Source organism: Stenella coeruleoalba (genome assembly GCF_951394435.1).
Source record: "Stenella coeruleoalba genome assembly, chromosome: 2".
Classification (NCBI taxonomy): Eukaryota; Metazoa; Chordata; class Mammalia; order Artiodactyla; family Delphinidae; genus Stenella; species Stenella coeruleoalba.
The window spans coordinates 37,267,634-37,339,722 of NC_137147.1; the positions used below are offsets into that span (position 1 = coordinate 37,267,634).

A 72,089-nucleotide genomic window follows, 5' to 3' on the forward strand; every position below is an offset into this window, starting at 1 on the left:
AAAATATTTAACACAGTCATCTTTTATTACAGTAACTTTACATTTTTTCTCTCTCCTTCCAGGTTATAAACTTCTTGAGGGCATGATTGTGCCCATTCCTCTGTGTATCTTCTCTGGCCCTTAGTCTAATGCCTTGCATTTGGTAAACACTCAATATTTGCTCTTGTAATTGAAATGAATGGAGATAAAATATGAGAGTTCAGGACTCAGAAGTCAATTGAATGTTGTTTACAGTAAGGCAGGAGATGGAATTTCCTGACTAATAATGGTAATAAGAGAAGAGCAAAGATTGAACTGGTTGTTTTATGACCTCCTGGGAGGCAATATAGATAATGTGTCAAGACTGTGGGCTCTGGTTTCAGGTGTCCAAAGCAGGCTCTACTACTTACCAACTCTGTGACCTCAGGCATATTCTTTAATGTTTCTATGCCTCAATTTTTCATGTGTAGAATGAAGATAGAAAGATTTACCTTACAGGGTTGTTGTGAAGATTAAATTAGTTACTATTTGTAAAGCATATCAAATAGTACACATCACATAACAAGATCCAATAAATATTAACTTTAATATCAAAATTGGGTATCCAAAAAGGAAAAGCTTTCACTTTATTGTTCCCTCTAGTGATCATTTAAGTCAAATAATTCCAAGGAATTTGTTACCAAATAGTTACTGGACACACTGGTTTGAATTGATCTGTGTCATCTCTAAGGATCATCAGGTCTCTCAAAGATTTGTATAGGAACAGACAAGGGAATGACCTCTTACAACGTACAGCTGTGCTGGGAATGAGCCAAAGCCAAATAATCAAGTTCATATACGTTTTAACAATCTCTTTAGGCTTCAGGGTCTTTCTAGGAGAGTTCTGTAGGAATGGATTTCTAAAGTTCACTCACTCATATGTATTCATTCAGTTATTCAGTAAACACTGTGGGAGGAAAGTCAAAATAGAGTTGGTATTGCTAGGAGAGCTCTCTAAAATGGAGCCAGGAGACCACTGAGGAAATGTGACTTATGCATGTCTCTGCCTGGAGGGAATCTGACCTTTTGACCACTTATTGTCCTGACAAAGGCATCTAGAAAATCTGCCCAGGAGCTCAAAGTAATTGTTGGACCCTAAAAAAAGTTGGGAGAGCCTACCCCTTGAGGACAAATATTTCCTTTCTTATGTCAGAGTACAGCCTTGTGGCTTTTGCCTTTATAAGCTCCTGACTCCTTCTCTTCCCCGAAACACTCTTTTGGTTTTACCTGAATCTGTATCTTCTGAATTGCAATTCTTAAGACCCCCAATACACCTTTTTCTTATTTGCAGCCTTCTATATTTTATTACACACACACACACACACACACACACACACACACACACACACACATATATTTTGGTTGACAACATTTAGGTGCTAGGTATATAGAAATCAAGGATATTATTCCTGTCTTCAACTAATTCATGTTCTCGTATAGGAAACAGTATTTTTTTTTTTTTTTTCCGGTACGTGGGCCTCTCACCGCTGTGGCCCCTCCCGCTGCGGAGCATAGGCTCCGGACGTGCGGGCTTAGGGGCCATGGCTCACGGGCCCAGCCGCTCCGCGGCATGTGGGATCTTCCCGGACCGGGGCACAAACCCGCGTCCCCTGCATCACCAGGCAGATACTCAACCACTGAGCCACCAGGGAAGCCCAGGAAACAGTCTTGAAGGACTCAGCCAGATGAGAGATGGAAGGAAGTGAGTTCAAGACAGAAATAACATAAACTGACACAGAGAACGGACACAGAGCACTGACACAGAGGCACAAGGGAGAATGAAATATTCAGAGCAATTCATTTCAGAATAACTAAATATAGAGTGAGGGTATCAGGGCAGTGGTAGGAGCGAGAGGCAGGAGCAGGATGATGACGACCTTGTATATGAGGCCTGAATAGCACCTGGCTTCCCTCACTCTGCCTGTCAACAGTCTCCTTAGCTTGCATACCTCATGGGGGGAGGGGAGAAGACAACAAAAAGTCTGGTAGTAGCCAAACAGCCTCTGTAAAACCAAAGCTCTGGATAGACTAGACCTCAATCACCTGTTTTTCCTCTTGCATCCTGAGATATCTAACATTAGCCCTTCGGGAATGCCAAAGTAAAATTTGAATTTTATCCTGAAGGCCACAGGGAAAAAAGGAAGGATTTTAAGCAGGATAGAACTGTGATCCAGTTTGCCTTTCAAAAAGCAGTTTTTAAAGCAGGGAAGAGATTTGAGGGGGTGGTGAATGGAGCCAGAGGTATGAAGAAGACAATGATTCTAACTGAATATGCTGAGTTTGAGATAATGACGGATATTTGTACGGTGATGTTAAAATGATAATATACCAGATTCAGTTCTTTAAATAAAATTTCCAAGGTATATTCTGTGATTAACTCACTTAAGAGTTAAAAAATTTCTTACCTATATAATGTCATTTTAGCCTTTCCATAATCCTATAAGGCTCTTGTTCTCTCCACTTTGCAATGAGGATTTGTACCTCTGAAGTTGTAAGTGATTTATTGGCCTAGGATCTTAGAATCTTAGAGGAAGTCAGTGGCAGATCCAAGCCCCAAATCTAGCTCTTCTGAATCGAGATAGTGTTCTTTCCATAACTGCATACGTTTATAGTAACTCATTAACTCTTTATTCAGTGTCAATTTTGCTCCCAGCATTTTGTTACTGGAAATAAAAAGGAATTAGAAGCTCAGCACAGGACCTTGCCTCTGGGGGACAGCAAGAGGTTTTGCAGCAACAAAAAATTGTCAGCAAAGCTGTAGATTAGCAATCAGATCTGACTTCTAGTTCTAACTCTGCCTCTAACTACCTGCCTGATTATATTTGATTTGAAAATTGGAAAACCTACCTCAAACAAATTTAAATAGAAAGGGGAATTTATTGGCTCATGAAATCCAAGGAAGAACTGAACAGTCAAGCATGCAGAAAGACAGGGCAGCAAAGGTGGCCTGAGGAACAACTGGGAGGAGGGGCTCAAACCTTGGCAGGAGTCTTTGAGACCTTTTGTTTCTGCTGCTATCTGTGGCAGTTTCACTTTCTTTCACATGAACCTTGAATATGGGGCATGATATTGGTAGGTAGAAGGAAAGAAAGCCAGTGTTCCAGGTAGGCAAAGGAGGCTCTGAGTTAGTGATGTAAGTGGTCTATGAATGAAAGACAAGCCTGACTGGAATGGAGGCTTCATCCTTGTTCCTTGGAAATAACATTGGATTGCTAAGGTAGAAACTGATTATGTTGAACCTAAAAGATAAACACAGAATTTGTTATGGTTGAAGCAACCATTATAGATTTCCTGTATAGAGTCAACTGTGACTCTGAAACCCCACTTTACAATGTAAATCTTCAACCACTTCCTAGAATGCTCCTTCCTTCCTTGTCAACTAAACTTGATTTAAGAATAAAGAATGGGGGGCTTCCCTGGTGGTGCAGTGGTTGAGAGTCCGCCTGCCGATGCAGGGGACACGCGTTCATGCCCCGGTCCGGGAAGATCCCACATGCTGCGGAGCGGCTGGGCCCGTGAGCCATGGCTGAGCCTGCGTGTCCGGAGCCTGTGCTCCGCAACGGGAGAGGCCACAACAGTGAGAGGCCCGCGTACTGCAAAAAACAACAACAACAAAAAAGTACAGCTGCAAAGAGAGATGTTAACAAACAAAGTAAAATATTAGGGAGAAAAAAATGATTTAAAAAAAGTACTACAGAATTGGGGTAAAATAAACCTGAGTGCAAATGGTCTGCATGGTAAGGAAAAAAATTCCATGGTGATCTCAGCCTGTGTGCACCAGAAACAAAGTGGGTGAGAGGCCATTTAATTTGTTGACTGAGATACACTCAGACCATTTTTCTATAAGGTATTTTTCCCATAGAATCTTTCTTTGGGAGAAAGTGATTGAAAGGCTGGGGCATAGAAAATGTAGAGGATAAAAAATTTAACTGTTACTTATAAAATTTTATCTATATTTGTCATACATTTTCTTTACCTTTGTGGTATGATAGGTATCTTTTTGAGAATTCAAAAGAAATCCTATTTTTGAGAAATATAAAACTAATCAAAGATGCAGGATAAAACCATTAGGTTATATGAAGTTAATAAACATGGGTTTAATCTTTCAAAAATATTCATAATGACCACTTATTGATGCCATAAGTGCTATGTAATGACATCTACATGTCAAAAATATTCCAGTAATAGCAATAATTTATGGTAAATAGTTTGCAACATATAAATTCTGTAGTTTAACAAATACAAAATTAAGTTGAAACAGAAATAGGCTCACAGACATAGAAAACAAACTTATGGTTACCAAAGGGGTAAGGGCAGGGGGAGGGATAAATTAGGAGTTTGGGATTAACATATACACACTACTATATATGAAATAAACAACAAGGACCTACTGTATAGCACAGGGAACTAGACTATCTTGTAATAACCTATAATGGAAAAGAATCTGAAAAAGAACATATATATAGACACACGCACACATATATGTATAAACTATATATATATATGAATTCAGTTTTATATATATATATATATATATAAACTGAATCACTTATCTGTACACCTGAAACTAACACAACATTGTAAATCAACTATACTTCAATACAAATTTTTTTTAAAATTCTAAACAAAAAAAAAAAAGAATGAAATTAACTTGGGTTCCTGGTAGACAAAAGAAAATAAATTAATTATAATGAATATTCAGTTTAAAATGAATATCATCATTTTCTTATTAAGTAACACAGTTTCCCCCACCCTAGGGGGTTTTATGGAGATATAATTCACATTGCACATTGTATTAGTTTAAGGTGTACAACATAATGATTTGATATACGTATATATTGCAAAATCATTACCACAATTTTAGTTAACTTCCATCACTTCACATAGTTACAATTTTTTTTCTTGTGATGAGAACTTTTAAGATCTACTCTTTTAGCAACTTTCAAATATACAATACAGTATAACATAGTTTTGAACATAAATTACTTAGAAGGTGCATTTCTAATGATAAAGTTCTTTGAACTCATTGTAAAAGTAGCTGAATCAATGATTTATCACAACTCAATATGATAAATTACCTGTTGAAGGTAAAATGACCAAGGCTAAGACTGTATATTGTGTTTTCCCACTACTTTTAGGAAAGTTCCATTAGAAATGACAGCAACATTTACCTTTATAGAACACAAGTCTTAAGAATGTTTCAGAGGAGGAACCAAGATGGCAGCGTAGAAGGACATGCTCTCACTCCCTTAGGCGAGAACATCAGAATCACAACTAGCTGCTGGACAATCATCAATAGGAAGACACTGGAACTCACCAAAAAAGATACCCCGCATCCAAAGACAAAGGAGAAGCCACAATGAGACCATAGGAGGGGCGCAATCACAGTAAAATCAAATCCCATAACTACTGGGTGGGTGACTCACAGACTAGAGAACACTTATACCACAGAAGTCCACCCATTGGAGTGAAGGTTCTGAGCCCCACGTGAGGTTCCCAACCTGGGGGTCTGGCAATGGGAGGAGGAATTCCTAGAGAATCAGACTTTGAAGGCTAGTGGGATTTGATTGCAGGACTTCAACAGGACTGGGGGAAACAGAGACTCCACCCTTGGAGGGCACACACAAAGTAGTGTGCACATCGGGACCCAGGGGAAGGAGCAGTGACCCCAGGGGAGACTGAACCAGACCTACCTGCTAGTGTTGGAGGGTCTCCTGCAGAGGCGGGGGGTGGCTGTGGCTCACCGTGTGGACAAGGACACTGGCAGCAGAAGTTCTGGGAAGTACTCCTAGGCATGAGCCCTCCCTGAGTCCACACCAACCCCACCAAAGAGCCCAGGTAAGCTCCAGTGCTGGGTCCCCTCAGGCCAAACAACCAACAGGGAGGGAACCCAGCCCCACCCATCAGCAGTCAAGCAGATTAAAGTTTAACTGAGCTCTGCCCACCAAAGCATCAGCCAGCTCTACCCACCACCAGTCCCTCCCATCAGGGAACTTGCACAAGCCTCTTAGATAGCCTCATCCGCCAGAGGGCAGACAGCAGAAGCAAGAAGAACTACAGTCCTGCAGCCTGTGGAACAAAAACCACATTCACAGAAAGATAGACAAGATGAAAAGGCAGAGGTCTATGTACCAGATGAAGGAACAAGATAAAACCCCAGATAAACAACTAAATGAAGTGGAGATAGGCAACCTTCCAGAAAAAGAATTCAGAATAATGATAGTGAAGATGATCCAGGACCTCAGAAAAAGAATGGAGGCAAAGATCCAGAAGATGCAAGAAAGGTTTAACAAAGACCTAGAAGAATTAAAGAACAAACAAATAGAGATGAACAATACAATAACTGAAATGAAAACCACACTAGAAGGAATCAATAGCAGAATAACTGAGGTAGAAGAACGGATAAGTGACCTAGAAGACAGAATGGTGGAATTCACTGCTGCAGAACAGAATAAAGAAAAAAGAATGAAAAGAAATGAAGACAGCCTAAGAGACCTCTGGGACAACATTAAATGCAACAACATTCACATTATAGGGGTCCCAAAAGGAGAAGAGAGAGAGAAAAAGGACCAGAGAAAATATTTGAAGAGATTATAGTCGAAAACTTCCCTAACATGGGAAAGGAAATAGCCACCCAAGTCCAGGAAGAGCAGAGAGTCCCATACACGGTAAACCCAAGGAGAAACACGCTGAGACACATAGTAATCAAACAGGCAAAAATTAAAGACAAAGAAAAATTATTGAAAGCAGCAAGGGAAAAATGACAAATAACATACAAGGGAACTCCCATAAGGTTAACAGCTGATTTCTCAGCAGAAACTCTATAGCCAGAAGGGAGTCCCATGATATACTTAAAGTGATGAAAGGGAAGAACCTACGACCAAGATTACTCTACCCGGCAAGGACCTCATTCAGATTCGATGGAGAAATCAAAAGCTTTACAGACGAGCAAAAGCTAAGAGAATTCAGCACCACCAAACCAGCTCTACAAGAAATGCTAAAGGAACTTCTCTAAGTGGGAAACACAAGAGAAGAAAGGAACCTACAAACACAAACCCAAAACAATTAAGAAAATGGTCATAGGAACATACATATTGATAATTACCTTAAACGTGAATGGATTATATGCTACAACCAAAAGACACAGGCTTGCTGAACGGATAGAAAACCAAGACCCGTATATATGCTGTCTACAAGAGACCCAATTCAGACCTAGGGACACATAGAGACAAAGTGAGGGGATGGAAAAAGATATTCCATGAAAATGGAAATCAAAAGAAAGGTGGAGTACCAATACTCATATCAGATAAAATAGACTTTAAAATAAAGAATGTTACAAGAGACAAGGAAGGACACTATATAATGATCAAGGGATCAATCCAAGAAGAAGATATAGCAATTGTAAATGTATATGCAACTAACATAGGAGCACCTCAATACATAAGGCAACTGCTAACAGCTCTAAAAGAGGAAATTGAAAGTAACACAATAATAGTGGGGGACTTCAACACCTGACTAACACCAATGGACAGATCATCCAAAATGAAAATAAAAAAGAAAACAGAAGCTTTAAATGACACAATAGACCAGATAGATTTCATTGATATTTATAGTACATTCCATCCAGAAACAGCAGATTACACTTTCTTCTCAACTATGCATGGAACATTCTCCAGGATAGATCACATCTTGGGTCACAAATCAAGCCACAGTATATTTAAGAAAACTGGAATCATATCAAGCATCTTTTCTGACCACAACGCTATGAGATTAGAAATGAATTACAGGGGAAAAAAATGTAAATAACACAAACACATGGAGGCTAAACAATACATTACTAAATAACCAAAAGATCACTGAAGAAATCCAAGAGGAAATCAAAAAATACCTAGAGACAAATGACAATGAAAACACGATGATCCAAAACCCATGGGATACAGCAAAAGCAGTTCTAAGAGGGAAGTTTATAGCTATACAAGCCTACCTCAAGAAACAAGAAAAATCTCAAATAAACAATCTAACCTTACACCTAAAGGAACTAGAGAAAGCAGAACAAACAAAACCCAAAGTTAGCAGAAGGAAAGAAATCATAAAGATCAGAGCAGAAATAAATGAAATAGAAACAAAGAAAACAATAGCAAGGATCAATAAAACTAAAAGCGGGTTCTTTGAGAAGATAAACAAAATTGATAAACCATTAGCCAGACTCATCAAGAAAAAAAGGGAGAGGACTCAAATCAATAAAATTAGAAATGAAAAAGGAGAAGTTACAACAGACACCACAGAAATACAAAGCATCCTAAGAGACTACTACAAGCAACTCTATGCCAATAAAATGGACAAATTCTTAGAAACATATAACCTTCCAAGACTGAACGAGGAAGAAATAGAAAATATGAACAGACAAATCACAAGTAATGAAATTGAAACTGTGATTAAAAATCTTCCCACAAACAAAAGTCCAGGACCAGATGGCTTCACAGGTGAATTCCATCAAACATTTAGAGAAGAGCTAACACCCATCCTTCTCAAACTCCTCCAAAAAATTGCGGAGGAAGGAACACTCCCCAACTCATTCTATGAGGCCACCATCACCCTGATACCAAACAAGACAAAGATACTACAAAAAAAAGAAAATTACAGACCAATATCACTGATGACTATAGATGCAAAAATCCTCAACAAAATACTAGCAAACAGAATCCAGCAACACATTAAAAGGATCATACACCACGATCAAGTGGGATTTATCCCAGGGATGCAAGGGTTCTTCAATATACGTTAGTCAATCAATGTGATAAACCATATTAACAAATTGAAGAATAAAAACCATATGATCATCTCAATAGATGCAGAAAAAGCTTTTGACAAAATTCAACACCCATTTATGATAAAAACTCTCCAGAAAGTGGGCATAGAGGGAAACTATCACGACATAATAAAGGCCATATACAACAAAATCACAGCAAACATCATTCTCAATGGTGAAAAACTGAAAGCATTTCCTCTAAGATCAGGCACAAGAGAAGGATGTTCACTCTCACCACTATTATTCAACATAGTTTTGGAAGTCCTATCCATGAGAATCAGAGAAGAAAAAGAAATAAAAGGAATACAAATTGGAAAAGAAGTAAAACTGTCAGTGTTTGCAGATGACATGATAGTATACAGAGAAAATCCTAAAGATGCCACCAGAAAACTACTAGAGCTAATCAATGAATTTGGTAAAGTAGCAGGATACAAAATTAATGCACAGAAATCTCTTGCATTCCTATACACTAATGATGACAAATCTGAAAGAGAAATTATGGAAACACTCCCATTTACCATTGCAACAAAAATAAAATACCTAGGAATAAACCTACCTAGGGAGACAAAAGACCTGTATGCAGAAAACTATAAGACACTGATGAAAGAAATTAAAGATGACACCAACAGATGGAAAGATATATCATGTTCTTGGATTGGAAGAATCAGTATTGTGAAAATGACTCTACTACCCAAAGCAATCTACAGATTCAATGCAATCTCTATCAAATTACCAATGGCATTTTTTACAGAACTAGAACAAAAAATCTTAAAATTTGTATGGAGACACAAAAGACCCCAAATAGCCAAAGCAGTCTTGAGGGGAAAAAATGGAGCTGGAGGAATCACACTCCCTGACTTCAGACTATACTACAAAGCTACAGTAATCAAGACAATATGGTACTGGAACAAAAACAGAAACATAGATCAATGGAGTAAGATAGAAAGCCCAGAGATAAATTCACACACCTATGGTCAACTAATCCATGACAAAGGAGGCAAGGATATACAGTGGAGAAATGACAGTCTCTTCAATAAGTGGTGCTGGGACAACTGGACAGCTACATGTAAAAGAATGAAATTAGAACACTCCCTAACACCATACACAAAAACAAACTCAAACTGGATTAGAGACCTAAATGTAAGACCTGACACTATAAAACTCTTAGAGGAAAACATAGGAAGAACACTCTTTGACATAAATCACAGCAAGATCTTTTTTGATCCACTTCTTAGAGTAATGGAAATAAAAACCAAAATAAACAAATGGGACCTAATGAAACTTAAAAGCTTTTGCACATCAAAGGAAACCATAAACAAGACAAAAAGACAACCCTTAGAATAGGAGAAAATATTTGCAAATGAATCAACAAAGGATTAATCTCCAAAATATATAAACAGCTCATGCAGCTCAATATTAAAGAAACAAACAACCCAATTCAAAAATGGGCAGAAGACCTAAATAGACATTTCTCCGAAGAAGATATACGGATGGCCAAGAAGCACATGAAAAGCTGCTCAACATCACTAATTATTACAGAAATGCAAATCAAAACGACAATGTGGTATCACCTCACACCACTTAGAATGGGCATCATTAGAAAATCTACAAATAATAAATGCTGGAGAGGGTGTGGAGAAAAGGGAACCCTCCTGCACTGTTGGTGGGAATGTAAATTGATACAGTCACTATGGAGAACAGTATGGAGGTTCCTTAAAAAACTAAAAATAGAATTACCATATGATCCAGCAATCCCACCACTGGGCATATGCCCAGAGAAACCAATAATTCAAAGAGACACATGCACCCCAATGTTCATTGCAGCACTATTTACAATAGCCAGGTCATGGAAGCAACCTAAATGCCCATCGACAGACGAATGGATAAAGAGGATGTGTTACATATATACAATGGAATATTACTCAGCCATTAAAAGGAACGAAATTGGGTCGTTTGTAGAGATGTGGATGGATCTAGAGACTGTCATACAGAGTGAAGTAAGTCAGAAAGAGAAAAACAAATATCGTATATTAATGCATATATGTGGAACCTAGAAAAATGGTACAGATGAACCGGTTTGCAGGGCAGAAATTGAGACACAGATGTAGAGAACAAACGAATGGACACCAAGGGGGGAAAGCAGGGCGTGTGGGGGTGGTGGTGTGATGAACTGGGTGATTGGGATTGACATGTATACATTACTGTGTATAAAATTGATGACTAATAAGGACCTGCTGTATAAAAAAATAAATAAAATAAAATTCAAAACAAAAATTATGTTTCAATATTGCATAAAGTTAAACTGAAGTACAGAGGGAGAGGGATATAACAAAATTTGTTTAACATGTTGATTGTGGGACATGGATTAAGACATTTTTGGCCTTGCAGGCAAGACACTGAATCACACCCATATAGTCATATCCTTACTTGGGAGCAATATTTTTTTCTTTTAAAAAATGATTATGCTTTATTATAAAAATGCTTGCCACAGAATGTTTAAGTTTGAATCTTTTGATATAGTTAAATTTCTGTTAAGTTTTAAGATATTCTATTATAAAAAGTTCAGACTGAATGTGAATAGCATCCACCAAAACTACTATTCTTTCCAGTGTGGTGTTTTGGTTTCCAGCTTAGACTTTGTCCTTATCATTAACAGATTTATTGCACCAGCAGGACAGTGTTAGCCTCTTAACAACTTGCATTCTTTTTCCTCTTTAGTGCAGTCGTAGGCCAAATTCCCATTTCCCCATCATTTTTGTCTCCATTGCCTTTAAAGGGAATATTGCATTCTGATAAAATCTGCCAGTGCTGAAGGAGTCATAATTTGGCCATGGAATACACAGACAGTCCCCAGTATGTGATGGTTCGATTTAAGATTTTTTGACTTTATGATGGTGCAAAATATTACACATTCAGTAGACACCATACCTCAAATTTGAATTTGATCTTTTCCAGGGCTAGGGATATGCAGTACAAAAGGCTGGGCAGGGCAGGGAGCTGCAGCTCCCAGTCAGCCACTAGATCATAAGGGTAAACAGCTGAGACACTTATAACCATTCTGTATCCAGCCATTCTGATTTTCACTTTCACTACAGTATACAATAAATTATATGAGATATTCAACACTTTATTATAAGATAGGCTTTGTGTTAGGTGATTTGGGCCAACTGTAGGCTAAAGTAAGTGTTCTGAGCACGTTTAAAGGTAGGCTAGGCTAAGCTAAGATGATGGGTAGGTTAGGTGTATTAAATGCATTTTTGACTTACGATATTTCAATTTATGATGGGTTTATCAGGACCCCCACCTCAAATAGAGTAAGATCTGTAAAGATCACCTTCTACTTTGTTTTATATATTTTCCTCTTTTTCTGCTATCTTTAGACTAATGCCCAGAATAAAAATTTCTTGGATAAATCTGAATAATTCCCCTACAAACAAATTATTTTCACAGAAAAGCACGTGTAAAGTGCCTCACTGAGACTGTTCGACATTTCTTTCTACGAACACAGTTGCTCCTTGACTATGTCTGTTTCACAGAACCAGTCACAGCTAACCCAATGCCGCCTCTCTGCCTCTCACTCCACATAGTGATTGCTTGTATCTCACTTCCTAGAACTGTTTATTATGCCTGGCTTTACATCTTTGAATATACTTGCATGTTTTCTCATGTTTTGTCTTCCTCACTAGATTAGAAATGTCTCAATATTAGACACAATAATTTCCAATCAGGGATGGACTATTATTTGCCTGCAGATCTCTGAATTCAAATGAAATCCTTTCAAATCCCTTCCTTCCAATTCCCAGAACCCGATTCTAGTTCAGGCGCTCATTCTCTCGCCTGATTACTGTAATCATCTTCTAATGATTTACCTGGCCTTTGGTCTCTAACCTCTGGCAATTCATTGCTGATTTCCTTCCTAGTCATCTTTCTAAAGCACAGTTCTGCTGGTGTCACTGCCTAGCTTAAAGGCCTTTGATGGCTCCCCACTGCTTACAAAATAAAATCCCCAGCCTTTACAATCTGGTCCTATCTTCCGTTTCTAACCCCATTCCAGCCACTTACCCTTCCTACTCTGTATTCTATGAGCTATTAATTGTTTACCAAATACATCTTTGCACATTTCCATCCCCTGTCTTTATTCATTTTCTCTCTTCCTCAGATGGACTTCTCCACTTATTCATATCTTGCTCTTCAATTATGATCCAGCTCAATTGGATCACCTCTTAACACCTTTCTTGCTGTCCCTAGTCAACTTGTTTCTTCTTTCCAGAGCATGTTGTTTATGACTCAGTTGTAGCACTTACCATCTGCTCTGTACTCCAGAGGTGGATCTATCTCTGTCTCCCATTTATACTGTGAGCAACTTGAGCGCACGGTTGATGATTTATTCATCTTTCCATGGCCACGGCCTGGCAAGTGGAGTGGGAGAAGGAGAATAATTCTCCCTGGGAAAGAAGAAAATATTTCTAATGACATAAGGGAGGGGAAGTTTCCAGCCTGTTTCTTGGAAGAAGTTCAAATTTTAAAATTATAGACATTCACCGTACCTGAAATAACTTCCTGGAATTAGAGTTCAGAGCCCTTCTGATAAAAAACCATTCTTTCTAGAAGTCAAGTTTGTAACTTGTGAAACATGAAAGTTAAGTCTCTCAACCAGCCTTATCAAACTCAAAAATCTACACCCTGTGTTCAGCCACCAATTATGTATCTTCTGTGCAACCCTGCTAGCTATTAGAATTTACTAAAAGGAAATTCTATATGTAAATCAATAATAACTGTGATCTCTTAAAACCAAACAAAGGCCAGTCTTGAAAATTCCCTGGGCAGACAAAACCAATTTAGTCATTTCTTGCTTATGCCTTTGGAAATTATAAACAAAACTTGAACTGTTTCTCACGTTTGATATGAGGTAACCACTGAAAATTCTACTATTTTAACCAATCACTATGAAGAAGAAACAGTCACGGCCTTTTCACTATATAAGCTGCTTTATAACAATATATCCCTGAGCCTCACTCCATGTTTTGGTTTGAGTGATTCTAGTTTGCAAACTGTTTTTTGGTGTGTGCACAATACCCTTTCACTAATTACTACTTCAGTGATTTATTGGTTTTACTTCAGCTGTTTGTGAACTTTTGACAATCAATGACACGCTATTGTCCTGGGATCTATATCTACTCTTGTCACCACTAGTCAACTGGCACGTGGCTTTCAGGACACCAACCGTCAGGGACAGCTCCGTAATTACTTGTTATTCCTTGAGTCGAACGATTCCGGGCGCATGGTGGTTACTTAGCCTTCATTCACCATTTGATTCTGTGCCAACAGGTCGTCCGGGTGCTTGGCCACTGGCACCGCCGAACCTGGCACCAGGATCGTGGCCTCTCCCAGTCAACGCTGGACCGAGAGAAGCCAGCAACCCCAGCTGGCGGGGAACGAGGGCTGAAGTTGGAGAAGCAGGACGCGCAAAGTCCCGCCCGCCGAGCGCCGCGACGCCTGGTGGGTATTAATAAGGAGAACCTCAAGGCCGCGGCCCCGCCGAGCCTCAGGCGCCCTGACGCCGCCCGTGCGAGCTCGGGGCGGACCCAAGCGGCCGGGCCCCCTTCCATAGTGGCCATGGGGGCGGGGCGGGGCGCGGCGCGCGCCGGCGCGTGGAGGCCGCGGGCAGTGGCGGAGCGCGCGGCAAAGGAGGGGCGCGCGGGGCGGGGACGCGCGGGGCGGGGGCGCGCGGCCGCTGAGGCCTGTGGCGCCGTCACCCGGCAGACTCGAGCGGGTGGAGGGAGGCGCCGCCGGCGAGGCGCGCAGAGACAGATCGGGGCTGCACTGGCGGCCGGTCCACCCTCCCGCCGCCGTCCTCCGGCCCGCGGACCGCGCGGTCCCGTTATCATGTCGTTGAGGCAGCGGCTGGTCCAGCTGGTCGGCAGTTTGCAGGACCCTCAGAAAGTGGCTCGTTTCCAACGGCTGTGCGGGGTGGAAGCGCCGGTGAGCCGCACCGCCACAGCTGCCGCCGACCCGAGGGAGGATGAGAAGGCGGAGGCGCCCCTCGCCGGAGAATCCAGGCGCCGAGAGCGGCAGCTGGGGGCGTCCGGAGGCCCCCCGCCGCCCGGGAGCGACCGCAATCAGTGCCCAGCCAAGCCAGACGGCGGCGGCGCCCCCAACGGCGTGCGGAACGGGCGGGCGACCGAGCTGGGCCCGGCCTCGCAGCGCCGCGCGGGGGTCCTGCGCCGCAACTCGCTGACGGGCGAGGAGGGCCAGCTGGCCCACGTGAGCAACATGCCTCTCTACTACCTGTTCTGCTTCGGCACGGAGCTGGGCAATGAACTCTTTTACATCCTGTTCTTCCCCTTCTGGATCTGGAACCTGGACGCCCTAGTGGGCCGGAGGCTCGTGGTCATCTGGGTGCTGGCCATGTACCTGGGCCAGTGCACCAAGGACATCATCCGCTGGCCGCGGCCCGCCTCGCCGCCCGTGGTCAAGTTGGAGGTTTTCTACAACTCAGAGTACAGCATGCCCTCCACCCATGCCATGTCCGGCACCGCCATACCCATCTCCATGATCCTCCTCACCTATGGCCGCTGGCAGGTAAGGGTCCCTGTCCTCGCCCGGCTCAGCCTAGGGGAGTTAAAGGACTCCGAGCCGTTGTTGCTGTCTGCAGTTATTTGAATTTGGCCGTTCCCCTCCCAAATCTCTCTTCCCACAGGTTTTCACAGTACCCGCAAACAGGCCCTTTTTAGCTTTTAAAAAAATAATGAAACAATGGGGGAAACCTTCAGACTTAGTCGTCAAACTCTATTTTAATAGTAATACCTTTCTTGGAACCTAAAGTAAACACTATTCGTGGAGTAATACATTATCATCGGGCTTTGGTTGAGTTTCTAAGCGATTTTAATGTGATGCACAGAATATAATTATGATTACTTAATGTAATGTCCTTATAATTAATAGTTGGGTGACTAAGATTCACCCGTTTTATATGGTGCCTTTCGCCAGACTGATTTCTGTTTCAGGCGTAGGTAAAGTCATTGGCTTTATCCCGAGACAATGTTTATGAAACAAACATGGTCGTTCAAGCAGTGAAGTAATGAATTTTAAATGAAAGCCACCCTTTGTGGAAGTTAATGGAGCACCGCCTGACTGCTCTTTTAAAGGGGTGTGGTTGCTAATTTGCTGATAGACACAGTTTAATTAGCTTTTGGATCACTGATCTGAACTATCACTTTGAGCTACAGTATTATTGTTGAATTAGCTTTACAAATGGTTTTAAAGTTATTCTTAAAATTAGGGTTCTTGGTCAGACTAGTGGGTTTGTAAAAATGGTAAATATGACAGCAAGATCAGCCTGACAGCTGGGGATGAGTTTTTAACAGTAAACTTTTATATTTTGCCTACTTCTTCTGGCCTCCCATTTTTCAGTTTTTCATGGTCTGTAAATGTTACTTAGATTTAAAAGCTAATTCTTTTTTTATATAGAAGCAAAATTTATTCTTAGACTGATTTTTTATCTGTCTTTCTAAAATTCTTATTTTAAAAAGTATAGTTGGTTTACAATGTTGTGTTAGTTATCTGCCTTTTAAATTGTAAGGAGGTTTGTTCATTCTGCAGACCAGTCCCTTAATTTAAGAATAAAGTTAATAACTATGAAGAATCTAAAGAATCAGACTTCCTTGATTTTTTTTCCATTACAGCACAAAATCATCTCACACTGAGAAATACACATTCTGTATAAAACTCCATTATGGTAAGCTTACTTATCTCAGGCTTAATTTCAGTATAGATAAACCCTTGTCCTCATGGACATTTCTGTGCAGTGCATCTCTCTTACAGGAACATGGAAAGTATGTAATGTATATAGTAAGAATGGCAGAATTATGAGGGAAGAGTACCATGAACAGTTTTTTTTTTCCTGTTTAACCTAAGGAGATACACAGTAATATTCAGATTGTAAATTAGTGCTGCCTGTTTTGCATAATAGATAAATATCTCAAGTTTATTTAATCTAAATGCTTCAGAATTTAAGACTGTCATTGACTTATCATATTAACTGGTTAGCTAATGATGTTTCTCTTATTTTTATGGATTTTCCAGATTCCATAATGATAGAGCCTTTTGTAACTCCTCGTTGAGTAGCTATGTTGCAAGCTATTAATATTAGCAGTCCAAGAAAGAGAAAGTAGTTGTCGCTCATCATTCATTCAGAACACATGCTAACCGGAAGTCTGAAAACAGTACTGCTGGATTGTTTATGGGATGCAGCTATCAATATTTTAACACTTCAGGGTTATTTGAATTATCAGAATATGCTTACATTACAGTTTTTGAACAACCTAGTATATTTAATTCAAAGTTTGAGGAATTTATATATCTTACAGTTTTAGAATTTGAGCTAGACAGGACTTTAAAAATCACCTAGTCTCAAACTGTCATTTTACAGATGTGGAAACTGACCAGTTACATTAGAATTAATCTTGGAAAATTGTTTCTTCTTTTACGTGTCCACTCTAAGTTTGAATAAACTTCCAAAATTTGAATGATTGTCTTTGGTTAGTTGTTTTTTTTTTTGCGGTACGCGGGCCTCCCCACCGCTGCGGCCTCTCCCGTTGCGGAGCACAGGCTCCGGACGCGCAGGCTCAGTGGCCATGGCTCACGGGCCCAGCCGCTCCGTGCCATGTGGGATCCCCCCGGACCGGGGCACGAACCCGTGTCCCCTGCATCGGGACACTGCACCACCAGGGAAGCCCTGGTTAGTTGTTTTGAAAGAAAGACTCCTGTACATGAAAGTTCTGTGTTTATAAATGTTTGGTTGTAATAATGCAGTACAAAAAACCAAAATGACTTTTTAAATTTTTTACTTTTTAAAAAAATCCTTGTTTTGATTGAAAACAAAAGTACCTTCCTTTGCTTAAGGTGTTTTGGTCCTCTTCTCTGCCAGTTAGTATTATAGTACTTAGAAGGCTTATATTTCCAGAGTGGGTAATGAAAAAAATATATATTGGAAAGTGGGATAAGAATTAAACAATGCAAGCCTAGTGTTTTTCTAATTAATAGCAGTTTTGGTTGACAGTTGTTTCCATCTGCTTGTGCTCCTACTGCTTATTCAGGACAGGTGTGTTTATTTCTAGTGCCTAGGATGCTGAAACGTCTCTGGAAACTGAGTTATCTCATATGCCATCCCTTTGGCTTGAGACAACTACTTCACTCACTCCTCACTTCATGTTCTTAACTTGAAATCTGGACAAGGTTCACTCACATGGAGCCTTTTAAATGAACCTTTTCTGTTTCATTATTCATTTGTTCTTAAAATGACAGTAAGCCAGAAAAATCACTTGGGGCTTCTGTAACGTGCAGTTTCTGCACCTTACCCCCAGAGATTCTGATCCATTAGATAAGTGAGGGGTGTTGCATTTTACTGAAATTCCCCAAATATTTTTGAGGAAAAAAATGTACTTTCTTCAGTCCCTTCAAAAATATCAAGGAAGTCTGATTCCTTAGATTTTTTTTTTTTAATTTTATTTATTTATTTATTTTTGGCTGCATTGGGTCTTCAGTGCTGTGCGTGGGCTTTCTCTAGTTGGAGCGAGCAGGGGCTACTCCTCGTGTGGTACGCGGGCTTCTCATTGCGGTGGCTTTTCTTGTTGCAGAGCACAGGCTCTAGGCGCCCGGGTTCAGTAGTTGTGGCACGTGGGTTCAGTAGTTGTGGCTCACGGGCTCTAGAGCACAGGCTCAGTGGTTGTGCCACATGGACCTAGTTGCTCTGCGGCATGTGGGATCTTCCTGGATCAGGGATCGAACCTGTATCCCCTGAACTGGCAGGCGGATTCCTAACCACTGCGCCACCAGGGAAGTCCCCTTAGATTCTTCATAGTTATTAACTTTTTTCTTAAATTAAGGGACTGGTCCGCAGAACGAACAAACCAACCTCCAGCCAGTAAAATCAACTCTTGATCCTTAGAATATATTTTATATTTCTACAACATTGCTGTCTCAGTTCTTTTGCAGTTCGATTCTTTGAATCTTGTAAAGATATGTTAATAATACAAAAAGGGAGATTGAAACAGTATGGCTCCAAACAATTATTTGATATGCTGGAAGAATTTTTTCCAGTAATGCAAGATAGAAAGTGTTATGGCATTTCTCCAGGTATTAAATAGCTTGATCCATTGGCCAAGATAATGATTATTGCTCTCATATTATTTGTTGGAATTTTTTGTAGTCTGAATTGGGAAAAAAATAAGAAGTAAGGGACATCAGATATTAAGAACATAGTCTTTTGAAGAATAATCTAAAATAAAAAATAAAGCACTCCTTTTGTATTTATGTCTGCATGTTCTTTCCAGAAATAAAGTCTTAATTTTTATAATATGGCATATAATGAGTTCTAATTATATATTTAATTTAATAACATTAAGCAAGTTTTAGATGAATTTCATTTTTAAAAAATTAGTGACATCTCACATTTTATAGGGTTACCTATAGGTAACCTATACGTGTTACCTATAGGGTTACCATTCCCAACTAGGGCATATGCTTTCACTACTTTTAATAATAATAATAGTTATATTATTATCTTTATTAACATTTATTAAGGTCTTACTATGGGTCAGACATTGTTTGAAATGTTTATTACCTCATTTAGTCTGCTCTTAAAACATCCCAATGTTTGGTCCTACTATTAATACAAGTTTACAGATTAGGAAACTGACATAGAGGAAGGATAAATGACTTAGAGTAACATAGCTAGTGAGTCACAGGCTGTCTTTTTTTTTTTTTTAATTTATTTATTCATTTATTTTTTGCTGCATTGGGTCTTCATTGCTGCACGCGGGCTTCCTTTAGTTGCAGCGAGCGGGAGCTACTCTTCATTGCGGTGCGCGGGCTTCTCATTGCAGTGACTTCTCTTGTTGCGGAGCATGGGCTCTAGGCGTGCGGGCAGTAGTTGTGGTGCGAGGGCTCAGTAGTTGTGGCTCCCGGTCTCTAGAGCGCAGACTCAGTAGTTGTGGCACTCGGGCTTAGTTGTTCCGCAGCATGTGAGATCTTCCCGGACCAGGGCTCAAAGCCATGTCCCCTGCATTGGCAGGCGGATTCTTAACCACTGCTCCACCAGGGAAGTCCCACAAGCTGTCTTTAAACTTACAGACAAACTCCAGAGCTTACAGAGAAAACTCTTTTCATATCATACTTTGTGATTTTTAAATAATCTTTGCAATAATAAAATTTTTGAAATAGATATGTGTGTTCTTAAAATACAAAAACAGCTTTTATATACCTTGAGAAAATAATGTGTACATACATGTGCCATAGTGACAAATATTTCTTTTAAACATTAAGTTGTTGACTGAAATCAAATGCTGATTTGATCACCTTTCCTTTCCTCTATCTTCCTAATATAAATAAAAAATTAAGCATAATGAAGTCTTTGGGGAAAAAAAGAACATAAGATATTCCATCATAATGTAGTTTATTGTAGATTAAAAAGGAAGATATCTGTGAGATCATGAAACAATAAAAGAAAGGCAAGACATAACAGTTAGAAAAGTAGGTCACAAATGAGAGAGACCAGAAAAGACTTCAAGAGCCAAGGAAACTGATCATTATAGTAATTCTTGGAAGAAACACAGTTTATTAAAAAATCAAATTGGTTCGCTACTTTATTTATTTTTACCTAGTATGATACTTGTGTTTGAAATGCACATTTTCCTGATTTTGTAAGTACTTATTATTAAATCTTCATTTTAAATTTATTTGAACAGGTAATAGATTGTAGAAAATTCAATATTTACATAAAAATATGAAGAGGAGAGTACAGTTTCTCTTCTTTTTCTGTTCCACAGCTATGAGAATCTCATTTCCAGAGGGATTCATTGTTAGAAGTTTCTTATTTAGTCTTATAGAGATAGTCTTTACTTTTGTAGGCATATATTTATATAGTTTATTTTTCATACAAATGGCAACATACCGTTCTGGACCTTGCTTTTTTAATGTAGAAATATATTGGGGAGATTTTCCTTTTCTTTTACCCAAAAATTAATGAATACTAATTTTGTGCTTGCGATTGTCTAAATGCCTTACATGACTTTTAATCTGCATAAAATCTCATGAGTATTGTCACTGGTTTGCAGAAGAAACTGAGGCAGAGGGAAGATGAGTAACTAGCCCAAAATGACTCTGCAAGTACCTAACAGAGCCTGGATTCAGACCCAGGCAGTTCTGCTATGAAGTGACACTATACTACTGTTATATTGCCTCTCCGTATTAGCATTTTCCATGTTTTATACAGAGAGCTATCTGATTTTTTTCACATGTGCATGATGTTCCAGTATATTAACAGCGTAATTTATTTAAAAGTTGACTATTCCAGTACTGCCAGTTCAAAGACTTTCTCTATTTTTTTTCCTATCAGATTGTTGGTATTTTACTAATTTTTAAAAACTATACCTCTTTGGTTTTCTTTTTTTTTCTTTAAGTCCTTGCTCTACCTTCAAATAATGTTACACCATTTCAAGTATAGCAATAGTATACTTCATTTTTCCCTTTTCCCAACTTTTTTTTTTTTTTTTTTTTTGCGGTACGCGGGCCTCTCACTGTTGTGGCTTCTCCCGTTGCGGACGCGCAGGCTCAGCGGCCATGGCTCACGGGCCCAGCCGCTCTGCAGCATGTGGGATCCTCCCGGACCAGGGCACGAACCCGCGTCCCCTGCATTGGCAGGCGGACTCTCAACCACTGCGCCACCAGGGAAGCCCTCCCTCCTTTGTATTATTGTTGTCGTACATTTTACATCTACATATGTTATAATACTCAGAATACATTATTATTTTTGTAGAGTGTTCCAGCATTATTTCTAGAAATATTTTTTTCTGCCTTCTTCTCTCACATCATCCCCTTCTGGAACTTCAATCTCATGTATGTTAGATTTGTTTAACACTGGTCACTTGTAAATCACTAATGCTATGATGATGATGATGACGATGATGAAGAAGATGATGATGATGATTGCAGTGTTTCTGCTCTCTGTGCTTCATTTTGGATAGTTTCTATTGCTACAACTTCAAATTCACTGGTCTTCTGCAATGCCTAGTTTTCTGGTAAACTCATCAAGTAGAATGAGATATGATTTTAGATACTATATATTTTATATCTGGAAGTTCCTATTGGGTCTTTGGTCTAGTGTACAATTAAATTACTTGTCAGTTTAATCTTTTTAGGCTTGCTAGAGTGGGTCTAGAATAACCATAGTCTAGAGCTAATTTAGCCTCACTTCTAAGGTGATAACCTTCCAAAGACTACCCAATTCCCTCAGCACTCTGCCTGGTGGGAAAGCAATTACAGGCCTGTGTAAGCTTTGGGAATTATTTGGCCTACTGCTTTCCAATAGAAAAGCCTGATGGATTTTCATCCCGTGTGTGCACAGGTTAGTACTCAGCCAGTGATTTGCAGAGACCCCTTCACCCCCACGGGGCTCTTTCTCTGTGCAGAGTCCTCTCTCCAGTACTCTCTTGAAAATTATTGCTGCTTTGACCTCTGGGAACTCCTGTTTCTCTCCCCTCAACTCAGTGAGACTGTTGGACTTTGTTTTGCTTCCTCCTCCTGTGCTACAGCCTGGAGACTGCCTCTAGCAGCAAGCCAGGGCAGTCATAGGGCTCATCTCATTTGTTTTCCCTTTTCTCATGAATCACAGTCCTGTGCTATTTGTTTTCCAGTATCTGAAAACAGTTCTTTCATATAATTTGTCTAGTTTTCTTGTTGTTTACAGTGGAATAGCTTTGTTTTCTTTTACAACAGTTAATCATTTATGGGCAGAAACAGAAATTCTCTTACCTCTACTGTTTTTTTTTTTAACATATAATAGCTTACTGAGATGTAATTCATATACCATACAATTCATCCATTTAAAATATACAATTCAGTGGCTTTCAGTGTATTCATAGTATTGTACAACCATCGCCACAATCAACTTTGGAACATTTTCATCATCCCCCAAAGCAACCCCATACCCATAGCAGTTGTTCTCTATTTTCCCCCAATCCCTAGGCACCCCTAGGCAACCAGTAATCCACTCTAGAGATTTGCCTACTATTGTCATCTCATGCAAATGGAAGCGTACATATGTAGTCTATTGTGAATAGCTTCTTTCACTTAGCATAATGTGTTAAGATTCATCCATATTATAGCATGTATCAGTAATTCATTCCTTTTTATTGCAGAGTAATATTCCATTGGATGGATATACCACATTTTATTTATGCTTTCATCTGTTGTTGGACATTTGAGTTCACTTTTTAGTTATTCTGAATAGTGTTGCCATGGATATTTTTGCGTAAGTTTTTGTGTGGACGTATTTTTTTTTCCTCTTGGGTTACTTACTAGTTTTTTTTTTCTTTTTTTGCGGTACGTGGGCCTCTCACTGCTGTGGCCTCTTCCGTTGCGGAGCACAGGCTCCGGACATGCAGGCTTAGCGGCCATGGCTCACAGGTCCAGCTGCTCCGCGGCATGTGGGATCCTCCCGGACCGGGGCACGAACCAGTGTCCCCTGCATCGGCAGGCGGACCCTCAACCACTGCGCCACCAGGGAAGCCCACTTACTAGTTTTTGAAGCCTTTTATGTAGTGGTGAAATTTGCCTTTTGGCTGTGGTGTGATTTGGAAGTATGTTTCCCTAATCATTACTTCTCTTCTGACTTTTCTTCCAAGGAGAAATTTTTCTTTTTATGTATCAATCTTTTTTTTTTTTTTTTTTTATGGTACGCGGGCCTCTCCCGTTGCGGAGCACAGGCTCCGGACGCGCAGGCTCAGCGGCCATGGCTCGCGGGCCCAGCCGCTCCGCGGCATGTGGGATCTTCCCGGACCGGGGCACGAACCCACGTCCCCTGCATCGGCAGGCGGACTCTCAACCACTGCGCCACCAGGGAAGCCCTATGTATCAATCTTTTATTTCATAGTTTCGCAATTTTGTGTAATATTAGGATGGCTTTCTACCATGGTTTCTTTTTTTTTAATTTAATTAATTAATTTATTTTTGGCTGTGTTGGGGCTTCGTTTCTGTGTGAGGGCTTTCTCTAGTTGCGGTGAGCGGGGGCCACTCTTCATCGCGGTGCGCGGGCCTCTCACTGTCGCGGGCTCTCTTGTTGCGGAGCACAGGCTCCGGAGCGCAGGCTCAGTAGTTGTGGCGCATGGACTTAGCTGCTCCACGGCATGTGGGATCTTCCCAGACCAGGGCTCGAACCCGTGTCCCCTGCATTGGCAGGCAGATTCTCAACCGTGCCACCAGGGAAGCCCCCTCTACCATGGTTTCTTATAGTACTTTTATGGTTTCATTTTTTATGCTTAAATTTTTGAATCATCTCTTGTTTTGAGAAAGGAATCTAATTTGATATTTCCCAATGGCACCATTTATTGAATAATCCATTTTTCCCTACTGACTTGAACTGTCACTTTTATCATATATTAAGTATAGGTATATATTTGGGTCTATGTCCATAATTTGATTTAGAATTGATATATCTAATATTTTGTGCAAGTACTATACTATTACATTTATTGTAGTTTTATAGTTTTTCAGAATTCTTGCTGTTTTTATTTATCTGTCTTCGTGTACTTTCGATTCTGTCTAGTTCTAAAAGAAAAATCCTTTTGTGGTTTTTTTTATTAATTGGAAAGATAAAGTTGTCCTTTCACATTTAAGTTTTTGATCCACCTTCAGTTGCCTTGTACGTGCTGTGAGGTATGGATCTGATGTAATGTTTTATATAAATAATTAACTGACCTTGTGCCATTTTTGAATAGTTTATCCTTTCTCCACTTATCTATAATGCCACTTATGTTACATATCAAGTTCCCATATATGTATGGGTCTAATTCTGGATTCTCTGTTTTGTTTCACTGGCCTGTTTGTCTCTCTCCTTAGCAATATTATCATCTTTCTTAATTGGTATAGTTGCTTTAGAATAAGTCTTGGTATCTGTTTATGAAAGTTCTCTATCATATTCTTCAAGACTGTGTTGGCTATTTTTGAATATTTGTTTTCAATATACAGTTTAGAACCAGCCCTTTAATTTCCATGTAAAAACCTGTCTGGACTTTTACTGAAATTGCAATGAATTTATAAATTAATATGGAGTGAATTGATAGCCTGACAATTTTGAATTTTCTTATGTTTGAATATGGTAAATCTTATTTATGTTTTCTTAAATGCATTTCATGAAGTTTTGTAATTTTCTCCATATGGATCAAGCATATCTTTTGTTGGATTTATTTCTAGTTACTTTATTTATTTTTGTTACTGTTGTAAATGATATCTTGTTAAAATTCAAATATTCTAACTTTTTGTAGCTGGAATATAGAAATGCCCTTGGTTTTTATACATTGATCACATATAAACTTTGTTCAACTCGCCATTAGTTTAATAATCTGTAGGATAGTCTCATCTGTTCTCTATAGGGAAAATCATCTCAGCTGAGAATAATGACAAGTATATTAGTTCTGTTGTAGTTGTACACTTTTTTCCTTCTCATTGACTGAAAAGCTTTAATCAAGGTAATGACATTCAATTCCACAAATATGATCTCTTCACATTTCTAATAAGTACTAGGCAATAACATAAGCCCTCCAGATATCAGAGTGACTAAAACAAATATGGTCTGTTTGCTCAAGGAGATTAGATTGGTGTTTTAGAAATACTCTTGTGTCTGTAGGATGGAAAATGGACTGGAGAGAAGCAAGACTGGAGGCAGGTAAGCCAGGCCTAGTAAGAGGTTACTCTGCCAGTGTAAGGGAGAGATGATGGGGACCTAGATCAGGAGACTGCAGACAGGCCTGCTGCCTGATTTTATATGACTTGTGAACTGTGAATGGTTTTCACATTTTTAAATAGTTGAATAAAGTCGAAAGAAGAATGATATTTTGTGACACGTGTACATTATATTATTCAAAATTTTAGGGGCTATACAGTAAAGCTTTATTGGAACACAGCCGTGTTCATTCATTACATAATTGTCTGTGGTGCTTTTGTGCTACAACAGCAGAGTTGAGTAATTGTGACCTTGATTGTATAGTCCACAAAGCCCAAGATAGTTACTTTCTGGCTCTTTACAGAAAAAGACTTTGCTGGCCCCTAACCTTTAGGTGGCAGTAGAGAGAAATGGTGAATTTGAGAGTTATTAGGAGGTAGACTGACAAGGCATGGTGATTAACTGGGTGTGGTTGTAAAGAGGAAAAAGTGGAATACAGGATTATTCCCAAATTTCCAGATATTTGGAAAGGTGAGAAATATTAGTTTGATTTATAGAGATAGAAGATATTGAAATCAGGTCAGATTTGTGGAAAGGGGCAGGAGCGTGGAGGAGATGAGTTCTGTTTTAGATACGTTGAATTTGACATGTCTGTAAGACAGCCATTTGCAACTATCTAGGAGGCAGCTGTATACATGAAAGAGACCTGGACAGGTTTGGTGTCAACAACATAGACGTGCAGAACAAAGTGATTAGAGTGGATGATATTGCCCTCAGTGAGGATACAGAGTAAGAAGAACAGAGGGTCTATAGGAAAAAAAAATTTAAAGACATCAATATTTAAGGAATGGATAGAGTAAAAAGAACCTGGAACAGAATCTGACAAGTAGCAGTTCGAGAGGTTAAGAGGATATCTTAGGGATTGTCTAACTAAGGCAGCGTGTGTGTGAGTGTGTGTGTGTGTGTGTGTGTGTGTGTGTGTTGTGGGGGTGCAGTGTTCTAGTAACCCATTTGAACTAGCTTAAGCAAGCAAACAAACAAACAAAAAAACCAAAAAACGTTATTTGAAGGCTAGAGGGGGGCTGTCTCGTGGAAGTCAAGGATAAGAAAGTGCTACCAGGTCTCATGAGGGATTGGAGCTAGGCTCTGGAATGCTATCAGAACTGAAGGCATGCCATCCATCTTTGTTTCTTGAGGTTGCATGGTCTCTCATTTCTGCTTCTTTCTTTTCTGTCTGTACTTTGGCATGTGTATGTCAGCCTCACCCCTAGTTCTATGTCATTTCCAAATTCAAGCACGTAACAGAGACTGACTGACTTTCTGACTTTATTACTATTAGGAAAAAGAATCTGATCGGCTCAGCCCAGCCAATGGATTTGCTTCCCTAGAGCCAAGTGTCTGATTCAGGGGCTGTGGTCAAGAGAGCAGGATCACACAGTATGAGCATGTCTCCAGGGCCACACTGCTGGGTCTAAGTGGGGATGTTTGCAGAAGAGAGGCATATAGATTGGACAGTATCATAAAAAGAATATACTATAAACTACAAGTGAAAGAAAGAGAGGGTATTCTGGAAAAGGAAAGTAGTTAATATTGTTAAATGCTACTAAAGATAAACGGGATAAGTACCGAACCTTATAGAAGGCTTGGAAAATAGAAGAATAGGAAAAAGCTAGTGTTAACTTTATTTCCTTACAATTTTGAAATAATTGGGACCATATTGTATGCGGACTTTATTCTTTTTTTATTTAATATAATGTGATGGTAAATTTTGAGTCAACTTGGTTAGGCCACAGTACGCAGATTTTTGGTCAAACACTATTCTAGATGTTTCTGTGAGGATATTTTTAAAAGACACTAACATTTAAATCAGTAGATTTTGGATAAAGTAGATTACCTTCCATAATGTGGGTGGAGCTTTATCCAATCAGTTGAAGGCCTTAAGAGAAAAAAGACTGTCCTCCCCCAAGGAGGAAGGGATTCTGCTAGCAGACTGCCTTTGGACTTGAGCTACGTCAAGTCTTCCCTGGGTCTCCAGGCTGCTTTCATACCCTGAAGATTTTGGATTTGCCAACCTCCATAATCCTTAAAATAAATCCAATATAAACCCAATTCTTTATAATAAATCTCTCAATATATATGTATACATATACATCCTATTGGTTCTTTTTCTCTAAAGAATTCTGAGTAATACATTATGTCATAAATTTTCTATCAGTAAAAATTCCTAGAAAACTATTAATGAATGAAATATTTTCATATTCCTGCAAAATACTTTTTATACTATAGGGTTGTCCTTACTGTTGATATTATTATCTTTATAAACAAGGAAACTGCATTGCAAAGAGACTATAAAACTAGCCCATGGTCCCACACCTGAAGAAGTAGGCACCTTTCGGAGAGTCTGCCGAGTTCCCAGCCCTCTGAAGGTTCCCTCACCTATAGGGCTGCCATATTTTCTCTACGTGTTCTTGCCCATCAGGAACTGAGAAGAGTACTGTTTGGGCAGGTTCCTCAATGAAGAAGTAGTGAATTCAGAAAGCTTTATCTACCATGTGGACTGAAGAACAGAGAAACTAGTCTGCAGAAAAAGAAGAATGAAGTGGATATGTAAAGAGAAGAGATGGTCCTGTGACCGTCCAGTTTATAATTCCAGTTTCTTCTTGAAGCTTAGCCTCATTCTGCCATAGGGTCCTGTGAGATGCTTTACAGATACATCTCTTTTTTTCCCTTCAAGATAATTTAATATCTGTTATTTACATTTTTAGAGTCCCAATAAATGCATGTAGTAAGTGGCTAGATCCAGGTCTGTGTAGCTCCAAAAACTGATATTTTATTTTATTTTTTTTGGCTTCGCTGCGTGGCTTATGGGGTCTTAGTTCCCCGACCAGGGATTGAACCAGGCCCTCGGCAGTGAAAGCACCGAGTCCTAACCACTGGACTGCCAGGGAATTCCCCAAAACTGATATTTTAAGCACTACTTTATTATCAATAAATGTTGATTTATTCATTGTTGTATGGTATATATAATTTTATTATAAACATATTTATATATAATCCTTGCCCTCATTTCTATTTCTTTAGTGAAGAATTCTAGGAGAGAGGTTACTGATTCAATGTATATGAACATTTATAGCTCATTGTGTATTGACAAAATGCTTTCCAGAAAGGTTGCCTCAATTTTTACTCCACTAGCAGTGTATGAGAACAATGCAGGATATATCATTAATGTGTTCTTCCTGTGCTTTGTTGTTCATCTAAACACTGTCCATTCCTCAAATAGAAAATATAATATTTTTTCTTGGTGCTTGCCTTTGTCCCATGTTTAAGTTACTTTAAAATTTTTTGACTTCTACTAAGAACAGTCTTTGTAACTGCTTTTTTTTTAATTTAATTTTTTTTTTTTTTTGGCTGCTTTGGGTCTTTGTTGCTGCGCGCGGGCTCCCCCTAGCTGCGGCGAGTGGGGGCTACTCTTTGTTGCGGTGCGCGGGCTTCTCATTGCGGTGGCTTCTCTTGTTGTGGAGCACGGGCTCTAGGCGTGTGGGCCTCAGCAGTTGTGGCTCGCAGGCTCAGTAGTTGTGGCTCGCAGGCTCTAGAGCGCAGGCTGAGTAGTTGTGGCGCACAGGCTTAGTTGCTCCGCGGCATGTGGGAATCTTCCCAGACCAGGGTTTGAACCTGTGTCCCCTGCATTGGCAGGCGAATTCTTTTTTTTTTTTTTTTTGCGGTACGCGGGCCTCTCACTGTTGTGGCCTCTCCCGTTGTGGAGCACAGGCTCCGGATGCGCAGGCTCAGCGGCCGTGGCTCACGGGCCTAGCTGCTCCACAGCATGTGGGATCTTCCCGGACAGGGGCACGAACCCGTGTCCCCTGCATCGGCAGGCAGACTCTCAACCACTGCGCCACCAGGGAAGCCCGGCAGGCGGATTCTTAACCAGTGTGCCAGCAGGGCAGCCCTATAACTGCTTTAATTGTAAGTAATTTTATTAACTTACTGACATCAGTGAGTGTGAATGGAAAATGTCCTAATATAAAACATAATTCCAATTATGAGTGATAAATACTTAAGGAAAGCATATCAGTAAAAGTAAAAACATTTGGTAGAATAACTGAAGGAAATGTTTAGATAAGTGTTCTGTGATAGGATTTGCAATGAAAAGATTAGATAGTGGCATGAAATTAAAAACATCTAGGAGGTCATGTAATCTGTTTTGGGTTTGGTAATTTTTTATTGATTTGAAAATAGGAAGGATTTGTACATTTTTCTTTCATCTTTTTGCTGTTGTTGTTGTCATTTTGCTTTTTTCTTTGGCCGCCCAGCTTGCAGGATCCCCAACCAGGGATCGAACCCGCAGTCTCAGCAGTGAAAGTGAGGAGTCGTAACCACTAGACTGCCAGGGAATTCCCTCTTTCATCCTTTTTGATAAGATCTAAAGACTTAAGTAAAAACATTCTTTTTAGAGGAAATAACATAAATTCAGCAGATAAAGCTCAACATTCTCTAAGAAAAAGAAAATAGAAGCTAGGAACCCTTACCAAACTCAAAATTATAACTTATTTGTGTAGTGATAAAAGTGTAAAGTAATAAGCATGGTAAATTGGAAAAATCATCAGAATAGGCCACTAGAATATAATACTAAATGTTATTTAGCATTGCTGGGTCTGTTTCTTATTTTGTAAAGAGAGGGGAGAGGAATTAGTGTACGATCCTTTGTACTTGCAATTAAGTGAAGTTTGTACCTAGCCTCCATTCTAAGAAAAACTAAGTAAAATGTATCTGTGGTATTTTTGATCCTAGGGATACAAGGAATTAAACAAATAATACACTTTATACAGCTTAGTATAGTGGTTAAGAGCTCAGACTTGGGAATCAGACTTCCAGTGTTTGAATCTCATCTCTGTAACTTAATACCTGTTTGATTTTGGGCCTCTCTCTGCCTGTGTCATTTAAATTAGAACACCTACCCCTTAGGGTTGTTCTGATGATTAAATGAGCTAATATTTGTAAAGCTCTTAGAATAGTGCCTGTACATGGTAAATTGTACGTTAAATTATTTAATCTATTAACATCTCAGTAGAAAACAAACTCACACACATTTCTTCTAACATCTGCCTAGAATTGAATTTGGGGTATAAAAAAATCCAGTTTGAGTTTTCTATTGCAATGCCTTTTGCATTTTGAAAATTACTGTACTTAATTGCCTTTATTCCACTTACTCTCCCAAGTGCTGAGGCAGCTCCAGAAGAGCTGTTGTCATCCCAGACTAGATTTGCTCCCAACCCTAGAGATTTGAATTGGGAATTTAAAAAAAAAAAAAAGTCTCTACAGAATCTGTACTAGACACTGGAGAGATTTTCTGGGACCTTGTGAGCAAATAGGCTATATTATCCAAGAGACAATTAGATTAAAAATGATTTGACAGGTTACAATCATAATGAATTAATGAATTGGATACTGCCTGGAAGACGGGATTTACTAAATTTCTTTTGTTTCTACTCTGGTTTCTGCAGAGGGAATTAAGAATTTGTTGTTCACCTTAACTATCTGGAAAGCTGTGGGCTTTAGAGCTTCCTTTAGCAGCTCTAAAATGATGCAATCTATGTAATATTACATGTAGCCCTTATCTTTTTTCCTCACAAATCCCTTCCCTATAATAGGAATTGGGAAATGGACTTATTTTGTTAACATAAGGTCACATCAACTAGTTTGCTAATAAATAGTATGTCCTTATTGTGGTTTGTAATATAAAAGACATTTAAAATTATAATTAAGTTCTATTGATGAGTTCTTTTGCTAAATTGTGATATAAAAGTTTGACAGTGAAACAGTAACTAAGATGACAACAAATGTGTATAGGTCAAAACAGTAGATTGAGTTGAAAATGTTTTAGTACACATTTTTATTAATATGTACATTAAATGACTGTATATGGGTCAGATTTTGTTTTACCTATTTGAACCGACATATTACTCTACATTAGTCTACTTGTGTGGAAAGTACCATGAAGGAAAACATGCTATTTTGATTAAATTTTTTTGATTATTTATTTTTGCTTTTAGTGTAGAAAATATAGTTCATATTGTGTTGTTGAATGAAGTGGCTTTTATATTTCTATGCAACTTGAGTTACTTTGTTTTAGAAAGTGTATATTACTTTTAAAAGCTTAAGCTACAGAATCCTTACCTAATAATGTTTGTTCTAAAACAAGTATTGGAAGTTCCCTTTCCTAGTTTACTCAACAGGATTTTCAGATTGCAGTTGATCATGGTGAATTCCAGAGATGCTCTTAGAACTAAAGTTTAACATAGCCCAGGTTTGAGGCCAGGAATTGAATGATACCATGGCTTTTGACCCCGAGTTATCTTGAATGAGTTACTGTAAGACTGATGTTCTTAGTGGCTAAAGGCTTACATTTACTTCATTCAACAAGTATTTATTGACTGCCTACTATATGCAGACACTAGACAATAATTAAAATAAATACTATTATTTTACGTACATATAAGTATTTGTAATATATATGTACATATAGAATATACATAAAATATATCCTAATGCATAAATATATCCTGTCAAAGGTAAGGGTGTTTAATTTCTTTTATTAATGTTTTGTAGTTTTCAGTTTAATTTCTTTTATTAATGTTTTGTAGTTTTCAGTATACCATTCTTTTATTTATCTGGCTAAATTTGTTCCTAGGTATTTTATTCTTTTGGGTGCTATTGTAAATTGAATTGTTTTTTTAATTTCCTTTTCAGATTACTCATCACTGGTGTATAGAAACAAAACTTATTTTTGTGCATTGATCCTGTACCCTGCAACTTGCTGAATTCATTTCTTAACTCTAGTAGTTTTTTGTGGATTCTTTGGGATTTTCTGCTTTTAACATCATGTCATCTGTGAATAGAGATAGTTTTACTTCCTAATTTAGATGTTTTTTATTTCTTTTCCTTGCCTAATTGCTCTGGCTAGAACTTACAATACAGTGTTAGATAGCAATGGTGAGAGGTAGACATCCTTGTCTTGTTCCTAATCTTGGAAAGCAGGGTGGGAGGAACCTTTCAGTCTTTCAACCATTGAACATAATAGTGTCTGTAGATATTTCATAAATGCCCTTTATCACGTTAAGGAAGTTCCCTTCTATTCCAAGGTTTTGAGAGCTTTTATTAGGAAGGAGTGCTGGATTTTGTCAAATGTTTTTCTGCACCAATTGAGATGATCATGTGATTTTTTTGTTTTGCTTTGTTTTGTTTTTTGCGGTAAGCGGGCCTCTTACTGTTGTGGCCTCTCCCTTTGCGGAGCTCAGGCTCCGGACACGCAGGCTCAGCGGTCATGGCTCACGGGCCCAGCCGCTCCGTGGCATGTGGGATCATCACGGACTGGGGCACGAACCCGTGTCCCCTGCATCGGTAGGCGGACTCCCAACCACTGCGCCACCAGGGAAGCCCGTGTGTTTTGTTTTGTTTTTACTTCATTCTATTCATGTGGTGTATTACATTGATTGATTTTTCTTTGTTGAACCACCCTTGTATTTCTGGGATAAATACCACTTGATCGTGGTGTATAATACTTTTAATGTGCTGTTGGATTTTGTTTGCTAGTACTTTGTCGAAGATTTTTGCATCAGTATTCACAAGGGATATTGGCCTGTAGTTTTCTTGTGATGTCTTTGTCTGGTTTTGATATCAGAGTAATAACGGCCTCACAGAATAAGTTAGGAAGTGTTCCCTCTGCTTCTGTTTTTTGGAAGAGCTTGGGAAATACTGACATTAAATCTTCCTTAAATGTTTGGTGGAATTCACCAGTGAAGCTGTCTGGACTCAGGTTTTTCTTTGGAAGTTTTTTTTTTTTTTTTTACATCTTTATTGGAGTATAATTGCTTTACAATGGTGTGTTAGTTTCTGCTTCATAACAAAGTGAATCAGTTATACATATACATATGTTCCCATATCTCTTCCCTCTTGCGTCTCCCTCCCTCCCACCCTCCCTACCCCTTCCCTCTAGGTGGTCACAAAGCACCAAGCTGATCTCCCTGGGCTATGCGGCTGCTTCCCACTAGCTATCTATTTTACGTTTGGTAGTGTATATATGTCCGTGCCACTCTCTCACTTTGTCACAGCTTACCCTTCCTCCTCTCCATATCCTCAAGTCCATTCTCTAGTACTTTGGAGGTTTTTGATTACTTACTCACTTTCTTTACTTGTAAGTCTGTTTAGACTATATTTCTTCTTGAGTCAGTTTTGGTAATTTGTGTTTTTCCAGGAATTTGTGTATTTCATCTAGGTTATCTAATTTGTTAGCATATAATTGTTCATAGTTTTCTCTTATAATCCTTTTTTAAAAAAATAAATTTATTTATTTATTTTTGGCTGTGTTGGGTCTTCGTTGCTGTGTGCAGGCTTTCTGTAGTTACGGCGAGCGGGAGCAACTCTTCATTGCGGTGCGCGGCCTTCTCATTGCGGTGGCTTCTCTTGTTGTGGAGCACAGGCTCTAGGTGTGAGGGCTTCAGTAGTTGTGGCACGTGGGTTCAGTAGTTGTGGCTTGCGGGCTCTAGAGCGCAAGCTCAGTAGTTGTGGCAAACAGGCTTAGTTGTTCCTCGGCATGTGGGATCTTCCTGGACCAGGGCTTGAACCTGTGTCCCCTGCACTGGCAGGCAGATTCTTAACCACTGCGCCACCAGGGAAGTCCGTCTTGTAATCCCTTTTATTTCTGTAAGATCAATAGTAATGTTTCCACCTTCGTTTCTGATTTTAGTTATTTGCATCCTCTTCTTTTTTTTTTTTGTCAGCCAGGCTGTAGATTTATTAGTCTTGTTGTTCTTTTTTTTTTTTTTTTTTTTTTTTGCAGTACGCGGGCCTCTCACTGTCGTGGCCTCTCCCGCTGCGGAGCACAGGCTCCGGACGCGCAGGCTCAGCGGCCATGGCTCACGGGCCCAGCCGCTCCGCGGCATGTGGGATCTTCCCGGACCAGGGCATGAACCCGCGTCCCCTGCATCGGCAGGCGGACCCTCAACCACTGCGCCACCAGGGAAGCCCTTGTTGTTCTTTTTAAAGAAATAACTTAGTTGTGTTGCTTCTCTTGTTTTTCTATTCTGTATTTCATTTTTCTCCACTCCTATCATTTTGTTATTTCCCTCAGTTGCTAGCTTTGCATTTAGTTTGCTCTTCTTTTTCTAGTCTTCAAGGTACAGAGTTGTGACTGATTTCTTTCTTTTTAACGTAGGGCTCCACTGTTATACACTTCCCTCTGAGTGCTGCTTTTATTGTATTACATGATTTTTATTATGTTGTGTTTTGTTTTTACTTGTCTCTATTTTATAACTTCCCTGTGATTTTATCTTTGGCCTATGGTTATTTAAGCGTAGTTTAATTTCGGGACCTCCCTGGTGGTCCAGTGGTTAAGAATCTGTCTTCTGGGCTTCCCTGGTGGTGCAGTGGTTGAGAGTCCGCCTGCCGATGCAGGGGACACGGGTTCGTGCCCTGGTCTCGTGCCCTGGTCCGGGAAGATCCCACATGCCACGGAGCGGCTAGGGCCATGAGCCATGGCTTCTGAGCCTGCGTGTCCGGAGCCTGTGCTCCGCAACGGAAGAGGCCACAACAGTGAGAGGCCCGCGTACCACACACACAAAAAAAGAATCTGTCTTCTGATGCAGCGTACACGAGTTCGATCCCTGGTCGGGGAAATAAGATCCCACATGCCACGGGGCAGCTAAGCCTGCACCGCAACTACTGAGCCCTTCCACTCTAGAGCCTGCGGGCCACAACTAGAGAGAAGGCCATGGGCTGCAACTGGAGAAGCCCCCACACCGCAAGGAAGAGGCCTCGAGTTGCAGTGCGTGCTGCAACTAAGAACCAACACAGCCAAACAACAATTAAAAAAAAAAAGAGTAGTTTAATTTCTACATACAGTTGATCCTCATTTTTCATGCATTGCTTGTTTGTAAGTTTACCTACTCAGTAGAATTTGTCACTCGAGAATCAGTACATTCAGACCTGTGCAGAGTGGTGAAAAATTTGAGTCATCTGGTATACATGTTCCCAGCCAAGGCTGAGCAAGGCAATAAACTGCTTTCTTGTTTCAGCTGTTATACTGTAAACAAGAGTCCTTTTTGCAGTCTGTTCAGTACCACATTTGTCATGTCTTTGTGCTTTTTTTTGATGGCTTTGCTGTTTAAAATGGTCCCCAAGCTGCAGTGCTGTTTAGTGTTCCTACATACAAGAAGGCTGTGATATGCTTTACAAAGGAAATATACATGTGTGAAGTAAGATTCATTCAGGCACCAGTTATACTTCTTTTGGCCATGAGTTCAATATTAATGCATCAACAATATAGTACATCCAGAAAATGGAAGAGGAAATTCACTGATGTGTATGTAAGGCCACTCTGGAAATGCTGAAGTAGTATCTGTAGTGTCTGATGAAGCTATGGAAAAGATGGAAAAGTGGCTGACTTTGTGGATTCATGAGATGATAACCAATTAAAAAAAAGAAAGCATAGTGGACAGCATCATTATGAAGCTGAAAGCCAATGAAATCATGTTACCCAGAGTAAGGAAAATATTAAATTCTTCTCTTGTAGTACTGACTGGCCTGCACATTTCAAAAGACTATACAGCATGAAAAATGTTAAACTTGCAATAATCCTGAGTCAAGATCAAGAGGCTGTGGGAGAATCTTTAGGTTGTCTGCTCAGTGTTATTTAGGAAAAAGGCTATGTGGAAAAGCAGGTTTTCAATGCTGATGAGACTGGCTTATAGAACTATTTCTCCAGTTCTGTCAATGTTTGTTTCAGTTATTTTTGGGCTTTGTTTGGTGCAAATGTGTTTATAATCATTATATCTTCTTAAAGAATTGATCCTTTTATCAATACATATTGTCCTTTGTCTTTGGTAACAATTTTTGACCTGAAGTCTGTGTTGTCTGATTTTAGTAGTGCCACATAGTTCTCTCTGTTGGTTACTATTTGCATGAAATATGTTTTTCCATTTGTTCACATTCAACCTATTTGTGTCTTTGGACCCAAAGTGAGTCTCTTTAGGCAGCATATAGTTGGATCGTGCTTTCTTATCCATTCTACCAATCTCTGCCTTTCATTGGAGAGTTTAAACCATTTCCATCTAAAGTAATTACTGATAAGGAATGACTTTTGACATTTTGCTATTTGTTTTCTGTGTGTCTTATGAGTTTTTTACTTCTAATTTCCTACATTGCTGTTTTCTTTTGTGTTTGAGTTTTTTATAGTGTACCTTTTTTTTTTTTTTTTTTTACCTTGTTTTAAACTAGCCCACATGCTATATAGCAGACACTATGAGCACAGCTTCAGGACTACTATTCCTCCTTTTACGACCACTGAGACCAGGGTTCAGATCCAATGGAAAAGGGAACTGGAGGGTTATAGCATACCATTTTGATTCCCTTCTTATTTCCTTTTGTGTATATTTTTTAGATACTTTCTTTGTGGTTACCATGGGGATTACAATTAATAACTAGATATATTTTGAAGGTATAACTGACACTTTTAATGGATTGGATGATGGGTATGAATGAGGAAGTCAAGGTTAACAACAAGGTATTTGGCCTGAGGAATGGAACAGTGGAGAAGTCATTTATTAGGAAGGAGATAACCATAGGAATTTAAGTTGGTCAGATGTGGAGACGGCAGAGAAATCAGGAGTTCAGATTTAGTCGTGTTACATTTGAGATGCCTGTTAGACATTGATCACGTAGGCAGTTGGATATAAAAGTCTGAGATTCAGGAGACGTGACCTGGCTAGAGATGGAAATTTGAGTCATGAACATATGGATTGTATATAAATCCTTGGGACTGGATGAGATCACTAAGGGAGTGAGTGTAGATTGGGAAATGGGCACACTAATACTAAAGAGCTGTGAGTAAAGGGGGGAACTAACAAAAATGACTGAAAAGGAGTGGTCTATGTATATTTTATATATTTCTAATAGATTCTGTTATTTCTTAGGAAAGGATAATTCCACATAAATCTGTTTTCTTTCCAGCAATGTCTAAATGAGGACAGTGGTCCTAAATATTAGTGGTCCTAAATTTTAGAGACAGTTTAACATAAAATAAAAAGGTAGTTATAATTTGGATATTCTTAAATATAAAATAAGTGTGCCAGATGAATTGGTTATTATGCATAATCTTCCTCCCCCAGCATGATCCCACGTTAGGAATATTACTTTATCTAGTTTTTCTAGGTGGTTTTACTTTTTTTTTTTTTTTTTTTTGGCGGTACGCGGGCCTCTCACAGTTGTGGCTTCTCCCGTTGCGGAGCACAGGCTCTGGACGCGCAGGCTCAGCGGCCGCGGCTCACGGGCCTAGCCACTTCGCGGTATGTGGGATCTCCCCGGACCGGGGCGCGAACCCGTGTCCCCTGCATCGGCAGGCAGACTCTCCACCACTGCGCCACCAGGGAAGCCCGGTTTTACTTTTTATAGTCATTAAAATCTGTGATCTTTTTTATCTGCTTAAAAGATTGCTTGATAAAATACTTCTTTGCTTTGATACTGTAATTATACTGAATTCTGTTCTGCGGGGAGCGAATGTGAAAGTTATGTAGTCAGAACTGAATCAGGTCTTCCCCCAAATGTGTTTGTTTCCACAAAAAAAATCTAGGGAAAATATTGTGAAGGTAGAGACTAATTGCTTAAGAAAATCAAACATCAATGAAAAAAAAATGACTTGTTCTTTTCCCAAGTAGTCATCTTACCCCAGTGAGATCTAAAGGTGCTCTGGAATAGGGGAAAAGCTTCCGCATCTAGCTTGTTTGCATTCCTAACTCTCCCATTTAAACACTTGGAGTTAGTAAACCTGAATAAAGGTGGATTAAGTTAAGTTAAATTCAGTTAACTTAAAATGCTTCTTTTTGCCTACCTTCAGTCCTAGCTTTTGAGACTTAATAAATGAATTTTTCTTCTATCTATTGTGTAAGAGAATTCCCACCAATAACTTTGTACTTTTTTACTTCCTTATGGGGTCTAAGTGAAAAAAGAGAAAGAAGAAAGACGCATAGGAGACTTTTTTGGTGGTGGTGGTAGTTTTTACTTCTTTGCCTCTCCCTTGCTATTAACAGTTTAAAAAAAAATTAACAGAAAAATTGAAAATACCTGAGTGCCTGCTACAGAGACAAAAGCCACTGTTATCATCTCTCACCTAGATTGTGACAGCAGCCTCCTAACTGGTCTTCCTGCTTCCACCCTTGCTCCCTTATTGTCTAATCCCATGACACTGCTCTGCTCAAAACCCTGCAATGGCTCCCCATTTGATTCCCCACAAAATCAGATTTCTTACGGAGGGCTCTCAGGCTCTGGTTGCCATGACCTCTCTCACCTCTCCTCCTACCTGCTCTCTCTGTTCCAGCCACACTAGCTTCCTTGCCAGTCACATTTCCTCATTAAAGACTTTGCTCTACCTGATCCCACTCCCTCATATAGGTTCTTTCCTCAGATACCTGGTTGGCTAATTCTCTCACTTCCATCCAGTCTTGCCTTAAATCTCAGCTTGTCAATATAAAGCCTCCACTGACTATCTTTTAATACTTTAACCTGCCCCACTCACACTCCCATACTCCTAATCCTATTTCTGTTACAGTTTTAATTATGATAGGTGTGGTTATGCTCTGGTAATGACTTAACCCTGAAACAGCTTAACAACGAAAGCTTATTTCTCATTTGTGTTTCATATCCATTATGGGTTAGCAAACGACTCTGTTCCACTTAGAACCTCAGGGACCCAGGCTGATGGAAGTTTGCCCATCTTGTGATGCATCTCAACATGCAGCTTCCAGCGTCCCATCTGTAGGGAAGAGAGAGTTCATAGAATGATTGAAAGGGGCAGAAGTCACCTTTTTCCCAGTTCATTGTCAGAACCAGTCACATGGCCCCAATCTAACTGCAAAAGGAGCACAAGGAATATTTGGTGAACATTACTGTTTCAACACCTGTTCTCTTTTTATTTCTCCATAGTACTTATCATGTTTTATTGTATAATTTGTATATTTTATATAAAATGTCATTTATATATTTACATATTGTATAGTTTGCATATTTTGTTTTTATTATTTAGTGCCTTTCCTCAGCAAGAATTTAAAACTTATTCTCCTAGAAAACCTCACTACTTACAGCTTCTTGGACACAAGCATTTCTTCATTTGCTCCTGCTGTTTGTAATGTCCTCTACCTTTTTTGCCCTGTGCTCCTTTTTCCTCTAAAGAGTAAATCCGACTTCTTTTGGGACAATTTGAATCTTAATCTGGGAGACTCAACTAACATCCTTAAACTAAGTTAAAGGCCCATCCCTTAGACTCCCTCTGAATTTTTATTATACTCCTATCATAGCCCTTAACCTCCTTATAGGGTTACATGTCTGTCTGCCCCATTAACCAAGTTCCTCATGCATATGGAAGAATGTCTGGAGAAATACATGGGGCCTAGAAAAGAAACTATGAGGATCCGAATAAGGACAGTATAAGTAGGGTGACGGGATGACAGAATCAAGAAATATTTAGAAAGTAAAATCAGCAAGACTTGCTTATTGGTTGAATATGAGGGATAAGGGAGAAATCAAGGATAATTCATACTTCTCATTTAGATTATGATACTTCCAAGTGACATAGGGAATATGAGAGGAGGAACAAGTCTAGGTGGTAGGATGATGAGTTGGGTTTGAGGTATAGTATGTTTAACTCCATAAGGATCTCAAGATGGAGATATGTGCAGGGGTTGGCTAAATGGTTCTTAATCCAAGGACATGGATAGGTGTTCAGCATGCTAAGTAGTAGTTAAAAGATAAGAAAAGGTGAGACTGCCAATAACTACTAAGGGCAGAACCCTTAGTTAAACTAACGTTTAAGGAACAATTAGAGGAATACATGCTCTTGTGCAGAAAACACAGAAAAAAATAGGTGGTGAAAGGGGAACCACGAGAGTGTGATGCTGTAGAAATCAAGGTATTTAGACTTTCAGGAAGAAATATGTGGGCCATGTTAAAAGCAGTAGAGAAGTCAAATCAAAACAACTGTGTACTAAATCTTGACCACTCTTCTTGCAACGTTACTTAACTCTTTCAACTCCACTTCTTATTGAACCACCTTGAATTCTTATTGAATTGAACTATCTCGGCTTCAATTTCATTGAGAAATTTGAAGTTATCAGGCACATGCCCATCCATCAATCATTTCCTCCTTCCGTTTAATATCAGGAGCTTCAAAGCCAAGTCTAATACCAGTGCCATTAATACTAAGAGTTGTCTACATTTTAAGTTTTTTCCCAATTTATGGCTTTCTGCTCCCAGTATCCCACCAAAATTTTTTGCAATAAGGTTGCCATTTGAAATTTTAGTGGAGGGGCAAAAATGGACAACAAATTACGTGATGCTGAATATCAAAAGGAAGATGTGGAAATGGCAAATAGCACTCAGTCACTGATGGAAGTGAGAGGGAGATAATGCCTCCTGCCCAAGGGAGCAATGATATTCACCTGGACCAGATTCAGGTGTTATTCCAGAGGCACTTTCATTTTGGAGCTACAGTAAAAGTATGTCTCTTACCTGTTTTTCTTCTGTAGCATACCAGTGATTGAATCTTTACTGTAGAAGCAAAAATGAGCCAATTCCCACAACGAAGATTGTAGAAGCATTCCATTTGATTCATTTGTTCATTCATGTAAAAGTATTTCCTGAATGTCTGCTATGTGCCATGCTTATGGTTAGGTGCTGGGAATACAACGGAGAGTAAAAAACACATAGTTCTTGTTCTCCTGGAGTTTTGTAGTATAGTGATTTTTTATTTGCTTGTTTATATTTAACCTAATTTATTTAACTAATTTTACTTTTTTTTCCCTTTAGTATCCTCTTATATATGGACTGATTCTTATTCCCTGCTGGTGTTCTCTAGTTTGCCTAAGTAGAATTTACATGGGCATGCACTCCATTCTGGTAAGGAAAAACATTGTGTTCATAGAGCTTTATTTTTTTCTAAAATCGACAGGCAATTGTATAATTTTTACTCATTTTCAAACTTACTGGAAACCTAAATGAGAAAATATAGTTACTGTAAATCTTCTTTGTTTTGCAAAAATAGAAACAGGATGCTTTGTAAAGTTTTAATGTAGTTATCACGTATTTCATACAAACAGTTCCCACAATAACCAAGTATTATACTCAGGATAACATTTCTCCCTCCTTCCATTTTCACTTTTCTTTTCTTTCTCATTCTCTTCTATGCCTTTCCTACCACGGAGTCAAAACCAACAATGTAAATACAGACACCAAGGAGCTCTACTTATAAGTGAGGACCCAGTGACTAGAAGCTAAATGAACTTAAAACTGTCCTGGTGCCACTTGTATTTGAATATTAATCTCTAGTTTTCTTCTCTTTCCCGACAGTATTTTAGGGCTTACATCAGATATTTTATTTTGAGAATGCAATTCAGTTTCAAAAGCAGCAGCACAGAGACCCTGTACTCTTTCAGCCAGCCACGCCTACTCACTTCCCTTCCCCTCCATCCCATTGACATTTCCTAGTTCTGGCCTGTACCATCTCTTAACCAGATTACTGCAGCAACTTCTTAATTAGCAGCCCCACTTCCAATAAGACACTGCTCCGTACAGTGTTTAGCCTCCTGTTGTAGTTTACTGTCCAAAACACAAGTATGATGCCATACTGAATGACTTATGTTTCCTCAAATGCAAAGGGTGTTTCATATCCCAATACCATTAGGAATGCCTTAACCACCACATGGAATGCCCTTTCCCTTTTCTTTGCCTAACGGACTATCCTCTCCTGTTCTTCACGACACACAAAAAAACATTATCTCCTAAAGCCTCATTACCTTCCCCATCTTTCCTTTCTCAAGACTGGTTAGGTAGCCTTTCTCCCAGAGCATATTGAACATAATTCTGGCATAGCACTTATGCTAAATTGCTATTGCTTTTTTCTTTATCTTTCATCCCCACTAGATAATAAGCAACATGAGAAAAGTAACCCTCTATCCCTTGCATTTAGTGTGGTGTCTCTTATGACACTCTGTGAATGTATTATGTATTATCTTGTAGATAAAGGATCAGAAGAAAGATGGAGAGATAGAAATGAATTCATGGAATCCAAAAGTTTATAATAGGTTATATAAAATTTTTCTTGTCCTTAACAAGTTCACATTTTTAGACTTTTCTACTCATAAAAGTATCTCATTAGCTTATTTTGTAGCTGTAGAAGTATTGGGTTTCTACTTCTTCCTCAGATTGCTTGCTTCCAGCAGCTGCCCCTTCACTAGTAAATTACCAGAAGTGCCAAATGCTCTGTTAAGAAGCAAGCCCTTTGTGTTTTATTTTTTATAATTATTTATATTAATGCAAATTATGAATTGGCATATAATTCTGTCTTTCTGACTAATCTCTACTAGTTTTATAATAGACTAAGTATCACATTTTTATATCAAATCTAATATTAGTCACAAGAAAATGTTTTCCATCTCTGTGCCATGTTACAGTTATTCCCTTCCACTACCAATTAGCAATATTGCACCTAAAAAACTAACAAAAGGTTATGCATCTATGAATGATAATATTATCCCTAGATTCATTATCATCATAAAAGAGGAATAAGAATCTTAATATATTGAATATGTAATCTCAACCATGCTGTTCTTAAAAAAAAGGAAATGTATAGTGAATTAATTAAATATTTAAGCTGAGTTCAGTTCATGTTTAGATACTGGATAACATCTGTTCTTGAATCAGCTGAAGTAAAAACAATATTGATGTATTATTTTTCAAATCATGAGTCTGACAACCAAATCATGAGTCCGATAACCCTCGGTCTTTTTTTTTGGCCGCACTGTGAGGCTTGTGGGATCTTAGTTCCCAGACCAGGGATTGAACCCGGGCCCCAGCAATGAGAACACCAAGTCCTAACCACTGGACCACCAGGGAATTCCCCAGCCCATCTTTTAATTATTCAAAAACGATCTTGTCCCATAAAATGTCTTTATCAGTTTTATTCTGACTAGCTACTGAATTTTATTATGTATAGCATTGCAAGTTGTTTTCCTTTTAAAAGTAAAATCACAGATGACTTGCAAGCATCGTAAATTATGTTTCTGTATTATAAGCACAATTATTCCTAATCAATAATATATTGGTTTTATCATTTGATAATTGATATATGAAATTATAGTCATAATGAACCCCCCCTTTTTACATTATGGATCTAATATATTCCCACAATTTTCACTTTTTCCTATATTTTAATGCTTCGGTAGTTACCTGCATTTTGAACTATTTTCTTAATCATAATTTGTATCTTCATTGTTTATTGTGAAATTACTATGGAACTATAGGCAGAGTATGCCCTAGAAGTTGCTAATAGGTGCTTAGATGCCATATTATCTAAGCAGATGTCTTTATTAACATTAAGAAGAAAGTTCTAATAATGTAGTCTAAATAATTTATATTAACGAGCACTTTGTTGAGTATTTTCCATATGCTTTGTTTTTATTGTTATAACACAAAGAGCAACACTTAAGTTTATTTTTAACATTTGCCTACCTTCCTAGATTTTCTTAATCCCCAGAAAAGTAGAGGAGTTACCACATCCATTTTTCCTCTATTTATTTATGTATGTATTTGTTTATTTGTTTATTTATTTGGCCGTGCCATGCGGCATGTGGGATCTTAGTTCCCCAACCGGGGTCGAACGCATTGGGAGTGCAGAGTCGTAACTTAATGGGGAAGTCCCCATTTTTCCTTTATTCATCATCAAACCTAGCTCTAAAAATTTCTTGAAACACAAGCCATTTTTAAATTACTAGATTAAGTACTTGACAAATTACTGTTTTGTTTCTACATTAGTAAAATTATGAATATGTTATAATTACATTTACCCAAAATTGTACTAAAAGTTTATTTTTCTATATGTGGAAAGTCTTTTTAGAAAGGTATTATGAGATCATAAAGTAGAATGTACCTCTCAAACCCATTTTTATAACAAGACATAAAAATCAAACTAACCAAACAACAGGAAAAATCCTGAAATCATGTTATAGAGAAAGATCCAGAACAGTAAACACTAAGAGTTTTAACAGTGGTTATTTCTGGGTAATAATTACTTGTTATCGTTTATCCATATTTTCTAGTTTTTCTGTACTGAACATGTATTAAATTTGAATTTTAATTAAAGATAAAAATTTCAAAATCCATCCCTAATAATGCCTTTATAATCAGGAATTGCATTCCAATAATACATTTTGTTAGAAACCCTGTTGGCATCACTGACATGTTGAATTAGAAGCAGAACACCTGAAATATGTTACAATTAAAAAAAAAAAACCCTAGGAGCCAGCAGAAGTCTTGAATTCTAGCCTCAGCGAATCACTAGCCTCTCTAGTTTTATTTACTGATTGGAAGAAATGAAAAGGAGACAATTTCAGATTTAAAACATAAGAAATCTTTATTGAATTTATGGTATTTGATATCTTCTACCATAAATTTGATAACCATGAACATTCCATTCAAATGTGTAATTATTAACTTTTATGGCATGTATGTTATCTATAATTAATAAGTATCTAAAATTATTTCCTGTTTCTTTTTGGAAAATTTCCTACTTTGAGTTCTTTATGCTACCTTTAACATCAGCTTTTCTTTATTGCATACTTTGTGCTGTAATGCTTAAAACCACTTACACATTTTAATATTGTACATTAAATTGATATTACAGTGATAGCCACCATGTTTATGTCCTGAATTCAATCATTCTTCCTTCTGGTTCTGTAGCATGGAAATTAAATGTGCCTTTTTATCCAGGATAATATTATAAATAATTAATAATTCAATCAGAAAAGGAGGCAGATTTGTATAGAGACTTGTAGTAATCTAAGTTTATTACTCATAGAGCTATAAAAGAAAAGCAGAGGACAACAAATATTGGATGTTTTCTGTCATACTGAAATATACATCTAAAAATATAATTGATGTGTTATCATATATATATATATATATATATATAACCATGTAAATCAGTAAGAAAAAGAAAATCCAAAGGAATAGTTGCCTTAAAGACACAAATATACATTGTATAGAAAAGGAACAGTCCATAAACATATGAAATAATGCTTAATTAATTATCAGGGAAATGCAAATAAAACATCAAGAAATACCAACAACTGATGGGATATAAATTTCTGTAAACATTTTGGAAATTTTTTATTGTCTTGTACAATTGAACGTGCACACATACTATGATTCTGCCATTACATTCCTAGGCATATGTCCTGGAGAAACTTTCATAGACCCATATGGGAACATAAAAAGAAAGAACATAGAGGCATTGTTTATAATGCTGCTTGGTTTAAGAATATATACCAATTAAGAAAGCTCAACCATAACCAATGAACTAATCCAAAAGCTGAAAACATCCTAAGTGACCATCAGTGGGAAAATAGATAAATTGTATAACCACACAATAAAATATTACATGGTTGTGACAGTGAATGACCTATAACTAACTACATATGATGAATGAATCTTAAAAACTTAATGTTAAGTGTAAAAAGCAAATCAAAAGAGAATGCATACTGCCTAACATTTTTATAAAGCTCAGGAAGAAGCAAAACTAGGTAATGTTTTGTTTGGAGATATGTGATAAAACAGTTTTTAAAAGCAGGTACTTATTCAGCTAATACTCAGGCTTATGCAGAGTGATAGAACTAGGAAACAACATACCAATAGATTCAAAGTACTGGTAATATTATAGTTCTTTTTGGGGGCAGTGATTTCATAGATATTCTTTTTGTAATTTCACATATACTTTACGTATCTTATTCTATGTACTAACTATTACATAATAAAAATCTTAGGACAGAAAAACATTAAGCACCTACTCTGCTGCTTAACTGTACTGAATGCTGTTGAGAAGTAACCATTGTTTTGGGCAGCATAAAGGTCACTAGTATCCATGAAAAGAGTGGTTTCAATGCAGTGATGAGTTTAGGAAAAAATAAGAAGTGAGAAGGTGGAGGCAGTGAATATAAGCAACTCTTCCGATAAATTTTTCAGTGATACTAGATCCCAGGGTTTCGTTTTGTTTGTTTTAAGGTGGAAATTCTGAAACAGTTTTGTTCATGTCAGGAATGATTCAGAAAGGAAAGTTCTTTTAATAATAGTGTTATTTCCTCCAATAAACCATCTTCTATTTTCTACCCAGTTGTTTGTACCTAAAAGTAGGAGTAGGAGTCATTTTTGATCCCTTTTTCTTTTGCTTCTCTCTTACATTCAGATCATCACCAAGTTGAAGTTCGTCAACTCTAATTTTAAAATATTTTACTAAATCCATCTATGTACGTCTCTTTATATGGACCATATCTAGAGTGAACCACTACAGTAGCCTCCCACTAGTGTCTCCTGTCTTCCATACTTTACCCCTATAATATATTCTCTACACAGCAGATGGAATGTTCTTCTATAAATATCCATCAGATTTTATTACACTCCTACTTGGGAATCGTTCAGGCTCCCTATCACTTTTGAAATAAAATCTGAACTTCTTACCTAGCCTACAGGGGCCCTATCTACATGATTTGACATCTGCCTGTCTCTTGGATCTCATATCACATCACTCTTCTCACTATTTGAGCCACACGGAATTTCTCACAGTTCCTTGAACTCACTAGGTTCTTTTCTGCCTCAAGGCCTTGGCACTTGGTATTCCCTCTACCTGGGACACTTCTTAGATCTAAAGATAGGGCTGACTCTTTTTTGGAATCAAATTTCTGCTCAAGGGTCACCTCCTCAGACAGGTTTCCCTAATCACTCTAATAGGGTCTTTCATCATTCTATCCCATTGTCTTGTTTTAATTTCTTTATAACAATCTGAAATTGTAATATTTATCTATTTTTTACTCACATGGTTATTGTCAGTCATCCCCACTAAAATGTAAGCTCTATGGCGTAGGAATCTTTTCATTTATTAAGCAGTGTATCCTCAGCCCCTAAAATAGCGTCAGGCACATGTAGGTACTCAATAAGTATTTGTTCAGTGAATAAATGAATGAATGGGAAAAGGAAAAATAGGCTTTGTATCCTCTTTAGTCATGGAAATAATTATGTATTTAAATGTGTGATTATTATATTAAATGCATGAAGATGAAGTCTTTGAAAAATAAGTACAGTTGATCCTTGGACAACGCAGAGGTCAGCACAATCAAAAATCCACCTATCATTACAGAGTGCCCTTCATAAACTTGGTTCCTCTGTATCTGCAGTTCCTTTGTATCAGGGGTTCTGCATCCTCAGATTCAACCAACGGGGATCATGTAGGACTGTACTACTGTTTACTATTGAAAAAAATCAGCAGTTAAGTGGATCCACACAATTCAAACTCAGGTTGTTTAAGGGTCAGCTGTATATTGTTTTCCCCAGAAATCACTACATACGTTAAGCATAGTTTATTGTTCATTTGAATATACATTTGTGTATAGCATATATGTATTAATTTGTAAAAGGGCAGAGCTATAAAAGCATAATCATTTTATTATCATCAGTGAATCTTTTTAGTATTATTAAAACAGCTTTTAGTACCTATTATATAAAGTTTACTTTAAGAATGTGACATATTTAAAAATGTACATTTATTAACATTGAAATGTGAAATATATATATATATATATATTTCCTTAAATGCCAAAAAAGTATTATACTAAACAACTCTACCTTCTTCTTTTCTCAGGATGTTATTGCTGGATTCGTATATACCATTTTAATCTTAGCTATCTTCTATCCATTTGTGGACCTGATTGACAACTTCAACCAAACTCACAAATATGCTCCATTAATCATCATCGGGCTTCATTTAGCCTTGGGGATCTTTTCTTTCACTCTAGACACTTGGAGTACATCCCGGGGAGACACAGCTGAGATTCTAGGAAGTGGTGCTGGGATTGCATGTGGATCTCATTTTACCTATAAAATGGGTCTAATATTAGATCCTCCTCTGGATATATTACCTTTACCTAGGCCCCCCATTTCAGTGACTCTGTTTGGAAAAGCCATATTGCGGATTCTCGTAGGGATGTTGTTTGTACTAGTAGTCAGAGATATAATGAAAAGGATCACTATTCCTTTAGCCTGTAAAATCTTCAATATACCATGTGATGATGTTCGAAAAGCAAGACAGCACATGGAAGTTGAACTTCCTTATCGGTATATTACCTATGGAATGGTTGGTTTCTCGATCACATTTTTTGTTCCTTACATATTTTTCTTTATTGGTATCTCTTGATGGAGAAACATTGTTTACGATAAGAAAGGAGGGTATCAGTTACTGATATCTAAAACCATATTCTAGTTAAAAGCCAAATCAGAGTTAGGCTTTTGCAGGAATTTAACTTAAATAATTATTTAAGTAAATTCATAGGAGTCAGTGCATTTTATCATTGCACATCCAGTTATTGTTTTAGGTGAGCTGAGCTATTTCAACATTGAGAAAATGATAAGTATCCATTTGGAATGTTCATGTAATATTTGGAGAGTTTTATGCTGTTATGGATTCAAGTTATATATAATATATATTAAGGAACATAATATATAATTATGTATCTAATATATGTTATATATAAAATAATATACCTAAGTTTTTTTTTAAACCATGGGGGTGTATTATAAAATCAATAATAATATGCAAACAGTTGTGCCTGTGTATTTGGACTTAATACAGGTATGTTGTTATTAACAGATATATTTAATGTTTATTTACTATGGGAGCCATTTCCTAACCAAATTGCATAATTACTAGACCAGAATTCGTACACTACCACATATTGATTTCCTGCCTCTTTTTATACTGCCATCACCTTTCATGTTACTCATGATGTTGAACATAGGAGGCATTTTTAATGGACCAAATTTTCAGAAAAATTAGTTTTTGAATTCCTTTTTTTTTGTTTCCCAGTTCTGTACACTGTGTTGAATGTACTTTATTTGCACTTGTTCTGGACATTAGTTTAATAATTCAGGTACTGAATTTTATTGCTTGCTAATTGTGCCTTTCTGTTGCTGAATTAAGAAATGCCATGTATACTGTGATATAAAAATAAGACTAACTTTATCTTAAGTTACATATAATCAGACAAATATTTTAAAAAATATCTGTCAAGCTAACAGGGCTAGCAGTAAACCACCTTCAGTTCTTCAGCTTTTGTTTAGAAAGAAATGTGGAATGGACTAAACTTTCTCACTAATTTATTGGGAACCTAAATGGATAAATATTTCCATTTTTGTAGGTATTTTTCTGTGCATTGTAAGTTATAGGAACAAGATATATTTTTTGTACATTGTCTTGATCGTTTATACTACAGGTAGATATTTCCAGTGAATGGAACTGTAATTGAACTTTATAGGTGGGACAATGCACATTTCATATGTAAACAAACCATTTTTCTAAATTATTTGGAAACGATTGGGTTTAGCAGTGTTAACTTTTAATACCATTTATTAGCTACTGTGGTAAATTATAAAATTTTAAAGTATCAGTATTTTAGGTCCTATTATTTTTTTCAACCTTTTGTTATTTTCATGGTGGAATATTTGAGTATAAATATTAAACTATTCTTTATGCTGTTTGTGCCTTTATATTTTGAAGTGTAATTGTAATTAGGTTAACATTAAGTTTATTTGTAGTAAGTTTTTCATAAAGAAGAGAATTAACTTTCCATGTAAATGAGCATCAGGTATGGAGTTACTGACTTAGTGCAATATCTGTCTGATTATCCAGAGGTATCAACTTAAGATGTTTCTATTTTGGGCAGCATAACTATTTGAGCTCATATTTTTATAATTATGATTGAGAATTTAGGGACTTGGTAATTTTTGCCAATAGTGAATCTGATAATTGTAAGTAAAACAACTAAATTTTCGACATTTACCTATTAGTTAACAGAAAACCAAGGCACTTAGGAACATATCGGTACGTTGGAAAATGTGCAAAGAACTTTTCTTTCAAAATGTGTTCACTGAATCAAATTTTAGGGACTATTTCCCATAATTTGAGTATACGCTATCTTATTAATTTTTATATCTAGCTTAAAAGGTATTCAAAAATATTCCATTTCTTTGTGATTTATTGTTTTCTGTCCTATGATAGTTCCATGCTAAATGTATTTTAAAATAAAAGCCAAATTCAAGATTGGAGGGTGTTTTGTTTGCCTTCTATGCATTTGTTTCTGTATTGTCTGGTAGAGATTTATAAAATATATCTAGTATTTTCATTCTAGCAGTCTTTTCCTGTGAAGCGTTTTATTCAATATAAGTACTGTTTTTAGAAATAGAAGACATTGAAGAAATTCTTTAAGGTTCAAACTGCTTTGGACTCTATATATGATCATTCTGACACTGTACTTTTAGTGAAAAGTTTCATAACTTTATTTTTAAAACTTATGCATAAAACATGTTTCAGTAAAATCCACGACTGAGTATTGTAGGTAGTTGGCTGTTAATCCATTAATCCAGGAATTAATCATAATACAAAGAACAGGTACTTTTACAAGCAAAATAAACATATGGACATTTCATTTTGTAATTATAAAGTGCCATGACATGTGAACTGCAAAAACTAGGGCTTCCTGAAAGTCATTATAAGACCTAATATAAAGCAATGCTACTATAGTAGATTTATGTAATTTAATTTTATCTACCAGCTTTCTTTACAAGTAATGTTTATTAAATGTGTCTTTCAAAGACAACATAAAAATTAATTCAGTGATATGAGTATAATTTAAGGGCAGATTTTCATAAAATGTTTGATAAAGATGAGTAAATGTTAAAATGTTTTTATTTTGAGTAAAATTGTGTATAATCACACAATTTTATATGCAAAGATTTTTTATTGCCAAAGCAATTTCATTCTTGTTAAGAATGTTTACTCTAGATTTAAAACCAAACTGTTTAATCTGGACGTCAGTAAGGCCCAGTTTTTAAAATGCAACTTTATAGCTGAATTAGTTTTTCTGAAGGGAGTTTTTGTTGTTTACTGTGGAGATTATTTTGAGAAAGGGAAGAGGCAATAGTTTGAGAAAGTAATTTGATGTAGTGGATGTTACTACGCTATTATTTTGTCAAGTTTTGGTCATGTTCTTCCAGTTTTTGCTGTTATATACATAAGTTAAAAAGAAAACTTTTAGGGCTTCCCTGGTGGCACAGTGGTTGGGAGTCCGCCTGCCGGTGCAGGGGACGCAGGTTCGTGCCCCAGTCAGGGGGGATCCCGGGTGCCGCGGAGCGGCTGGGCCCGTGGGCCGTGGCCGCTGAGCCTGCGCGTCCGGAGCCTGTGCTCCGCAGCGGGAGAGGCCACAGCAGTGAGAGGCCCGCGTACGGCAAAAAAAAAAAAAGAAAACTTTTAAACTTGAATTTTAAATAACTTTTACACTTGGATTTTAATGGTGGTTACATAGACTATAAATAGCACAATAAAAATAAGTTTTAACATGCTAATTACAAAGGACATTTTAGAAAGTTCTTCATTTTTAAGCACACCAGACCACTACAAATCTTTACAAACAAAGCATGCCATGCCTTCCTTGTGAGACACACAGGAGGGAAAATTCAAAGAAAAATAAAAGAAATATATTTTTTAAATAAAAATGTTTACAGAAATAAACACTAACTTTTTAACCTCAACTATCTGGTATCTGCTAATTTGTCCTTTTTTCCTTTCATCATGTTTAGTCTTGGTGCACTTTCCATGGATGTCTAAAAAGCCTAGCTCCTAGTACTGTAAGTGACAGGCTATGACAGAAATCTAAAGTGTGTTTTTAAAGGGTATTTTCCTGTCATTTTCTAAAAGCCAAGTGAATTTTAAAATAGCTTTATGATGTATACTATATCATGATGTCTACAACATCATTGGGTTTATTTCAACCTTAAATGTCATAAAGTCCATTATCTCAGGTTTTAAAAGTTCATACACTTATCTATTATGCTGTTTGCAATATTTGATTTAATACATATTTTTAAAGTTTCCTTTGTTACATAATGACATTTTCTTATGAGATGTAAAATGGATTCTCTTTTTAAAAAATAGTTACTACGGTAATATTACCTCTTCAGATTTGAGGTTTGTCCCTTGTCCTAAATTAGGGGTTCTCATAACTGAAATCCATTGTAGCACATATCACAACCTGTGATTATTTATGTATTATTTTCTTAAATTTTATGTCTTCATCTCCATGATGTAAGCTCTATGAGGAAAAGTGGCTTGTGCCTCTATTTACTTCTGGATCCCTGGGACAGAGCACGCATAATAATATATATTGAATGAATACCCAGTCCCTAGACAGGCTTCAGTATGTGTATTTATCTGGGTGAAAAATTCTACAATTTTCATCAGCTTCTCAGAGAGATCGGTGATCTAAAAAAGTTTAAAATTCTGTAATAGTCTACATTTTACTTCTTGTTCTAGCTGTTTTAAAGGTTTAGATTGTAAATAAACGCATCCAATTCATCTAGTAAAAATTTTGTCACTTTTCATGCAAATATTTAAAGGATAATCATTTAGATTCTTGAAATGTTTTACATGTAATTACTATAATACCCCATTGTATAGAATGTGATTTGTATCCAAATAAGTTTTAAGATGTTATTTTCTTTGGAATTAAAATAAAATCTGAGAAGAAAATATTCTGCATATATGGGGATATAACTTTAGTTTCTAGTAATAAGCTATATAAATATGTTCTTGAGAATATTACTTTGTACAGTTTGATCTTTAATCTTTCACATAACCAACTACTTCACAATCTGTGATTTTTATAATTAAAGTGATATTTATAATTAAAATGTAGATGAGATATAGTCAGGGCTTAAATATCAATTTTTTTACTTAAGCACAAAGACTCCCCTGGATTCCAAATGTCTCCAGGCCCAGACTTGTGGGACTCAACTGGGGTTGGTGACAATAAGGTGGATTCTAATTCCCCTAATATTTAAAGTTCCCCCAGTGTCCCCCTCCCTGCTTTTATCTGGGCTGACTTAAGGGATAAAATTCACCAAACTCATTTTAATGGTGGTGTTACTTTTGCTAATTTCTTATTGAAATGCTGTGATGACAAACTTGAAAAAGTAAAAGAAAAAAAAGAAGTTATAGTCCCTCAACATTTCCACTCTGCAAAATGTTTCAAGTAGCTTTACAAAATAAATATTTTAAAAATATTTCTTTCTCTTGGCAGTACATTCCTAAAATCTTATTTAAATTATTCATGGATACAAGCTGTAAATTTTTTAAATTAACATATAACTTAATTTATAAATATCATTAATTAATTATAACCCAAACATGACATTTATATCTGAAATATTTTTCTTCCTTTTCTAAAAATAAGTTGTCTACATTTTCCAACTATGTTATATATGTTAAGGCTAATCGTAGATTTACAAAATACTTTATTTTTTTAATCTATTTTTTTTGAAGTATAGTTGAATTACGATGTTGTGTTAATTGCTGTACAGAAAAGTGACTCAGTTTTATATATATATATATATATATATGTATGTATATATATATACACATTCTTTTTCATATTCTTTTCCATTATGGTTTATCACAGGATACCGAATATAGTTCCCTATGCTATACAGTAGGACCTTGTTGTTTATCCATTCTATATATACCAATTTGCACTGCTAATCCCAAACTCCCACTCCTACCCTCTCCCACCCCCCTCCCCCTTGGCAACCACCAGTCTATTCAAATGTCCCTGATTGTTTCTGTTTCATAGATATGTTCATTTGTGTCATATTTTAGACTCCACATATAAGTGATATATGGTATTTGTCTTTGTCTTTCTGACTTCACTTATTATGATAATCTCTAGTTGCATCCATGTTGCTGCAAATGGCATTACTTTGTTCTCTTTTTTATGCCTGAATAGTATTCTACTGTATATATGTACCACATCGTCTTTATCCATTCATCTGTCAGTGGACATTTAGGTGGTTTCCATGTCTTGGCTATTGTGAATAGTACTGTATGAACATAGGGGTGCATGTGTCTCTTTGAATCATAGTTTTGTCTGGATAATATGCCCAGGAGTGGGATTGCTGGGTCATATGGTAAGAATTACAAAATACTTTAGATGTATCTGGCATCTTAGAGCTCATATATGGCAATTTCTTACCAAGTGCATAAATCTATAATATTATTAGCAGATAATCATGTGCAGGCTTCTTAAATACTTAGGCAGATTGTAACTTTATTGATGCATTGTTGAAATAAATGAACGAATGAAATAAGTGAAATAAAATTTCAATGGGCTGGGAGCAGTGTGGTGGGACAGAGGATACATTTTAGGTAGAAGTAATCGGATGAACCAAAACATGGAAATGGGATGTATTAGACCTGTTTGGCAAACAAATGGATTGCAGTTTGTCTGGAGCATCAAGGTACCTGGAAAGGAGTGGTAGAATGTAAAGCTGAGAAGTTTGTTAAATTATTCAGTAAACAATGGTAATAGTGGATGTTGCCTTTCTTTACCAGTAGAAGAGCTGCACTATTTATTGCTTGTGGATGAAATTACACCCAACTTGAAGGTAATCAAAACTATTGTTTGTTCAATAAATAAGGATATATTTTTAATCTGTGATAAAGGAAGAGAGTTGTGTGTTTAGCTTTAAGTCTTGTTTACTTATTGAGAAGAGAAGTAAGGCAATTTTTTATTATTAATCCTGGATGTTATATGAAGAAGCCCAAGGCCTTGAACTTTGGTGACATGAGATCATGACTGCTACAGTTGCAGTTATTTAAAGGAGCCCCAAGTGACTTAGGAGAACTTTGAATGTGAAGTTACACGCCCCCAACCTTCCACCCTCACTAGAGGGTTGTAAAGCAAATAATGGCACACCAAGAACCCCGTGAACGACCCTAAGGAATGCAGCATGAGGACTGCAGAGTTTGCAGGCCTTTCATGTGTTCCACGGCAAGGACTACCTCCCAGGGGATGCACTGGGATTTCTAGACATGCTCTGGGAGTAATGTTGGTGTTCTTCAATTTATCTCCTATCCCACCATACTTGAGACTGAACTTTCTTCTTTGGTTTGAAGTCAGAACCTATCACACATCTGATCAACCCCAACTGCTTGAGACATGGATTGTGGGGTGAGTGTAGGAAGGATGTTTGCTAGTAGAATCACAGAGACACCATAAATATGTTCTATATATGTCAGATAATCCACAGTACACCCATGAGCACCTGATTTTTCTGATTCAACATTATTGTTCAGGAGGGCTCTTAGCTTCCTCGTTAGAGGTGTGTATGTGTGTCTATTACCTATTTTAAAAGGACATAATAACTATATTGTCTTATATTTACCTTCCAGTTAGCCCTCAAACATGTTACTAGACAGTGCAGATCTGCAAGTTTAGCCATTCCATATCATTCACTTGAAACTCTCATTCAAAGAACCATTTGGCGACTTTTCCATGAGATGGTTTTGTAAGTAGAACAGAAAGATCATAGAATTTTGTTTTGGGGGACTTTAAGGTGTTCCGTGTCATAATATGTTACATTCTTATTCTTGCCCTTGCAAGTCTATCATAAAGCTGACTTCAGATTCCCAGCTCGCAAGCAGTGGTTTCTCTCAAACCCTGACCCTGATAAAGAACTCTTCATTTTTTACAGAACTTTTTTGAGAATTTTTGTGTATGAATTGCATTCTGCATGAAGATGCTGGTGCCAAACTGGTATTGACTTTTATGTTCCCATTCTGTGTCTGTTTTCTCCAGTAAATACAACAAAACAAGTATGTTGAATAAAAGAAACAGACTCAAGCCAGTATGTTACAGATGACGTCAGAAGAGCAGAATTTTTGTTTTGACTTTGTTATGTCTTTGACTATAATTTGCCGTATACCTTTAGGCACTAGCTCCGTCTTCGTGAAACACCATGTCCTCACATATAAAATGAAGATGTTGGACTTGATGTTCTCTAAGATCCCTTTCAACACTAAAATTTAATAAACTGTACTAGACGAAGCATGCAGAAGCAAAAGGAATATTTCTATTGGTTTTATGAGGATACTGAAATTTAACGGAAAAAATTTTACTCCCTTTTCACTGAGGGAATAGAGTCGAAGGAGCCTATCTTGTCCTGTCCGTAAAAGGTTTGTAGGCACCCGTTTAAGAAAGTTTCAAGTTTCTCCAAAGAGAAACAATGAGTTAATAGCTTTAGAAGGGTCATAATAAGAGGTTATAAGTCTCCGTTATAATTCTTGTTTGAATCACAAGGTTTAAAGTGACCACTAGGCATTACCTAATCCAGCCTACTATCCAAATAGCTGTGAACTGTAATCACCCTAAACAGATGGTTCTTTAAAAAATAAAGGGAGGGGGGCAAGGACGGGGTAGACGCCAAAGACCTCAGTAATTCTATAATTCATTCAACAAATCTTGCTAGCTATGGAGATGAACAGTAAATGAAAAAGAGAAACAGAAAGAAGAAAATTCCCTTTGGGAATCTCAATCAGAACTAAAAGAAAAAACAGAAGAGAATGCTTGATAAAGAATGTAAAACTACCTCATTACAAGCATAAATCTAGTATGAACATTGAAGATTCATGTTGTATTTTAGAAAATAAGACCCTTGTAATAAATTCAAGACATTTAAAAATTGCAGAGCACATTATCAAGTTATATTTTGTAAAAATAAAATAAGCAGAACATAAAATCACTACCTTTGTTCATGAGAACATTTCTAAAATTTCAACAGTGCTCATTGCAGTAAGGCATTTAAAAAATGTTTCAAAAGTTCTGTTAGAAAACATGAGGTTATTGAATGTCAGTCAGCTGTTTTCTTACAGTGAAATTTTTTCACAGAAATGGGAAGTTAACTTGCCACAAAAAATTACATGAGATATATATGGATACATTGGTGGTGTAAAAAAATTCAAATACAAGAAAAGCAAAAGTCCTATTTGACCATTATAACAATTGCATTCTCCTCCCAGAAGTAACCAGTGTTGCCATTTGGAGGGTTTTTTTTTTCTTTTGTATGTATATATTCACACGTGTTGAAATACATAATTGTGTTTTATAAAAGTTGGGTTTTCTAAACAAAAGTAGGATGTTGTATATATTGTTCTGCAAATTGCTCCCCTCTTTTTTGTCCAGTTAATGATATATATTGGAGTTCATAGAGAATTTCTCTCCTGGAGTTATCTTTTTTATCCTGAAACATGGACTTTTCCCTATCTACTAAACTGCTGCCAAGAGCACACAAACATGGTCTGCCTCATGGCTCTGTTCTCAGCTTCTTGCGAATTGTCTGTATATTGTCTTCACTTCCTCACCACCCATTCCGTGTTTTATTTGAGAATTTATAACAATTACAGAAAAGTTAAAAGAATATAATAAATATCTATATTCCCATTACCTAGAATGAACTACCCTTGGTATTTTGTCATATTTGCTTCCAGTCTATTGTATTTTACTTTTTAAAATTGAGATATAAAATAAATAAAATTGAGATATAATTGACAAATAACATATTAGTTTTGAGTGTACACATGATTTGATATATGTATATATTATGAAATTATCACCATAATACGCCTAGTTAACATCCATCACTACACAGTTACAATTCTTTTCTTATGATAATATCTTTTAAGATTTACTGTCTTAGCAACTTTCAAGTATATAATACAGTATTATTAACCATAGTCACCATACTGTATGTTACATCCCCATGACTTATTTATTTTATAACTGGAAGTTTGTACCTTTTGGCCACCTTCACCCATTTTGCCCACTCTTCTCCCCCCACCTCTGGCAACCAGCAATCTATTCTCTGTATCCATGGGTTTGTATTTTTGTTTTTTAGATTCCACATATAAATGAGATCATATGGTGTTCATCTTTCTCTGTCTTACTTATTTCACTTAGCATAATGCCTTTAAGCTCCATCCATGTTGTTGCAAATGCAAGATTTCATTCTTTTATATGGCTAAATAATATTTCATTGTGTGTGTACATACGTGTATTTATTTTCTTTATCCACTCATCCATTGATGGGCTTTTAGGTTGCTTCATGTCTTAACTATTATCAGTAATGCTACAATGAACATGGGGGTGCAGATACCTTTTCAAGTTAGTGTTTTTGCCTTCTTCAGGTAAATACCCAGAAGTAAAATTGCTGGATCATACAGTAGTCCTTTTTAAAATTCTTGAGCAACTAACATACTGTTTTCTATAGTGGCTACACCAATTTACATTGCCACCAACAGTGTACAGGATTCCCTTTTCTGCATATCTTTATTTGTCTTTTTGATCATAGCCATTCTAACAGGTGTGAGGTGATATCTCATTGTGATTTTGATTTGCATTTCCCTGATGATTAGTGATTTAGTTTATTTTTAAAAAGAAGTAAAACATTACAGATGAACCTAAGCTTCTTTTAATCATTGCCATATTCCCATCTCCTCTCATGATTTGCAGAGGCAATTGTTATGAGTCCTTCCAGTCCATTGTTTACTTTTATGCACATATTTGTATATCCATAACCAGTGTACAATATTTTATGTGTTCTTTTAAATATACATCAATGGTATCATTCAACAATTGCTTTTCTTTGATTCAGCATTATGTTTTTGAGATATATCCTTGTTTATAATTTATAGATCTAATTCATTTGTTATCTAATGTATAGTATTTCATTATATAATTATACCACAATTTACTCCTCTAGAAGGGACAATTAAATTATCAATATGTTTCACTAAAAATATAATAGACTTTATTTTTTAGAGCTGTTTTAGTTTCACAGTAAAATTGAGGAAAAGGATAGAGGGTTCTCACATTCCCCCACCTCTCCTCTCCCCAAACCTTACATAGCCTCTACCACCATCAACATCCTGCACCTGTGCAGTACATTTGTTACAATAGCTGAACCAACACTGACGCATCATTATTTATCAAAACCCATAGTTTACATTAGAGTTCACTCTTTCTGTTGTATACTCTATGGGCTTGACAAATATATAATGACATGTATCCACAATTATAGCATCATACAAAATAATTTCAATGCCCTAAAAATCCCCTTGCTCTGCCTATGCCTCCCTCTTTCCCCCTAACGCCCTGGCAACCACTGATCTTTTCACTGTCTCCATAGTTTTGCCTTTTCCAGAATGTCATATCGTTGGAATCATACACTAATAGCCTTTTCAGATTGGCTTCTTTCACATATTAATATGCAATTTTATATTAAAATAATATTAAATATTAAATAAATAAAATAATATTAAAATAACATGCTTTGATGTACAACACAAAGAGTGAGCCCTAATGTAAACTATGGACTTTAGTTAATAATAATGTATCAGTGTTGGCTCCTCAATTGTAACAAATATCACACTAATGCAAAAATTAATAGGGGGAGTTGGGGAGGGGATTAGGGGGCATATCTGTATTTTTCCCCCAGTTTTTCTGTAAACCTAAACTTGCTCAAAAAAAAAATCTCAAGGTAAAAAAAAAAAAATAGACTTACAAAACTTAACTCAAAATGGATAAACTAAGAGCTAAAACTATAAAATTCTTAGAAGGAAACATAGGAATAAATCTTTGTGACTTTGGATTAGGCAGTAATTTCTTATATATGACACCAAAAGCACAAACACTAAAAGAAAAAATAGATAAAATGGACCATCAAAATCAAAAACTTTTGTGCCTCAAAGGATACCATCAAAAAAGGAAACAGACAATCCACAGAATGGGAGGAAAATATCTGATAAGGGTCTAGTATCTAGAATATATAGAGATCTCTTACAACTTAATAACAGAAGATTAATAACCCAATTTTTAAAATAGGCAAAGGATTTGAATGACATTTCTCCAAAAAAGATATACAAGTGACCAAGAAGCACATGAAAAGATGCTCAACATCATTTGTCAATTAGAGAACTGCAAATCAAAACCACAATGAGATACCACTTCACACACTAGGATGACTGGTGGCGCAGTGGTTGAGAGTCCGCCTGCCGATGCAGGGGACAAGGGTTTGTGCCCCGGTCTGGGAGGATCCCACATGCCACGGAGTGGCTGGGCCCGTGAGCCATGGCCACTGAGCCTGCGCGTCCGTAGCCTGTGCTCCGCAACGGGAGAGGCCACAACAGTGAGAGGCCCGCGTACCGCCAAAAAAAACAAAAACAAAAACAAGACGGACAATAACAAGTGTTGGTGAGGCTATGGAGAAATTGGAATTCTCAAACATGCTAATGGGAATGTAAAATAGTGCAGTGTCTTTGGAAAACAGTTTGGCACTTCCTCAAAATATAAGCAGAGTAATTATATGACCCCGCAATTTCACTCTTAGGTATTTACCCAAGAGAATTAAAAACATATGTCCATGTCTGTGAGTTTGTTTCAGTACAGAAAACAAACTTATGGTTACCAAATGGGATAGGGAGGAGGGGAGGGACAAATTAGGAATGTGGGGTTAACAAACTACTATACATAAAATAGATAAGCAACAAGGATCTACTGTATAGCACAGGGTTAAATTATATGCAATATCTTGTAATAACCTATATGGTATATAATTTGCAAAAACAATCACTATGCTGTACATCTGAAACACAGTATTGTAAATCAACTATACTTCAATTAAAAAAAAACTTACATCCACACGAAAACTTAAACACAAATACTCATAGTAGCATTATTCATAATAGCCAAAAAGTGGAATCAATCCAAACGCCCATCAGTTGATGAATGGATAAACAAAATGTGGGATGTCCATGCAATGGAGTATTATTTGACCATAAAAAGTATTGCTATATGCTACAAAATGGATGAAACTTTGAAATTGTGTTAAGTGAAAGAAGCCAGATATAAAAGACTACATATTTGGTGAATCTGTTACATGGAATGTTCAGAATAGGCAAATATGCACGGACAGAAAGTAGATGCCAGGGACAGGGGGAGGTGGGGGAGGAGTGATTGGGGAATAACTGCTAATGGATATGGGGTTTCTTTCTGAAATGATGAAAATCTTCTAATTAGTTATTGGTGATCATTGCACAATTTTGAGAGTATACTAAAAATCACTGAATTGTACACTTTTTTAAAACTAAAATGAAAAATAAGTTCTATAAAAACCTTTGTGACAATTTCCTTGTGGAATTATGCAAGAGTTTCTCTTGGGTACATATCCGAAGTGGAAGTATTGGGTTGTGAATTATGCACATTCATAATTTTAGTAGCTACAAACAAATTGCTCTCCAAAGCAATAGTACCAATTACAATCCCAATAACAGTACTTTTTTGCTTCACATCATTGCCAACATATCCTATTTTTATGCTTTTTAGTTTTTGCTAATATATGAGTATGAAATGGTATCTTGTTGCTTTTATTTGCATCTCTACTCCTCAGTGCAATTGAATGCTTTTCCCTCTATGACCATTCGAGTTTCCTTTTGTGGTTTGCCTACTCCAGTGTTTTACCCACTTTTCTACTGGATTGTCTTTAAAAAATTGATTTGTAGGAATTCTTTTTTTTTTTTTTTTTTTTGCGGTACGCGGGCCTCTCACTGTTGTGGCCTCTCCCGTTGCGGAGCACAGGCTCCAGACGCGCAGGCTCAGCGGCCATGGCTCACGGGCCCAGCTGCTCCGCGGCATGTGGGATCTTCCCGGACCAGGGCACGAACCCGTGTCCCCTGCATCGGCAGGCGGACTCTCAACTGCTGCGCCACCAGGGAAGCCCCTGTAGGAATTCTTTAATCTTTATCTACGTCACTTATTGAGCCTTGTTTGTTATATCTTTTGCAGTATGGAGTTTTTTTCTAGTTTAAGATAGTAAACTTATTAACCTTTTGCTTTATGGCTTATGCTTTTTCTTTTTCTTTTTTGGCTACGCTGAGTGGCTTCTGGGATCTTAGTTCCCCAACCAGGGATTGAACCCAGGTGCTCGGCAGTGAAAGTGCCGAGTCCTAACCATTGGACCGCCAGGGAATTCCTGGCTTGTGCTTTTTAAGTTTTATTTATGAAAGCTTTCCCTACCTTGTAGCCAGAGGATATTTCCCCATGTTTTCTTCTAGTATTTATAGAATTTGTGTCCCCCACTCCCATCTGTATATAGTTACTCCATCTGGATTTTACTACCTACTTCTTTGACTTAAACTTCATCCCAGTCACAATGGCCTTTTTCTCTAACTCAAGCATCACGGCCTTTGCCATTGCCATCTCTCCCTACGTCTTCATTTGCATGGCTTCCCCTCATCATTCAGATCTCAGCTTAAATAGCACCTCCTCAATGAAGCTTTCCTTGGTCATCTTATCTAATGGGCCCCCATCTCCTACATGTTTTTCTTTATCACATTATCCTGTTGTATTTTTTTCATAGCACTGAAATTATGTTGTTTAATTGTTTGCTTGTTATATTCTTTCCCCACTAGCCTGAAAGCTCCATGAGGGCAGGAACCATATCTATCATGTTCTCTGCATTATTCCCAGCACCAACTCAATAAATGACTGAATAGATCCTATGAATGAGTGAATAGATCTACCTTATTATTTTACAGTGCTGCATGGTATAATTACATAAATCTACCAGAGTTTACTTAATGCTTACTATATTCATGGACTTTCAGATTGCTGCTAATTTTTTGCTATAACAATGCTACTCTAAAGATTCTTCTATGTGTCTTTATTTATTATTATTATTATTTTGTAATTGCATGTGACTGCAAATAGGCAGGGAGCCAACAGAGGTGAATAAATAAGACTATATCCTGTCCTCTTTCCTAACAGCATTTCTATTTCCTTTTTCCACAGAGATTTAAAGAGCCCTCGTACCCAAAGTAATTTTGAAACATAAAGCAAGTTTGTTTCTTTTAATAGCTAGATCCAAAGAGAAAGTTTTTGCTTTATCATCAAGAATGTATTCTCTGTCCCAGTCTAGTTAGATCTGAAATTCTCTTATGTCTCAGAAATCACCATGGGATTGTAAGAAGATAGAAGACTCTTAAAATTACCTCTACAAATAATTTAAGCTTGATCTTTCATCATCGTCATCTTATTCATCTCTGTTGACTCCCTGCCTGTACACGTCTTCAGCAAGTTATACTAGAATGTTTAAAAGTCCAGTACCGGACATTTTGTAACTATCATTTTTAATGGATATTTATTGCTATTTGTATTCCCTTTATATTTAATAGCTGTTGGTATACTGAAGTATATCAAAAATGTATAATTTATTTTAAGAAAATTAGTACTTAAAATCTGCTTCTGGAGGGAGTCTTTACAACACATGTTTCACCTCAAGGACAAAAACCAATCAACTAAGAGTGTTAAAGGGCTGTGTTGTGAAGAATTATTCAAATTCTGTTGATAGTGATATCTGCCAAGGGCAAGAGAAAGGGGGTGGAAGATAAGAAGTCAATGAAAAGGTCTCTAAAATCCAGACTGAAAGGGAGGAAAGAGTTCCCAGAAGAACAAAGAGATCAATAGTGTCATATGCTAGTGGAAGGATTCAGGATAAGGGTAGAGAAAAGCCATGGGTTTCTTGTTTAACTTTAAAGTGAGCAAATTCAATAATATATGTGGTAGGATTAGTAGTCAGATTATAATGAGTTAGAGGGGGAACAAAAGAATTGGAGAATGAGGCAGTAAGTATATTTCTGAAGTTTATAAATTTGTGAAATTGGTAGGTACTACACGCTAGAACTAATTTCATTATGTACAGTTTTTTAAATCTACATTAAATCTAAGATTAGACTGCATATGAATCGGAAAGAATGTAAAACATAAGGCTAAGACTATCCATCCAATGACTTTGTAGCACCTGATCTTAAGCAATAAATTTCAGTACCATTAATCTAGCTTTTATCTCACATTTGTCAAACAAAGAGAAAACATCAGGGAACCACGTCTAGGGGATTAGCTAAACTGCCTGGAGCAGTAATTCTCAGTGTGCATTTCCCTGACCGGCAGCATCAGCATCACCTGGGAACTTGTTAGAAATGCATATTCCCAGGCCCCATTAGGACTTACTGAATCAAAAAAGATTTGGAGCCTGGAACCAGCAATTTTTTAAACAAGCCCAACAGGTAATTTGGGTGTACACTTGAGTTATTATATTGTAACATATTATAATGGTACTTTCTTATTAAATAAGCCACATAGTTATTAAGTTACTAATCCACTTGGTGGGCTTGGCCTAGATGCCATACTGCCAAACGCTTTCAAGGCCTCAGAGCCAACTGAAAGTCTTTTAAGGGTATTGTGGTCTATCGGCCAGTATTAAGAAACCTCAGAGCTGGAGGAAAAATGATTACTCACATTGGGCACCAGTGATCCCACAAGTGAGAGAAGTTCCTCTCCTTAAGTCCCTGGGGCTTGAACTCAGAAGTCTCAGGTACCCAGAGCCAATTCCTGACACATCAAAACTACGTACAGCCATTTTTGACATATTTTCTGTGAAGAACAGAACTATTTGTTGAATTTTTGCCTCACTACCCATTTGTAACATATGCCTTGCAAAAATTCTCCCCCCCCTTTTTTTACAAGTGTATTTGTACATCTATTACATTGCTGTATTACATATAATATTACATAATAATATATTATACTGCATTTCAAAATGATCAGATCCTTTAAAAAGATCCCTTCACGGGCTTCCCTGGTGGCGCACTGATTGAGAGTCCGCCTGCCGATGCAGGGGACACGGGTTCGTGCCCCGGTCCGGGAAGATCCCACATGCTGCGGAGCGGCTGGGCCCATGAGCCATGGCCGCTGAGCCTGCGCGTCCGGAGCCTCTGCTCCGCAACGGGAGAGGTCACAACAGTGAGAGGCCCACGTACCGCAAGAAAAAAAAAAAAAAAGATCCCTTCATCTAGAAAGTGTGCTTCTCCTACTGAGTTCTCCTTTCAGCCTCGCAATTATTGAAGGTCTTTACATAAAGAAATTAAAAGCTCGCTTCTTTGTATAATATCAACCCAGAAAATAGATGATCTAGCCAGTATTTACAGGCATAGTGTTGACTCTGCTGAACCTGTGCTCACTACCCAAGGCCCTCTTACTTTCTCTGACTCTGGTTTGGTCCTAGTTACCTCCGTTGGTCAATCTGTGCTATGGGCACGAGGCTTGAAGTGGCATCCTCACATTTGCCAGTGCTGTGTAAGCCAGGGAAGGTCTAAGACAGAACCCCACCATTGAGATCAATAATTGTGTGATTCATATTTGTAAAACTGAGAACATTTATTTTCAGTGTTTTTTTTAAATAAAAATTGAAAATGCTCTTTACTAATCAACATTTTATTTATAGTGAAAGTTATAGCATGGGTTTAATGGATATCTACATCATCAGATTCAAAGCATTTTTTAACAATAACCTTAAGAGTGACATCTTTGTTTCTCCTTCTGAACTTTGTCCTTAATTTATCTTGTAACTATATGAATGTCTAGACAATCTGTGCTTCAGAATTATCATGTAACCTTGAAATGACTGATAGTGATTATGATTGTTTTAAATTCATGTATTCAACATATTTACAATTCATTAAAAAATTTTTCCAAATTGTTTTGAATTCATTGCTACCAATCAAATGCAGGTGCATTATTTTCCTGTCTTTATTAAATCCACATTTCAATTAGTGCAATGGAAAATCATATATCACTAATGTTTATTAATAATCATGCAATAGCATAAACTACCATGTTTCAAATACCATCTAAACACTTGTCAACATTTAAATTGACAGTATTTTGATGAAAAACTGTCAATATAAAAATAATTTCTCCTGTCTCAAAAATAATAATCCTTATAAATCATGGTTTGGTTTGAAAGAAAAGAGGAAGAACGTTTATGAAAGTTCCTATAAAAATACATCTAGTATATTCAATAATGTGTATTTAATGAACTCGGTTTCTTCTAGAGTAAGTTGAACTGAAATTTCTGACTATTGCCCTAAATTTATCCAGATTATCAAATCAGCATTTTATTTTCTGCTATGCAAACTTTCCTTAAAATCCCAAATTTGAAATACTGCACTTAAAGACATTTCTATTGCAAGGGGAAAAATACCCCCATAAGTTAGTACCATAATAATTATAAAAGTGTAAAACAACTGCAAGAAACCCATACCTCTCATGCTATTGGAGTCCTTAACAGATGACAAAGAATGAAGACCTCCTAATTGTTAATAATTTAACTACCAGTTCAAACTATAAAAGGCGAATATGTATTATTACCAGATTGGAAATTAGTCTTTGTTGCCAGACTTACACAGCTCTTCCTCTCCACTATGTTCAAAGGAGAGCAAGATGGTGATTTCCAATATTATATACCTACTAATGTATCATTAATAATATTGGTGGGACCTTAACCTACATATGCTACATTTTTCAAGGTTCTCAATATATAAATGTTTCAAATAAGTGTTCAATACAAATTCTGGTGATATAGGTTGGCATTTCTTAAAAAGGTTCTATTTCTGTAAGTGGTATTTCAAGAATAGTATTCACAATACTTTTATCTTATGAAGAGAGTGCTCCCTCGAGAATCAACATTTACATTTCAAAATTTAGTAATATGTATAACCACAGAAGAGTGGAACAGTAGTTGTGTTTTCAAGAGAAAGAACTCTATTTCTTGTAGCCATTCAAAGCATATATCAGAGTTTTGCAAAATCAGGAAGTAACATTAACAACTTACTTTCGCTGTCTTTGATAGAGAAAAAGTGATAAAGTGTATTGTTTTATAGCTAAACGTCAGTTAAAAAGAAATTGACCTGAATGCTTTGAGGTGAACTATTTAATTTTTTAAAAATTAGTTGTGTTTAAATGAAAGCCCTTTTTAATGAAAGTCTTTGAAAATTTACAAATAAATTACTTCCATAACTTTGTAACTACAATTTAATTCTCCTTTAACAATGGAGAGTCTAATTTTCTCCTACAGTCAATATCTGGAAGCACAAATTTTCATGTGCTATTCCAGTCTGTATAGAGACCCTGTTCTTGGAGCTTAGAGGCTGCTTTTTTCTAGAAGGGGGATTGCAGCAAAGATTTCTGAATGGGTACATGACATTTAATTTTATTTTTTATAAATTTATTTATTTATTGGCTGCATTGGGTCTTCGTTGCTATGCGCGGTCTTTCTCTAGTTGCGGCGAGCGGGGGCTACTCTTCGTTGCCGTGTGCGGGCTTCTCATTGCATGGCTTCTCTCGTTGCGGAGCATGGGCTCTAGGCGCATAGGCTTCAGTAGTTGTGGCTCGCGGGCTCTAGAGTGCAGGCTCAGTAGCTGTGGCACACAGGCTTAGCTGCCCTGCGGCATGTGGGATCTTCCCGGACCAGGGCTCGAACCCATGTCCCCTGCATTGGCAGGCAGATTCTTAACCACTGCGCCACCAGGGAAGCCCGGTACATGACATTTTAATGTAGCTATTTTATGTGGCCATTTTGGTGCATTGATATTTTTTAAAGTTTATCACAAGTTAATAAAACTTGCTCATAGTTACATAAAAAATTAAAATATAACTGAGATACAAAGGGGAGAATAAAAGTCTTCCTTTTACTTCTCAGAAGTAACCACTGTTGACCCTGTAGACTTTTAAAAAATGTATACACTAGCATAAAAATCCCTTTGAAAGTTAAATAAAAATGAGCTATATATATGGTTCTGTACAGTTTCTTCATTTAAAAATTGTATGAAGGATCTACCTAATTTTAATGGCTGCATATTATTGTATTCTTGTAGCATAGTTTAACCAGTATTCTATTTATAAATTTAAGATATTGCTATGTTTTTAAAAATTACAGTGATACAGAATCTATCCTTGTATATACATTTTAATGCATTTATGCAAAGTAACTGACAAGTCAAAGTTTTTGTGGATTTCATTGTTGATAGATGTCAAATTGCCCTCCAGATAGGTTATATCAATTTATAGCACCACTAATAGTATATGAAAGTACCTGCTTCCCTATTCACTTTTTAGTGTATACACTTTTGTGTTGTTTCAAGGTTTTTTGTTTTATCAAGAATGCAAATCACCTTTTCAAAGTTCATAATTTTTCTAAAGTGGTGAGATAATTTAAAGTCAGTCTTTTTCTTTTATGGCTATCCTATTTTTCCAAAACTATTGTTGAATCAGCCATCTTTTACTCATTATTCTGAAATATCATCTTTATCATATACTAAATTCCCATATAAATATTAGTCTTTTTCTGGATTCTTTATTCAGCTTCGTTGATTTGTTTATCTGGTTGCAAAGAGTTTCAAGTACTGTAGCTATATAAGTTTAAAATTCTTATAAGACTAATTAATCCTCCATAAATGCTCTTTTTTAAAAAAGTTTTTTTTCCATCTATTCTCATATTTCTAGAAGAATTTTTTTGGTCAGTCAGATTGTTTTATTGTGGTAAAATACACATAAAATTCAGCATTTTAAACATTTTTAAATGTACAGTTGTGCACATTCACACTGTTGTGCGACTGTCACCACCATTCATCCCCAGAATCTAGATGAATTCTAGTAACACTTTGTCAAGTTCCAAAACATAATGCTGTTGATATTCTGATTATTATATTCAGTGTAGAGATTTACACAGCAATAACACTTTTACATTATTGTTTCTAACCAAGCACAATATATGTCTTTCCATCTCATTCATTCATCACTAACTTAAGAAACATCTGTTGAGTGCCTATTATACCGAGAACTCTGCTAGGCACTGGAGATATAATTGTAACTAAAGTAGTGTATCTGTTATCATAGATTTTATGAAATCCAGTAGGGGAAATAGAGATTAAGCAAACAATTGTACATATAAACATAAAATTGTGAAGGGAGAGATACATGCTGGGCCTATATTAAGTGATTTGATCTAACCTTGGGGGTCTGGGCAGTCTTCCCTGAAGAAGTGACAACCAAGCTCACTCAAATTATACTCAAATATACTCAAATCGTCTTCAGTATCCTCCAATTGGCTTCATACAGGCCCAGAACATTTCTTAGGTTTTTCCCTGAGTATATAATCTTTGAAATAGTATGCAGGATCTTTTATTCATTTTATTTTCTAACTGGGTCTTTTCTCTTTATCACTTTATACAAAGTGATTGAACCTTGTATTAAATTTTTAAACAGTTGCCTTTAGGATTTTTTGACTGTTTTTGAGGGAACTCATTCTCTTATTCTTGTACATTTTCCCTCAGCCATTAAGACAGGAATGTCTGCCAAAACTTGCATTCTTTGGGAAGTTTTAGGGAGATGCTGCTTTCTCCACCTCTGTGAATGCAAGAGGGATTTATCTATTTGGTGAAATGGTGAGACTATGACATCTGTGTTGAGTAGAATTAATGTGTGAAAGGTGGCCCATCTCTCTTAGCTCTTGATAGTCAACAAGTAAGGCAGACCCCTATCCACTCTGCAGCAGGCTGGTTCACATGTTTGCTCTCTTGACATAGCTCTCCTGTTACAGGAAGGATGCTTGAGTTCCACACACTACGTTACTTCATGTAAAATTGTTTGGCCAAGAAAAAATTGGAGATTATATTTTTATTCTTATATCTTGGATTTTTACCTATTTCAGAATGAAATTAAAATATTTAATTGTATCAGCTTGGAGAGTTTGATTAAAGAGCATTCTGTCAATGAAGTACTTACTATTCACTAGACCAGTGGTCACCAAACTTTGTTGATTGCACATTCATCATAAAAAATTTTTAATCATCTATCCCTAAACTTTACTTAATAAATTACCCACATGTACTATAATAATGTTCTTTGTATTATAAAATATACATGGAATCAAAATTGTTAAAGGATGAGATTTCTAAAATAATTTTTACTTATTAATCATTCTCAAATGTTTTGCTCTCAGCAATAATAATAATTATTATAATTTCATTATGTTTTAAAATCTTGGTTTAACAATTTGGATATAAAGCTTCTTGAAAGTCTGATTCTACATTCAATTTATTTCACTTCTTGGTTTTAATGTCTATAATGTATGAAAAACATACTTCAAAAAGGTACTAAGGTTCAAAGGGAAGTGGTGCAAAATCAGGATACTCATTTTTTATTATCTATATCCTAATTATGGAAATTTCTGTTGAAAATTCCACTAGAAAAGTAGAAGTTTTTGTTGAAATTCCACTAGAAATCTTCCCTGATGTCAATCAGATGGTGTATATCTAACATATGGATTAAATATCTACTGTAAGTCTTCATTGGAAAACTTTCAAACAAGTTTGACAATTCTGTTTCCCAATTTCAGCAGACTTGATTTTTTATAGATGACAAAACATCATTTTCAGCAATAAAATCACAGAATGATAGAAACATTTCCAAACGTGTTTTCAAATTGTACTTGCTTTTTTTTTTAAATATGATGGCTACTCAGTGAATCACCTTTTTTCTAATAAAAATTTTATTTATTTAGTTTATTTATTTGGCTGCGTCGCGTCTTAGTTGCAGCACGTGGGCTCTTACATGTGGCGTGTGGGCTTCTCTCTAGTTGTGGTGTGCGGGTTTTCTCTCTCTAGTTGTGGTGTGCAGGCTCCAGGGTGTGTGGGCTCTGTATTTTCTGGCACACAGACTCTCTCTCTTTAAGTTACCCGAACTCAGTAGTTGTGGCATGCGGGCTTAGTTGCCCCGTGTCATGTGGGATCTTAGTTCCCCGACTAGGGATCAAACCCAAGTCTCCTGCATTGGAAGGCAGATTCTTTCCCACTGGACCAACAGGGAAGTCCCTGTACTTGCTTTTGATAAGCAATTATTTTTCCATTCATTGTGAAAAGGTCGTTATTACCTTGAAGGAACAGATAAAGTGTTCCTTTTTTCTGTTCCCCAAAATATCTGCCAACATTGCATTTGCAGAGAGCCCCTTGTCAGCACAGGAAATTTGAAACACTTTCTCTTTTGTAAAGGGAAAATGTGAAACTCATCTTCATTTTGGCAGCTCTTTTAAGTACTCTGCCACAAAATATCAGTAAACCTCTCTCTGTTGTATAAAAAAATTTCATGCCCATTCTACGGCTAATTAAAAAGTATTGTAAAGAGTCTACACTAAAATTTTAAAGTTTTGTTTCCATTAAAATAGATGATATTCTGTAGAATTTCATACAGTCTGGCTCCAACTTTCCTGTCTTTGTAACTTACCAATGAAGAATCCAGTGATTTGATTTCACGTGTTATTAGCACTGTAACCATGTTCCAGAGAATTCATTTATTCTAGTGAAACCAGTTGCTCCACTAAAAAAAATCAGTTTTGCTTTCCCATGCAAAATTGTTTTTATTAGCAAAGTCATTTATTACTGAAAACATAACCTCTCTGGGATATCTTTCTTTTAATGGCTCAAGAAAAATAGTTCTTCCTGTACTTCATTCTTAACTTAGAATTTAACAAATACCATAAGCTGAAACAGATGAGAAACACTTACACGTTCATCCAAATGAATAGGAAGAGAACAGAGCTAATTACCTGCCTTTTCATTAACATTTACTTTTTTTTTTTTTTTTTTTTTTGCGGTACGCGGGCCTCTAACTGTTGTGGCCTCTC

General features: G+C 37.0%; 1 protein-coding gene across 2 annotated transcripts; it reads left to right on the plus strand.

Moving 5' to 3' along the window:
- Positions 1-14,564: 14,564 nt before the first annotated feature.
- Positions 14,565-49,137, plus strand: SGPP1 (sphingosine-1-phosphate phosphatase 1). Of its 2 annotated transcripts, XM_079912193.1 has the most exons (3): positions 14,565-15,409; positions 41,400-41,489; positions 48,277-49,137. In XM_079912193.1, exons 1-3 carry the CDS (start codon positions 14,714-14,716, stop codon positions 48,826-48,828), a joined length of 1,338 nt encoding a protein of 445 aa, XP_079768319.1. In that variant the 5' UTR covers positions 14,565-14,713; the 3' UTR covers positions 48,829-49,137. The 2 variants fall into 2 exon arrangements, with proteins under 2 accessions (XP_079768319.1, XP_079768320.1); XM_079912194.1 differs by lacking the exon at positions 41,400-41,489.
- Positions 49,138-72,089: the final 22,952 nt, after the last annotated feature.

Excerpts from the sequence above, each read along its gene's own strand:
- SGPP1 (XM_079912193.1), top strand. The coding sequence starts at position 14,714 with ATGTCGTTGAGGCAGCGGCTGGTCCAGCTGGTCGGCAGTTTGCAGGAC. Across the intron at positions 15,410-41,399 it reads TCACCTATGGCCGCTGGCAG|TATCCTCTTATATATGGACT; the intron begins GTAAGGGTCCCT and ends TTTTCCCTTTAG. Across the intron at positions 41,490-48,276 it reads TGGGCATGCACTCCATTCTG|GATGTTATTGCTGGATTCGT; the intron begins GTAAGGAAAAAC and ends TTCTTTTCTCAG.